The 72,089-nt window shown below is 36.8% G+C and overlaps 5 protein-coding genes across 9 annotated transcripts in view; 3 read left to right on the top strand and 2 right to left on the bottom strand.

Moving 5' to 3' along the window:
* The window catches only part of LOC115451563 (lysosomal alpha-mannosidase), a 20,261-nt gene extending 11,020 nt beyond the window's left edge, over positions 1 to 9,241 (top strand). Inside the window, exons 8-16 of the mRNA XM_037447171.1 lie at positions 308 to 437; positions 1,900 to 1,975; positions 2,758 to 2,878; positions 4,411 to 4,501; positions 5,200 to 5,290; positions 5,942 to 6,498; positions 6,930 to 7,297; positions 7,871 to 7,992; positions 8,430 to 9,241. Of these exons, the coding sequence (XP_037303068.1) occupies positions 308 to 437; positions 1,900 to 1,975; positions 2,758 to 2,878; positions 4,411 to 4,501; positions 5,200 to 5,290; positions 5,942 to 6,498; positions 6,930 to 7,297; positions 7,871 to 7,992; positions 8,430 to 9,238 (2,365 nt within the window). The 3' untranslated portion in view covers positions 9,239 to 9,241. The remainder of the gene's footprint in view (positions 1 to 307; positions 438 to 1,899; positions 1,976 to 2,757; positions 2,879 to 4,410; positions 4,502 to 5,199; positions 5,291 to 5,941; positions 6,499 to 6,929; positions 7,298 to 7,870; positions 7,993 to 8,429) is intronic.
* Positions 9,242 to 10,961: 1,720 nt separating this feature from the next.
* LOC115455295 (zinc finger protein 879) lies at positions 10,962 to 21,520 on the top strand. 2 transcript variants are annotated; one of them, XR_005113978.1, is made up of 11 exons: positions 10,962 to 11,255; positions 13,192 to 13,317; positions 13,573 to 14,199; positions 14,487 to 14,614; positions 15,437 to 15,511; positions 16,748 to 16,868; positions 18,003 to 18,188; positions 18,936 to 19,037; positions 19,171 to 19,285; positions 20,052 to 20,147; positions 21,347 to 21,487. XR_005113978.1 is itself a non-coding variant. In XM_037447159.1 (11 exons), exons 1-11 carry the CDS (start codon positions 11,130 to 11,132, stop codon positions 21,461 to 21,463), a joined length of 1,803 nt encoding a protein of 600 aa, XP_037303056.1. In that variant the 5' UTR covers positions 10,962 to 11,129; the 3' UTR covers positions 21,464 to 21,520. The 2 variants fall into 2 exon arrangements, 1 of the variants encoding a protein (XP_037303056.1); XM_037447159.1 differs by having other exon boundaries at positions 19,187 to 19,285; positions 21,347 to 21,520.
* A 1,560-nt stretch (positions 21,521 to 23,080) lies between these two features.
* Positions 23,081 to 38,696, bottom strand: LOC115454221. The gene is made up of 10 exons (XM_037447160.1): positions 38,627 to 38,696; positions 36,488 to 36,569; positions 29,715 to 29,789; positions 28,862 to 28,960; positions 28,385 to 28,483; positions 27,278 to 27,422; positions 26,405 to 26,496; positions 25,353 to 25,738; positions 24,325 to 24,380; positions 23,081 to 23,200 (listed from the first exon to the last, which is right to left on the bottom strand). The coding sequence occupies exons 2-10, from the start codon at positions 36,563 to 36,565 to the stop codon at positions 23,133 to 23,135; spliced, it is 1,098 nt and encodes a 365-aa protein (XP_037303057.1). The 5' UTR covers positions 36,566 to 36,569; positions 38,627 to 38,696; the 3' UTR covers positions 23,081 to 23,132.
* A 12,400-nt stretch (positions 38,697 to 51,096) lies between these two features.
* On the bottom strand, positions 51,097 to 56,488 carry LOC115455037 (zinc finger protein 58-like). The gene is made up of 2 exons (XM_037447161.1): positions 56,202 to 56,488; positions 51,097 to 53,241 (listed from the first exon to the last, which is right to left on the bottom strand). Exons 1-2 carry the CDS (start codon positions 56,229 to 56,231, stop codon positions 51,997 to 51,999), a joined length of 1,275 nt encoding a protein of 424 aa, XP_037303058.1. The 5' UTR covers positions 56,232 to 56,488; the 3' UTR covers positions 51,097 to 51,996.
* A 393-nt stretch (positions 56,489 to 56,881) lies between these two features.
* The window catches only part of LOC115453668 (tubulin beta chain), a 32,859-nt gene continuing 17,651 nt past the window's right edge, over positions 56,882 to 72,089 (top strand). The window contains exons 1-8 of one of the 4 annotated variants that reach the window (XM_037447145.1): positions 56,882 to 57,088; positions 60,941 to 61,052; positions 62,906 to 63,031; positions 63,346 to 63,447; positions 64,911 to 65,038; positions 65,531 to 65,698; positions 66,716 to 66,830; positions 70,011 to 70,221. In XM_037447145.1, the coding sequence (XP_037303042.1) occupies positions 57,032 to 57,088; positions 60,941 to 61,052; positions 62,906 to 63,031; positions 63,346 to 63,447; positions 64,911 to 65,038; positions 65,531 to 65,698; positions 66,716 to 66,830; positions 70,011 to 70,221 (1,019 nt within the window). In that variant the 5' untranslated portion in view covers positions 56,882 to 57,031. Of the gene's footprint in view, positions 57,089 to 57,177; positions 57,264 to 60,940; positions 61,053 to 62,905; positions 63,032 to 63,345; positions 63,448 to 64,910; positions 65,039 to 65,530; positions 65,699 to 66,715; positions 66,831 to 70,010; positions 70,222 to 72,089 lie in introns of those variants that run through there. The other 3 variants (XM_037447148.1, XM_037447144.1, XM_037447147.1) reach the window with 3 other exon arrangements.

Raw genomic sequence — 72,089 nt, forward strand, 5'->3', positions numbered from 1 at the left:
AAATTGCGAGCAAAAGTTGGTAGATGTAGTAGACGATTTAATTCCATCCCTAGGCTTACTAAGCCGTCCAGGTTGCTCCGGTGAAAGCCATCGCGGGTATTGGTTGGTATGCCGGTGGTATACAGGGGTTAAGGACTCGATCCCATGGTCGCTCGGATGCTATACTCCTGAGACATTGGGCCGTAAGACCGGTGAGGCGACCATTACCGTTCCACTGAACCCCGTGGTGGTAACGATAACGCGTTTTTTCCCCACGAGAAAAAAAGGCTTACTAAGTCAGTCTAGCTACCTATTTATATGTTTTCAGCCCTCAGTTAGAGACTAAACAGGACGACTTCCTTCCCCTGGCGTATGACAAGTTCTCTCACGCGACGGGCATGTACACTTCACGACCTACTCTCAAATACGTCGCCAGAGAGGGACATCTCTACTTACTGGTCAGTTATTTGTAACTGGTTTATCTAATTGAGGTTAAAATCCCTCTTTAGTTCTTTATTTTGTCTCCTATGCTATGGAGGGAAGTCGACAATTAACATTACAAACTCCTTTCTATCTTTCTATTTGATTCAGAGCTCAATATTCGAAAACTCGAAATGGCAGTCCATTTTCAAAATTTAAAATAAAATAACTCGGGCATTGTTCGCAAATACATACAGGAAATAAGTAGATTGCCCCTTAGTCTTGCGATTGTCGATGCTATTTTTTGTTATTAAATACGATATTGTATAATAAATTTTGTATAAAATTTTATTTGTATAAAAAAATATACAATTTAGTATTCTTTAAGACTCGCCGCTTCACCGCTCGGTGTCAAACGCGTGCCACTGTTGATCCTTATAGGTGTTGTAGTGGATGTGAAGGCGGCAAAGTCTCGCGAATAATTTCTTAAAAAAACAAGCTTAAGGCGATACCTCAAGGTCCATTTTCATACATTTTGTTTCACCTTTAATCTGGGTAACTAAACAAGTATTGGCAAGTAAAGAATTTAAATTCACGTCTAGTTAGTGATTAGTTCTCGCAGTCTGAAGAAAAACGTAAAAATAATTAATATGCATGGATATTTCGGCCTTCAAAATTTCGTCATATTAAATTGTAAAGGCCGAAATATCCATGATTATTAATTATTTTTACGTTTTTCTTTCAACTGCGAGAACTAATCACTAACTAGACGTGAATTTAAATGCTTTACTTGCCAATACTTGTTTAGTTACCCAGATTAAAGGTGAAACAAAATGTATGAAAATGGACCTTGAGGTATCGCCTTAAGTTATTTTTAAAGAGTAAGATTATATAGAGCAGACATTGAAAAAATTGGCATACAAAAATTTTGCGCTTATGGGATGGTTACTCTGTCTACCTTGAAATAGCAAAATACTAATGTAAAATACTTCATATTGTTTCCATATTGTGATGTACACGCTTTAATACGCCTATTAGCATATTTTTTGTAAGTATATTTTTCCGACGACCTGGTGAGGGTCGCCGAAGTCCGATGGATGAGGGCGGCCCAGAACCGGTCCCTGTAGCGCTCAATGGAGGCATATCCAGCAGTGGACGATTCCTTTCTGAAATGATGACGATGATGATGTTTTTCTGTATTAAATTATTTAAGGACGCTGTGACATCTTGTTACACGGACATTTCAAATAAGACAGCAACTTATTACCAATTAGTTATAACTTTAGAACACAAATATGGTCCTGAAGTCCAGTCTATATTGTTTAATGTCTTTAGTTTTTTTTTTTATTTGATTTTGTTGATGCTTTGTCATGGCGACTGTGTGCATTCAGACACTACACACGCACCATAAGAATGCATGGTACACGCCAGCTGTAGTTAATCGACCTGTAAAGGAACGATAAATAACGAATACACTCTTATATATTTTATTATTTCCAGGTCGCAAAGCAGCTGCAACTTTTTGCTAGACTTTGGAGTAATAACAAAATATTTGAAGATCTAAATTGGATCGTAGGTGAGTTTCCCGCTCCAACATGAGATTTATAATCAAAATCAACCAATCACAAATCATTTGTAAGCGTGTCAAGAAAATACTTTGTTCTGATTGGTCTATATTCTCGATTGAAAAATTGATTGGTTTCTTCAAATATATCGTGGCGTTACTTTAATGTTTTTTAAACTTGGTAACCTTCATTGACTCAGGGTGACCAGCGTAGTGCAATAGAAAAAAAGATAAAAATAAGCTTATAACATAATGTCAGCCCTGTATTATATACTGCCCCAGTGCTGCACGGGCCTCCTCTACTATTGAGAGAGATTAGGCCTTAGCCCACCACGCTGTATGGCGGGCAGACTTCACACTACCTCAAAATTCTTATAGCGAAGTTTTCAGTTATGCAGGTTCCCTCACTATGTTTCCCTTCACAGTCAACTAAGCGATAATTCACACACACACATGATTTTAGAAAAGTCTGAGGTGTGTGCCCTTGGGTTTTGAACCAATCAACTAGGCTATCGCCGCTTGTAATTCTGCACTGTTAGTTCCGGTTTGAAAGACATTGTAGCCAGTGTAACTACTGGACATAATGAGACTTCACATCTCATGTCTCAGGATGACGAGCGCAGTGAAAACACTTTGAAAACACTCAAACACTTTGTAATTTAAGGTGTTGGTGTTTCTACTGTTTATGGGCTTACCATCAGGTGAACGGCAAGCTCGTCTCATCATTCAAAGCAATAAAAAAACTTCAAGCTGGTACTGAGTATAAAAATCATAACAACAAAATCATTTTGTAGGAGTATTCCAAGACCACAATATAATATCAGGTGCTCTGAGAGAGTATGTTAAAGATTACTACATGGAGAAAATGGAGAGAGCTGTGCAAAAAGCAACTTTGCTGTTCAAACAGGCTTTCAAGTAAGTAGTGACGTCACTTATATTAACTCGCGGGCGTGCGAGAGAGATAGCGAGAGATTTCCTTTAAGCACGCATTCTTATGCAAATTAGACCTTGAGTACCGAATTCTTGCTTATGCCAATAAGACCTTACGTACTCATATTTTCTATTTATTTTAGTAGTGTTCTATTTTATAAATGACGCGACGTGTTCATTCTGTAATTACTCCAAAGAAGGGTCATCAGTTCGTCGTATTTTTTTTTATATTTCTCATCGATTTTATTACCCCGTGGCTCGATTAAAGTGTTTTTTTCTTTCGTTGATTTCGTACAGCTTCGGAATGCTCACATTTTAATTTCATTAGATGGATAGCAGTATTCTTTTCCGGAAAATCTTAGTAAGAAATTCATTCATAATAATCCGCATTCAAGAAGGCACGGCAAAATGATCGACGACGGAACGCCCCGACCTGTTCCACCGCGCGTTGTAAAAAAAATATTTTCCAAAGGTGTCCGGGAAAAAATTCATATTTCGGAAAATGTCCGGGATTTATACTGTGTTTATCCGGCGTTTGCAATTTAGGTGATGGCAGCCCTAGTATAGGGCCTTAGACTTCGGAAATGAAGAAAGCTCCATAAAATGAAATAGGATTTAGATGATTCTTTGTGTTACAAATTTACGTCAACTTAAATCTATAGAAAGATATAAAAAAAAATACTTTATTCATCATGTAGGCAAAAATAGTTGCACTTATGATAAGTCAAGGTACATGAGAATATTTAATTATTACTTAAGGCGATACCTCAAGGTCATTTCATACATTTTGTTTCACCTTTAATCTGGGTAACTAAACAGTAGTAAAGAATTTAAATTCACGTCTAGTTAGTGAGTTAGTTCTCGCAGTTGAAAGAAAAACGTAAAATAATTAATAATCATGGATATTTCGGCCTTTAAAATTTAATATGACGAAATTTTAAAGGCAGAAATATCCATGATTATTTTTACGTTTTTTCTTCAACTGCGAGAACTAATCACTAACTAGACGTGAATTTAAATTCTTTACTTGCCAATACTTGTTTAGTTACCCAGATTAAAGGTGAAACAAAATGTATGAAAATGGACCTTGAGGTATCGCGTTAATTAAAGTAGCTTATATAAACAAAGACAATTTATATTGAAAATAAAACAAATGAAAAATAAAGGAAACAAAGAAGCCAGCTCGGGCTGGTAGGAAAGAAGAAATAAAATGAAATGATTCACATATCCCTTTCCTTAGTCGAAAACAACACGGTTTTACTTTACGTTAAAAAAAATGTTAAAAGTTGTTAAAAAAAAGTGTTTTCGACTAATTTAATATGTCTCGCGTAAGTTTTAATAATATTATATCCCTTTCCTTATAAAAAATGCGCACTGCGAAGTGACAGTGCCGGCGAGCAGTTGCTAACCTCTCTGAAGACAGTGAACAAGTGACAAAGCAGGCCTGTACTCAGCAGTGAGTTGATACGGGTTCCTACTAAATACTATACTTTAAAGAATGTACCCTATTGTTTTAGCAAGCTGAGGAAGAGTTCGCTATACACGTTGTATCACAGATGCTCGTTCAACATTTCGAGTTGTAACAACACAGAATCGAGGCAAAGTTTTGTAAGTATTTTTTTTTTTATACGAACATGGCCGAATGTCCCCACTGCACTGATGGTAAGTAAAGTGAGGTCCAAAAGAATCAATCAATCAAAGTGTGCCTGAATTGGGCAGTGCCCCGTGGCAATTCATAGCCTCTGCCTACCTATGGAAAAGAAGCGTGATATTATGTACGTATTTTCGTGAAGTTATGAGTACATTTATTTGTAACCGCAAGCTATCACTAATTTTGACTATTTTTTCTTTTTCTTTTCTTTTTTTTTGAGCTGCCAATTTAAACAATACTGTCCTTTGACCTGAGCTTCGCCCTCTTGGTAGTTTTTCCGGGATAAAATGTAGCCTGTAGCATCAGCAGTAGTTTGAAAGACTTCAAAATCAGTTCAATAGTTTCAAAGATTAAACCCCACAAATAAAGTTTTCCAGACATTTTTTCTCATAGACCACTTTCAAAATTTAGCTGGTTCCTCTTAACCTTCTGCAGCTACATTTTTACATGTCACAGTCGCTCAGCTTCTTAAAATATTATGTACCTACATGGATAGTTGAAGTTAAGCTAACATTCTAGTTCTTTAATATCAAAACCAGATACATTTTCATGGAATAATGAATCTCTTTTGATTACGCCAACATAGACCCCCGTCGACCTTGGTAATCAATGGTTGACTTTGGTAATCAATGGTATAGTTTATATTGTTTTTTAGATTGTAATTTATAACCCGCTTGCATGGAACGTAACAATTCCAGTCAGATTACCGATTCAGAACGTGAAGTATGATGTCTGGGATCCTAATCGTGAGTATACTTTTTTTATCATCATTTAAACTTCCCACACAGATGACAGATGACCTGATAAAAGTAGAAGGTCGCTGGATGCGGACCGCTTCCAATAGGTTGATCTGGAAATTTAGAGGAGGCCTATGTTCAGCGGTGGACACTGCAGCTGCATGATTTCGCCTTAGAGTGTCTTAACATTATTATGAAACTTTGTGAAGTCTGTCTCAATTACTTATAATTTAACTGGAGTTTGCTATCTCACTCGATGGTAAAAGTTACGCTGGCCGTTACAGCTGTTTCGATATCTTGTAAATCTTGTGAGTGCGCCGGCCGAAGCGTTTTATTTTTGTACTAAGTACTAGTAATGTTGTTTAATAAAATGTCATTGAGTTTTTTGTTTTTTCAACTATAATTCTTTTCAATATTATTACATTTGTTTTTATGTAAAGCAATTTAAATAATAGTAATAACAAATATTAATAAATCTATGTTTCATTAGAAAAAACTAAACGCACCAATAACAATACTCATTCGATCCTCCGATAGATTAAACTCATGGATAAGGTATTCTTATCTATCTTAGTTTACGGAAACACAGATAACGACTGTCTACACTGGTTTAAATGGAATACAGTCCATATTGTATGATTCATGATTTTGGGTTTTCAGTGAAAGAAATCACCACTTCAACGATAAGAATTCCTCAACCAGTTCTAGATATACCGGAGAGGCGAGCTGTAGCGGAACACGAATTAGTTTTCCTAGCAGACCTACCTCCTTTGGGTTTCAAATCGTACTTCCTAAGAAAGCAAGGTCGCCAACAAAGATCGATAATAAAGAAAATCAAAAACACAAATAAGAAATACTTGATTCGACAAACAAGTAACCTGGATATAGATGATGACTCCTTGTTGAACGTCAAAGATGATTATTTCTATGCTGAAGACGTAACAGAGAAACCTGGAGCTAAAATTGAGTTTGCCAATGTAACCAAGACTGGAGGGAGGAATTTTGGAGTCATCCTCACTCCAAAACCAAGGGTAGAAAGTACTACAGTTCGTAACATAACGAAAGACGAGGTATTTTATCATTACGATGAAGTAACTGAGAGAATAGAGGAAACAACAGTGATTGTAACTGAGGCAGTGACGACAACTAAACCGAAAATAATGAGAAAATCTGAAGATACCTCGGAGGATTCTAAAGATACGTTTATTTCTAATAAGGTAAAAATGACTTTTAATATCAGCCCTTTATTATATACTGTCCCAATGCTATGCACAAGCCTCCTCTACTACTGAGAGGGATTAGACCTTAGTCCACCACGCTGGTCTAGTGCGGATTGGTAGACTTTACACACGCTCAAAATTCCTATAGAGATCTTCTCTTTTTTCCCGAGAGCACACCCCTCTGACTTTTCTAAAGTTATGAGTGTATTCTTTGTGAATTATCGCTTACTTTAACGGGGAAGGAAAACATCATGAGGAAACCTGCATACCTGAGAAGTTCTCTATAAGAAATTTGAGGATGTGTGAAATCTACCAAACCGCACTAGGCCAGTGCGTTGAACTAAGGCCTACTCCCTCTAGAGAAGGCCCGTGCCCAACAGCGGGACAGTATATAATACAGAACTGATATTATTATTTTTTAATTTCAGTACATCCGCATAGATCTAGACTCGTTCAGAAAAATAACAAAAATGACGCTCTCCAATGGAGTTTCCATTCCCCTGGACATCCAATTCTTCTTCTACCCATCAGACCAGCCCATGGAGATGGGGAGAGCTGATAAAAAGAAACCAGGGGCTTACATATTCCGGCCATTGGATACAAAACCAGAACCGATTTTAGACTATTTGGATACAAAGGTCTATAAAACAGAAGTCGTTGAGGAAATACATTGTGTATATTCGAATTATACTTCTTTTGCGATGAAACTTTATGTGGAAAGACCTTATGTGGTGTTAGATTGGCTTGTAGGGCCTATACCGGGTCAAGATGGTATTGGTAGAGAAGTTTTTATCAGGTAAGTCCTGTTATAATTCATAATTAAGTTAATTTTTTATTGCTTTGAATAACGAGACGAGCTTGCCGTTCTGATGGTGAGCGATACGATCCATAAACAGTAGAAACACCAATACCTTGAATTACAAAGTATTGTTTGGTATTCCACTGCGCTCGCCATCCTGAGACATGAGATGTTAAGTCTTATGTCCAGTAGTTACACTGGCTACAATGTCCAAACCGGAACACAACAGTGACGACACACTGCTTGGCGGTAGAAATAGACATTGCGGTGGTACCTACCCAGACGGACTCTCATATATGAGAGACCTACCACCACTAAGCCATCCTATGTATCTATTGGACTCCAAAACGGCTAGAGCAATTTTTACATATTTCAGGAAATCCTCAGTTTTGCCCACCGGGTGGTGATCGCAAAGAGAATTATAATGGTGATCGTGTGAAGTTTGATATCTTACGTAGTATTTGTATTCTCTTTGGTTTGATATGTTTGTTCTGAGTAACTATAATAGTTATCTAGCTATAGATAATTAACTCGTGCGAAGCCTGCGGAGGTTATAATACATTTTTTTAGGTACACAACGGATTTGGAGAACGAAGGAGTTTTTTATACAGACGCTAATGGACGACAGACTATAAAAAGGATAAGAAATATTCGGCCAACTTATGAACCAGTGAATATGGACGCAATACCAGGTATAGACTAATTATGTTTGGAGTTTTAGTGTTATTGGTTAAGTAGGAGTAAAGATGTGTAATAAAATAAAAAAAAAAGATAAAGATATTTCGAATTCATATGTATCAAAATTATTAGGTAGGTATATAGCTTATAGTAAGGTACGGGATAGAACAATTTATTTTAAAGATGCATAATAGGCAAAGGTAGTAAAGAACATACACCCTAAGATAAACTCAATAAAGTTTTATAGTGTTGTTTTCTTTTATTTAATTAGAAAATTTCTTTTCTAGATTATGATGTTTTTAATAATTATTATAATATTTTTTAAGACAAGAAGTTTTATATTCAGTGCATTTCAGAGTATGGTTTAATTATAATTTTAATCCATTTATTGAGTCACTCGCCTACGTTTGGAAACAGTATGTGTTTTTTTCAATTTTTATACATATCACAGGTAACTTCTACCCGGTAACATCAAAAATACACATAGAAGACCCAAAAAAGAACATACGATTCTCAATTTTTAACGATAGGACCCAAGGAGGTTCGTCATTACATGATGGTGAGATTGACCTTATGGTCCACAGAAGAGTATTTACTGACGACACTGGAACCCAAACATGGCTGAATGAGACTGAATTTGGCCATGGAATTATAGTTAGGGGCCAACATGTTTTATATCTTTCTAAGGCTGATTATAAGCAGAATAAAATTTATGAAAAGATTTTGGCCAAAGAATTAGCTTATCCACCTCCTATCTTGGTTTCAACAGATAGTCCATACGGATATTACTCAAAAACAAAATGGGAAACGGAGGTCAATGAATTTACAGCGATAAAAAACAAACTGCCTTTAGGAATTCATCTTTTAACCACAGAAGAATGGAATTCTGGAACATTGTTATTAAGACTAGAGAATTATTTAGAAAAATCTGATACTATCAAAAGTGGAGTTAAAACTGTGTTTATCAAAGATTTGTTTGTGAATATAAAAATTAATGATGTACAGGAAACCACGTTAAGCGCCCATTTGTGGCTGAAAGATTGGTCGCCTTTGATTTGGAACAAAAAAGGAAAGTTTGTTAAGAACTTTAATAATTTTTATGGTGACTTCAATGGCACTTCGGAGTATTGTGAAGATGAAGAAGTTAAGAAGTTTGAAGAAGTGAATTTTGAGAAAGGAATAGTTTTGAATCCACAACAAATAAGAACTTTTGTCGTCTCGTTTAATTATACTGGTATTAAAATTGGAAATGTTCTATAAAAATTGTTTTATTTTGTCTCTAAGCTAAATTACTTTATAACATCTACGCAACTACTAAATAGGCTCATTTTTCATATCTTAAACAACAATGGATTTTATACAAAATTAATTAAGAAGCCGACCTGCGAGCCAAAGGTAATTATTATTCAAGATTCAAGATTCTTTATTTGTCAAACATGAGTATACACACAAAGCATGCAAGTTGTTCAGTATTATACTTATATATAAAATGATCCGTCATGTTTGGCTTTTATGGCATACAAATTATTATTTTTTGTTTTTTGTTAATCTCCACTTACAATTCAATATAAGTTTGTTGTAATATATAATTACCTACATGTCAAACACACTGGAATTATATAAAACTAGCTTTTGCCCGCGGCTCTGCCCGCGTTATAAAGTTTTTCAGGCTGAAGTTTTCCGTTATAAAAGTCATGCTATATATTTTCCCGGGAGGCCATGTTCTTCCCAGGGTCTCTAACTGTCTCAATACCAAATTTCATCTTAATGCGTTGGGTAGTTTTTGAGTTTAATACGTTCAGGCAGACAGATGCAGCGGGGGACTTTATTTTACAATATATTTTTGTAGAACATTTTAAGAGGAACAATCCCGTCATACGTCATTGTTGCATAACTGTAACCGTTTACGCAGCGCACGCAACGGAAGCTCTCACAACTTATAAATTTTCCCCGTTTTGCAACATGTTTCATTACTGCTCCGCTCCTATTGGGTATAGTGTGATGATATATAGCCTATAGCACTCCACGAACATAGGGCTATCCAACACAAAAAGATTTTTTCAGTTCGAACTGGTAGTTCCTGAGATTAGCCATTACTGCTCCGTTCTTATTGGGTATAGCGTGATGATATATAGCTTATAGCACTCCACGAACAAAGGGCTATCCAACACAAAAATATTTTTTCAGTTTGAATCGGTAGTTCCTGAGATTAGCCATTACTGCTCTGCTCCTATTGGTTATAGCGTGATGATATATAGCCTATAGCACTCCACGAACAAAGGGCTATCCAACACAAAAAGAAAATTTCAGTTTGGACCGGTAGTTCCTGAGATTAGCGCGTTCAAACAAACAAACAAACTCTTCAGCTTTATATAATAGTATAGATTAGAAAAATGTCAATGAATATTAATTGTATTTATACATTTTAAAATAATATAGATTAGAATAAATCCAGTTCTATACAGTATTGCCAAAGATACATTAAATTTTGTCCATTAAAAATTCGTATATACTGTAGTATGCTTTCTCTTCAAGATGTAGTTTTAGATTTCTTTTTAATACATGAGCATTAAGTTTTCGGTAGTTTATTGAAAATTATAGGGGCCATGCGGAAAACACTTTTTCGCATTCATGTTGTTTTATAATGACATGATATTATGCATTTGAAAAGTAAACAGATAGTTGTATGTTTCATACACATACACTTACGCCTTTTATCCCCATAGGGGTAAATGGAGGCTAAACTGGTGTGCTCATAATCCGCTGTGTGTATTCCGTCCCATGACGTGATAGTTGGCGAAGCCTATTGCTGTATCGGACACAAATTTCAGACACCCGACTAATACTAAGTAGAAAATCTTAAAATTAATCCTCGTCCCGGTTAAAGTTGCAGTCATACTAATAACTACACTACACAAGCCCAGGCTGTATGTTTCAGTTTCCTGATACCAATATATTATAAAAAATATTTGTCAATGTGACAGTGACAATGTCAAATCGTATTTTGGTTTTGTTTTCAAACGTAAATGAATATTATTTACTGAGATATAGAAGATAATAAACTGATATAAGACCTTCTGTTGAAACCAGAGATATCCTTCTTAACATATATTTAATACAAGCGCTATAACCTACAAATACAAATTAAAACATGGATTTAGGACCTGATGAAATGGAAACTAAGTTCTTATGCCTTGGATGCGTTGGAACGGGGCGAATGTACAATGTACGACAGTACAACCTTCTAGAACCATATTTGCTACTCACTGGACTAAAGGTAAATAACTTCCTTAGAATTTGTAAAAAAAGTTTGAAAAATAGTTTTTTTTTATTACTTTGCATGACTAGACTAGCTTGCCGTTCGCCTGATGGTAAGCATATGACCGCCCATAAATAGTAGAAACAACAACACCTTGAATTACAAAGTGTTTGGTATTCCACTGCGCTCGCCATCCTGAGACATGAGATGTTAAGTCATTATGTTCAATAGTTACATTGGCTATAGCCTATGGTATTTTTTATTACCTGATTTTTTATTCTCTTTTTGTTTTGTATCTGCTATTGTTACTCAAAATTGTCAGAATCACTGATAAATAAACAGTGGAAGCCATAAACAATATGAAAAAAGGTGAACTTAGCTTTTTTTAATTGCCTCAGTAGGCAAGTGAGCTAGCGGTCTACCTGATGGTTAGCAGCATCCACCACTCATGGACTTAGCAAAGGCACAGCCAAACCATTGCCTACTTTTCAAAATACAAGGTTTTTGATGACTTAATTATCTAAGCAATTTATTTATTAAGTTTTGTAAGTTACTTTTGTATTTTTTGTATATTATTGTTAGCTTTAGCAATGAAGAAAAACCATATGTTGACACCAACATATATAAAAAATCTCCATAAAATCATTGAAATAAAATATTTTTCGTTTTTTATCACAGTCTTTTTTAATGTAAGTTTCTCCTGACGTTTTGAAGACTTTGCCGTCTCCATGGTCACTGGGCAGACCTAACTGTGATAATACCTGATAATTGTTTTATTACAATGCTTAAAATTCGCGTAAACATTATTCTCTATAAGAATTTCAGAGGCTTGTGAAATCTGCCCACACAGCATAGACAAACTAAACCCTTTGTGCTGGTGGTAGGATATAGTTTATATGTGCATAGCGACCGTACACAAGGTGTTAAAACCTGCCATAGTGGCACACGTGAGTCGCGTTCAGGGATCAGCCTGTGTATATATTCCAACAGGCATAATTGTCTCGACTGAGGGGTAATCATCTCTCGTCAGTCGACATTCTATTGAACCCCACTTCACTTACCATCAGGTACAGAGGGGTGTCTTTGCTGGCATATATAATAGTAGAATCCTGTGCACTAGTGGGGCAGTATACAGAACTCCTCCGAGGCAATAGGGAACCGGACTAATTTTTGATCTTTATTATTATCAAATATTTACGTTATATAAATTATAACACGGAAAGAATTATTTAAATCCGGTAAAAAATCAACAAGTTATGTCTTTCAATTTCGGTAGAAGGGGTAAGTAACAAGAAACAGAAAAGAGGCGCAATACCCACGTGTGACGTCATCGGGAATTACGACGCGTGCGAAAGAAAGAGATGAAGCGATATCCCCACTTCGCGCCCACTTCGGCACATAATAATATTTGAAATTGAATTACTCGCTCATTTTTTAACCAATTTGAATGCAGTTTTCGCAGGAGGGTTTCTTTTTCGTATTATCAACCATTTCATATAGAATAATGTACAAAATCGAACACAGGCCGGTCTCCTATTTTTGTGCACTTGGTCCTCACACCAAATGCACGCACATGCACAGGGGACATTTGCCGCGACCCTAGGTACACAGTTCAGTGTGTACACCTCTTGGTTGTTTAACACATTGAGGCCTATAACAGACCGCGAACATTTCCCCTCCCTTTCCGCTCCGCCCATCCTAGTATGATCTTTACCCGCCCCTTCGTATTCTTCCACCTTACTTTCCTCCAGGGCTCTGCAGTCGCTAAGCTTGGGTTACGTAGTATCCCATTCGCTTGTCTCCCCGGTGTGAACTGCAGGGCCTGTAACCAAAAAAAAAAGGATACGGTACTGGTATTATAAAATTACAGTATCCCGCTGAGTTGGTCTAATTTGGCTTTGGGAGTAATCCTTGTCGATGAAACTAATCTATTGTCATAACATTACCTTTTTAGCTTTCAGAAGATGTACAAACAAAATACTTTTGCCAATTCTGCAGTACATTGTTAAAGAAATACATTGTGTTTAGAGAAAGATGTCTTCGTTCATTTGAATATCTCACAAGCATTACCAAGGACAAGGTAAAGTTTAAGTATTTATATCTACAAACCTATTTATCCTGAAGGGATAGGCAGACTAGTATTCCTACACCCTTGTAAAGATTTTATAAATTTAGTAAAGACGGTTGGGTGCTAAGTAAATGCTAAAAATAAATAAAAATATGTAGATCATACATTTTTGAATTCTGTATTTATATTAAGATAGTATTTGTCAATTAAAATATACAAGACCTAATAAGTAATTTTGTTTTCATGTATTTTGCTTGTTATTTACAGATTTCAATAAAATTTTTGAAGCATGATAATATTTCTCAGTACACCGTTAATAAAGTCCTAGACTTGCATAGCTACTTGACTGAAGATGAATCAATTGATAATAAATATGATATAAAGAATGATGATAACAACTCTGATGATCATGAGCTACATTATCATAGTGATGGAACAGAAAACTATGATATAATTACAAAGAATAATGAAGACACCTATTGTGATATTAAATGTGAACTAAATGAAAACATATTTACAAATAAATCACATGATAATAAAAAAATAGAAGAAAACGAAAACAACGGTACCAAAAAGAATATACTTATCAGCAATTTAGTTTCCGAACATAAAAAAATCGAAGAAAAGAAAAACAATTCAAAAAGAATAAATAAAACAGTCACTAAGACAAAACTTGCTAAAAAGCAGCCATTCAGGCTATCCACTGAAGAGGGTAGGCGGATATTCGAAAAAAAATATGGCGTGAGTATCAAAATAATGTCAGAAGAAGAAAAAATTACAGATCTGAAAGAGAAATATGTTAAAATCATTGGAGGCGTAAAATGCAAGTTGTGTTATAAATATTTTAAAAATGAAAAAATGCTGAAAAACCACGCAATGGATATGCATGATGAGGTATGTACATTGTTAAGACTTTTTTCTGTTGACTTCTGACTACGGACAAGTTATTATAAAATTAGATTTATAATAAATATTTTTTTTGGATTTTAGCAAGCTTTTTTTTATGAATTTTTCCGACGTTTCGAAAACTTTGCAGCATTTTTTTTATTTCATAATTTTCTTCCAACGTTTCGAAGACTTGCAGGGGGGACTTCGAAGGGGATTCTGTAGGCTGCAGTCTAGTCATGATATGTCTCAAATCTCATTTCTCAGTTTAGTATGCTATAAACATTATCCTGCAGAGTAAGCCGATGAGATGCAAGTATTGTGGCTACAGGACAGACACCAGGAGCTCCCTTCAGTATCACACCATCAGGAACCACAAGTACAAAATAACCTGCCACATGTGCGGACTGCATATACGGGCATCGTGAGTAAAAAAAATTAAAAAGAACTGAATAATATAAAAATTCACAAAGAATACACATGATTTTTTAGAAAAGTCAGAGGTGTGTGCCCTTGGGATTTCAACCTGCAAACATTCGTCTCGGCAGACCGTTCCATACCCAACTAGGCTATCGTCGCTTTCATGTATTATTTGTGAATGTATCGTTCGCTTTAACGGTGAAGGAATACATCGTGAGGAATCCTGCACATCTGAGTTCTCTATAGGAATTTCGAAGGATATGTGAAGTCTACCAATCCGCATTAGGCCAGCGTGGTGGACTAAGGCCTAATCCCTCTCAGTAGTAGAGGAGGCCCGTGCTCAGCAGTGGGCAAGTATATAATACAGGGCTGATATTATTATTATTATAATTATTATAATATAAAAAAAAATCTTTTTGTCAGTTGTACATTTAAACACAGATAAAAAAATCCAAAATAAAAAAAAAAAGTTTTTTTATGAATAATTAAACATTAACAATTTTTGGTACCCATTTTTCAGTCTTGGGACAAAAAAGAAAGATCATGTCTGACACACTCTTTAATAAAGCAGAAATTTAAAGACAAGGATAATAACTTTAAATGAAAATATTAAATTATAATTATTTTTATTTATTTTTTTTATTAATGCCGTATGAGACAAAAATATTTTGTACACAATTTTTCAGTCTTAATACAAAAAAACATCATCTCTAACACACTACTATTTTACAGTATAAAAAAAAAAACAAATAATCCTACCGTGAACCTATTAAACAACTACCGAACATACAAACTCGCGAACTTGACCTAGCTTGTTTATTTTCAGCAATGCCATAGCCGAGCACCACAGAACACACAGCGGGCAAACATTCACCTGTCGCTTCTGTGGAATCGTGTGCAAGTAAGTTGGGAAACAGATAAAGATACTGGTAGGTGTCTCATATATCCGCCTGGGTAGATACCGTAATGCAGCAGTGTGTAGTCACTTGTGTTTCGGTTTGGAAAGTAGCCAGTGTAACTACTGGACTTAATTTAACATCACATGTCTCAGACGAGCGCAGTGGAATACCAAACACTTTGTAATTCACGGTGTTGGTGTTTCTACTGTTTATAGGTATCGCTTACCATCAGGCGAACGGCAAGCTCGTCTCGTCATTCAAATCAATAAAAAAAAACAGATATCCCCACGAAGTAATTCTTGTGAGTTCGGTCTCCATGTACATGCACCGAATGTCTTTTGTCGCTCTAGGCACACAGTTAAGTGTTTAAACCTTATGGTTTCCATTTCACATTGAACCCTGTGAGGGTTCGCGAACGTTTCCCCTCTTCCACCCATCTTAAAAGGATTCTCTTTCCTCCCAAATACCTTCTTCACCCAGTAAAAAATAAAATGCTTTATTCATGACGTAGGTGAACACAGTTGCACCATTGTCTTATGCCTATGTCAAGGTCCATAAGAATATTTAATTATTACTTACAGTTTCTGCCTCGGTGGCGTAGTTGTATTGCATGTCCGGTACAATAGCGCTCTGTGGTCCTGGGTTCGAATCCCGGGTCGGGCAAAGTGATATTTGGGTTTTCCTGCTCAGTATCAGCCCGGAGTCTGGAATTTGGGCCCGATATGGCGATAGGCTCGCCCCCTATTACATCATGGGCCCTAGTTGCGCCTCTGCATACCCCTTCGGGGATAAATGCGTGATGTTATGTACTTACAGTTTTCTCCCTACTCAGTTGCTTTATCCAGGACTTCTTTTCGATTTAAGTCCTTTTGACCCTCTGGAGTCCTATTCATTTTACAATTAGGAAGGTGGCGGTGTGATACCCCCGTAAGCACGTAAAGCCGTTGGTCCTGATCTCTCTCCGGTCATATCGTCTCACCGGACTGTGAGAAGGAACAGAGAGTGCTTGTGTATTGCACACACTCGTGCACTATAATATCTCCTGCTGATCTTTCTCCGGTCATGTCTCACCGGACTATGAGAAGGAACAGAGAGTGCTTATGTATTGCACACTCGTGTACTATAATATCTCCTGCTGATCTCCGTTGAGATTGGCGGTCGAAATTCGGCTCGGAGGTATTCATTAATTTTACACGTGTTTAAACTTGCAAGATTTCTACGAAGGTTTTATGTTTCAGAAAATCTAAGCAATATCGTTTGCACTTGCGGAAGTCGCACCCTTCTCAACTGATATGGTGTAATATTTGCGGAGAAGTGTATATCAGCTTGGAAAATCATCTCAGAGCGTCACATAAAGATGTAAGAACATGTTTGATCATGCATTTTCACGTCAAATACTTGTATAGCCAGTTTGATATTGCGTTACTAAAAGAAACCACGTACTTATCTACTTGAAAATATCAATTAGTTACTCCGAGCTAGATGTAAAATAAAAAAGTGTTCAACAAAATAAATATCAATAAAAAGTAATTTTAATTTTACGCGCCCTAAAGCCACTACTACTACTCTAAGAGAATTCGTCGCAGCGACATACTCGCTCTAACATACAAAATGATAAAAATTAAAACCGGCCTTTTTGGTAAAAATATTCATAATGATGTACGATTTTTCACAAAATATTAGCAGAGGTAACAATGATTATGTAGTTTCATTTAAAGCAATCTCAAAGTGACCCTGTATAAAGGATACTGTATGTTTAATTTTAATTTCTAAAATACAAGATCATATCGACGGTTAAAATGCTAATTTACTTAAGCGAAATTTTTTTGCGACACTAAGTTTCGTACATAGTTTAAATCAACTCAATTTTGTATGTTTTTCTAACATAAATAAAAAATTCTAAAAAAAATTTCGCTTACGTCAATTACCATTACTCAGTACTCACACATGTATAAAAACTGTTGTAGTGTGCGTAAAACAGATAAGTATTTAAGATTTATTTATGTGTGTGCTCATACAACAACACAAAACGATATAGTGTGTTTGTATGTAGTACAGAGGAAACCGGTTATAGCGTAATCAAAGGGATCACCGAAGCTAGACGCTATATCCAATACTCATTATAAACGACTTTTAAATGCATTTATTTAAATAGACATTATTTAGTCATTATAACAGCTGCGTCGCTATAACCGGATTCGTTACAACAGGTTTTTACGTTATAAGCAATACGCTTCTTATGCATTTATTTAAATAGATCTTACTGTTTTGTCGTTATAACCGATTCGTCGCTATAACCGGTTTATACGTTATAAGCAATGCGCTTCTTATGCATCTATTTCAAATACCTTACTGTTTTGTCCTTATAACCGGAGTCGTAACATCCGGTTTCCACTGTAGTTACTGAAAGTGACAGATGTTTTTATCAATAAGCTCAAAGCGCATCTTTTCTCTATGGTCTAAGCTTCCTGTTATTAGTCAATTTCTTTACAGGTATTAAAAACAAATTTCAAATGTACGAAATGCAATGCGTACTTTGTAAATGAAGAGATTTTATGTAAACACGAACGCGCACAGACAGACGCACCGTGCGACAAATGTTGTTATCACTGCGCTGAAGGTTTTATAAATGTTGATTTACTGAGACAACATTTCGAGAAAGAACATATATTTATCAAGGTAAGAATGTATGTGGTGTCCAATGATATTGAATATGGTGTCCAATGACATTGAATGTGGTGTCCAGTGATATTTAATGCGGTGACCAATGACATTGAATGTGGTGTGCAGTGATATTGAATGTGTGTGCAATGATATTGAATGTGGTATGCAATGATATTGAATGTGTTGACCAATGATATTGAATGTGGTGTCCAATGACATTGAATGTGGTGTCCAGTGATATTGAATGCGGTGACCAATGACATTGAATGTGGTGTGCAGTGATATTGAATGTGGTGAGCAATGATATTGAATGTGGTGAGCAATGATATTGAATGTGTTGACCAATGATATTGAATGTGGTGAGCAATGATATTAAATGTGGTGTTCAATGATACTGAATTTGGTCTGCAATGATATTGAATGTGGTGTCCAGTGACATTGAAATTATTTCAGTTGTGTTAATTTAAAAGCAAATCTCTTTTTTCACTGAGAAAGTGCTACGGCTTACCCTTCGTCTGGACAGTAATGTTGTGGCCACCGTGCCTCACGACCCCTATCAATATTATCTGCCTACAGATAGGTGAAGTCAAGCTAACATTCTAGTACTTTAATATCGAATCAGATACATTATCGTGGAGTCACTTACGAATTGTGGATCCTCATTTTTGATCACGCCAACGTGGACCCTCGTCGAGTTCCTGTGGACCCCTGGGGTCCACCTGGACCACTTTGAGAATCAATATAATTAATAATTTTTTTTAGAAAACTATAGATAGACCGAAAAAGGCGCCGCGGTTATACAAGAAGTGCAACACGAACGAATCAGGCGGCGTGTGTGACGTTTGCGGGAAACGATTGGGAACAGTAAGTAGACTCTACGCTTGATGGAGTCTTTGTATATATAATACTAATATAATAGCGCCCTTCGTCCATTCACACGTTACTAACCCATTTCGAACTATACATTGATTCAGACATTGCATGACACCTTGTATAGATTGTAATGTGTGCAGAACAATGGATTGGAGTACCACATGTTGATACACGCGGGCGCGTTGCCGTACGAGTGCCACAGCTGCGGGAAGAAGTTCAGGTGCAAAATGTCTTTACAGGTAAGCATTTATTGATGTAGGATAAAAATAAAAAAATGGTTTTTCAAAATTTTTACTGCCTTGTGGTTGCCTGAACATATTGTACGGTATACGGTAAAAGTGATTAGTTGAATATTAATATAATACGTAAACCGATCATTATGAATAATTACAAAGATTATAGTATAAGCGGTACTATTTTCACATTTGCTTATTGATGATTTCACACTTTATATTTGATGTTTATAATGTTGTACGCTAAGCACAACAAGTACATAGCTAAAGACATCTAATGAGACCTAATTTTACCTTATGTAATCTAATATCACCCAATGTCCCTTCGGCAATTCTTGCACGCTCAGTCTCCATACCTCGTGCCTGCACGGGGGACATTTATAGTGGCTCTAGGCACACAGTGCAGTGTGTATACCTCATGATTACCAATTCACATTGAGGTCTATAGGGACTCGCGAACATTCCCTCCCATCCTAAGATTTATTTTGTTTATCAAACCGCTTAAATCGACATAAACTTATCCGTTGTCAAGGAATTAGACCGGCTGCCTGCCAGTACCGGCCAACGTAGCTACGGACCTCCCAAATAATTCCTTGTTCTTCCCACACACTTCCCAGCTATCCCAACTTTCTCCCAAGGCCCTGCAGTCGCTAAACCGGCAGAAACCAGCATACCGTTCGCAGTTTCCCCTCAAAATAGACCAAGGGTTCGATACTAAACAAACGGTGGATGCCATAATATAGAAGAGGTCTCATCAGTTCGTCTTTTACAGAACCATTGTCGCGTACATTCTGGTGATCGGCCGTTTTCTTGCGAGCTTTGTCAGAAGGCGTTCAAGAGTACGTCGGGGCTTTACAGGCATAGACGGGTGAGAATATCAGTATAAATTACCTATCTATCTATACAAAATATACAGGGTGTCCCAGAAAATAGTGTCAAGCGGAGGTCCAGAGATAGAGCATCCTTGGGGTATCCGAATCACGCCCATGCATGTTCCGCGATTTATGAAATTTGGCATGGAGATAGTTTAAGACCCTGGGAAGGTTAAAGGCTACTTTCTATCCCGGGTAAATAAATAGCGGGGCTTTTATCCCGGAAAACATCTTCACGCGGACGAAGACGCGAGCAAAATCTATCGGAAAAAGAATTTTCAAAATCCACGCAATAATAAATTTGTTATAAACCTTTGAAATTTGGTGGAAAGGGAAGCTGTCAAATTACTGTAATAGTGAAATGTGACGTCACAGTGTCACCGGCAATAACGCTGCGTGAGTGTGAAAAGGACAGGATAACCCCACCGCGCTCCCACTTTTCCTCACAACAATATTTCAAATATGAATAACTGCTTTATTTGTTAACCAATTTTGATGCCGATTTCACAGTAGAATTACTTTTTCATATTATTTTCTGTAACATATAAAATTGCATTGCTCTACACCTGGTTACGAAGTTGAACAGTCTGCTCATCACGTACTTTGTGAGTGTAGTCTCTGGCATGAAGAGCGCAACATCATGTTAAACAGTATACAAATAACATCTGGGATTGTATACTAGATGGACCTTATAGAGACTAGACGAAATTTACGTGCTTTCTGGTGTTTTTGCCATACCTATTGTAATTAAATCTAACAGCTCATGTGATAAGACGCTTTCTTTTCATTTTATCCGTGGTGCTTTATAACTAGCTTATCTAATTGTAAACATCCCTATCCTTGAGGTTAAATCGCCTCGTTACATCATGATTTTGTCACCCGCATTGCTCTGGAGGGAAGTAGACAATTAATATTTCCAACTCTTCCCTATGTATTTGATTAATTTCGTTGCGGGATAATGACATATTAGTTTTCCCTGAGACTCGCCGAGCTTCACCGCTCAGTGTTATACAATGCCACTGCTGATCCTTACAGAAGTTGTAGTGGTGGTTGTGAAGGCAGGAGTCTCTCTACCCTTTTGTATTGTCTGAGAGTTAATCATCTCTCGTCAGTCGACATTCTATTGGACTCTATTCTTATCATGCAGTGAGGTCATATTCCCGCGTCCTTATAAAAAGTGATGGTATTTTGACAGGTACACACAGGAGAGAAGAGGCATCAGTGTGAGATCTGCTGCAAATTCTATAGCACCTCGACCGGCTTGAAGGCGCATATCAAATCTGTTCATATGAAGATGCCTAAAACAACGTAGAATGACTTCTTATGTTTACGCAAATGTACTTTTAAATAAAATTATTTCTAAAATTTATGTTGGTTTTTATTTTCTAGTCAACTCAGACCTAGTTGGCTGTGATAACTGTGCCAAGCACGTAAAGCCGTTGGTCCGGATCTCTCCGGTCATGTCTCACCGGACTACGAGAAGGAACAGAGAGTGCTTGTGTATTGCACACTCCTGCACTATAATATCGTGCGAGGCGTTCTCTCCGTTGAAATTAAGTGGACGAAATACATTTAGGATAATATGGGATATTGAAATTGATAAATAGTGAACTTGTTCTGGACAATTGAAATAAAACTAAAAACTATGTAACGGATTTTATCGCGGTTTTTTATTTGCGATTAGACAAGCCACAAATCCTTGCCAAAGAACACTGATTCCTGCCTAGGATGATTCGCGAGGCTATTGAAATTATAAAACACCCAAATTTCAATAGGGAAGATGGTTGGAAGCTTGCACAAGCTTGGGATCCTGTTCTACATTTAATTAAATCAGATCCCAAAAGACCGGCTGCCAGACCTCAAGACACTGTGAGCTCATTCTGCGTAGATCGGACCGTCAACAGCTAAAATTTAAAAAAGTTGTATAATTGTAAAATGTAGGTAGATATTGTAACTTTGACTTTACGGATGAACGACACCTCAGTCCCCCCCGTGACCGCGAAGGCTGCAAAGTCTTCGAAACGTCGGGAGAAAATAATAATATAAAAAACCGCGATAAAATCCATTACATAGTTTTTAGTTTTATTTCAATGTCTAACATTCGCGTAAACATAAGAAATCATTGTTCTGGACAATTTTATTATTATTTGTTACCATTGACTTATATTCTGTAGACACGAACGTCCATACAAACTGTTCAATATCCGAACTAAAATGGCAAAATGTCACTGTTATAACCTATTTATTCACTTGAACAACAAATCATTTTACTTATTTGACTAATCTTTTTTATTCACATCCGAGTTTACACTTAGACTCGTGTTATATCATGAGCGTCACTCCGTACACAACCACAAGCTGTCAATATTGACCATACTAGTCAGTTTGAATGGATTGCAGTCCAATTCTGTTGAACATAATGAATGTTCGGAACGCCAAATCTAGTACGTATCTAGCTAAACCAATTCGCTAATACTTTTTTTATAATATTCCTTGAAGTACGAGGATGTTCCTTATGGAGAGAAACATTTAAAAAATTGCCTGAAAATGTCTAAATCAACACTTTCTATAATCCCATACAAAAGATTCATAATAATACTTAAAAGTCAATTTTAACTTTAATACCATACCATAAAGTTTAAGTGTTAATGGAGGGGTTCCGGGAAGGGAAAACAATTGAGTGATATTAGTATCGTATAAATATTAAAGTCAATATTCCCAATTAAAGTGTTTTATAATTTTTATTTTTTGACATAATATAATTGTTGACTTACCAACTTTCTTTTTTCTTCTTTTATCTTACTAGCTGAGCCGATGTCCCGAATAGCAGAATAAGTATTTAAAAAAATAAAAAAATAAGAATCGACTATTAGGCGGTACGAAATTTGCTGGGTCAGCTAGTTAGATATAAAATCAATAAAAAATAAAGTGATTATTATTTACATTTATTACACAATGATTACACACAAGGCGAGTTTCTGTCATTCGATTTTATGTTCACACGTCACCACGTATACAGGCGGAGGAGAGAGGACGAATATAGGCGTATCTGCAACAATAAATAATAAGTGAATGGTGGAAGGAAAAAAATGTCTTAGCATTATTTTATACGGACAAGGCCTTCTGCACCCGATGGTAATTAGAGAATGGTGCAATATAATGTCTACTGACGAGAAATGATTACCCCTTGGCAGTCGACATAATATGGTATTTGACTTATTTTACTTATTTGGGTCTAGCCAGCCGAATTCCTTCCTGAAGCGCAGGATCTTCCTAGGTCCCTGGTATTGAGCCTGGTTAATTGCAACATGGTTCCTTGATCTGATTTCGAGACGGGGCAAATTCGAATGAGTTATAGGATAGTATAATAGGATTCTGAATAATAGTCGCTATCCAATCAAATACAAAAAACGTGTGTAAAATATATTGAAATACATTTTTAATAATTAGTACAAAAAAGAAGTCCTTCTGTGAAAACAGTATTTAAATTCGATAAGAAATGAGGCAGTAATTCATGTTTCAAATATTGCTATGTGCAGGAGTGGACGCAAATTGTGGATATCGCTCCATCTTTTTCTTTCACACGCAGTGTAATGACTGCTGACGTCACATGCAATTATTTCGTCACTTTCCCCTTTTTTGACACTCACCTCTACTACCTAATTTCAATGGCTTATAACTTGTATAATTTTCACCAGATTTCAATTATTTCTATTTTAGAATTTATACGACGTACATCATCACTACATAGTATAAAACAAAGTCGCTTTCTGTCCCTATGTCCGTTTGTATGCCTTAATATTTAAAACTACGCAACGGATTATGATGCGGTTTTTAATAGATAGAGTGATTCAAGAGGAAGGTTTATATGTATAATAACATCCATTAAATAGTGGAGAAATACTGTTATTTTGTTATGTTATACCCGTGCGAAGCCAGAGCGGGTCGCTAGTATTTTATAAAAGTAGTAAATAAAAATAAGTCAAACACACTGTTATGCCGGCCTCTTGGAACTAGATATACACAGACTGATCCCGGAACGCGACTCACGTGTGCCACTATGGCGGGCTTTAACACCTTGTGTATGGTCGCTATCCGGGCGGATATATAATATATCCTACCAACACACTACTACGTATAGTTTAATGAACTTTTAGTAAACGAATTACTCACCACAACCAGTTTTGCAATTCAAATTGTCCAACGAACTGCTGTGCCCGTGAATTCGACTGTAAAATGTCAAAATTGTTAATATTTTTACAATATAAAATGTAAAAAGTTTTATAAACAAAAATGATTATAATTATAAATTGATGACAAGTGACAACAGTTAAAAATAATAAACACATTTTTAAATGTTATAATAATAATAACTAACCTAACTTAAACCTAAACATAAGCCTAAATCTTAATTTAAACAGCCCATCTTCTCATCTAATGGTTAATATTTTTACAATATAAGTAACAACGAAACAATTTATGGCCAATTCTTCTTATAAACTTATAGAAAACTGAAGAGTTTGTTTGTTTGAACGCGCTAATCTGAGGAACTAGTGGTTTGAATAGAAAATTTCGTTTAGTTTTGGATAGTCCATTTAGTTAGGACGGCTATAGGGTATATAACATCACGCTCTGACCAATAGAAGCGGAGTATTAATGAAAAATGTTCCAAAAACGGGGAAAATTGATTCCTTTGAGAGCTTTTGTTGTATGCGCTGCGTAAATAAATAATATCAGCCCTGTATTAAATACTGACCCACTGCGGGGCATAGGCCTTTACTGAGAGGTATTAGGCCTTAGTCCACCACGCTGACCTAATGCTGATTGGCAGACTTCACACACCCTCAAAATTCTTGGAGAATCTCTCGGGTATGCAGGTTTCCTCACAATGTTTTCCTTCACCGTTAAAGCAAGCGATAATTCACCAAGAATACAAACAACTTTCGAAAATTCATATTTGATTTGTGTTTAGAATCTGCGGACATTCGTCTCGGCAGTCCGTTCTACCAACTAGACAATCGCCATTTATTTATTTATTTATTCGTAATAAGGTACACCAACAGCATCACATATTACATCAATCAATTATATAAAAAGAATAAGGTACAGCATCTGATATGTGTGCTACTAATAGGTGAACACAGCATGTACCACTAACAACATATTGAATTATTAATTAGCCATTAATTCACTAATATTACCATGTCAAAGCCTCCGTCCTATTTTGTCCGTTGACATTCGCCAAATCGGCCATGGAACACGCCTGACGTACACGTGTGACCAGCTTGTGCTGCAATTTGATTTCATCGTTATTCTGGACGCCATCTTTACATTGGCAAGAAGTTCCCGCCAAAGAGGTTACGTTTCTTTCTGTCAGCGATCTAGGTATGTTTGGATCTGAGTGTGTATGTCTGTAGTTTTCGTTGAAATGCACAGCTTTTTTCCTATTCATCATGGATAGTTGGTACTGTCCTTTTCGGTTGGATGATGGGGATAGATTTGGAGATCTGTTTGGTGTGCAAGTTGATGTTGCGGTCCTTTTGGGTGTTGTTTTTATTTCGTATTCTGTGGCTATGGCTTCGAATACCTGAAAATTATTAAAAAGTATTTATATAACTTTGTTGTAATGTTATTGAGTATATACTGGTAATTACGCTGATGTAAGACCGCCTGGGTAGGTACCACCGCAGTGTCTATTTCTGCCGCTAAGCAGTTTGTAGTTACTATTGTGTTCCGATTTGAAGGACATCGTAGCCAGTATAACTACTGGTCATAATACGACTTAACATCTCATGTCTCAGGATGACGAGCACAGAGAAATACCAAACAATACTTTGTAATTCAAAGTGTTGGTGTTTATACTGTTTATGGGCGGTCGTATCGCTTAACATCAGGCGAACAGCAAGCTCGTTTCATCATTCAAATAAAAAAAACTCTTTCGGATAAATTACAAAATAGTTTTCCGATAATTACTGGTCACTTTTTAGCTCGCAGAGACATTGTCAAAGACCAAGAAATCATTTTTGATGATGGACTAACTTTCTGTGACTACCACAATTGCATTTGAATAAAGTATACAAACTATTTGGATTTGTAATCAGTACCAACAAATGATCAATAGTTTAGTAGTATGTTGTTCCCCTATTTCAGTTTCGTAAGGTCTATGCTGGAATATGCTTCAGTAATGGCCTCCATATCTATCTTTACTATTATATAAAGCTGAAGAGTTTGAACAAGCTCTTCTAATAAATACCTGTTCTGCTACCAAATTCCTGGCGTACGGGGAGTCCTTGGCTGGTAAAATTTCCCTGCATAATGCACATTTTTCTAGCCTCGTCCAACAAGCTGGAAAAATAGAATTATTAATTTATAGTCGTATAGATGAGAAGTCGTAAAGGTAATAGAAAGGTTTGTATGATCGCCGACAGATAGCGGCGATTTTTCCACGTACTACAAATTAGAAATCTATTGCTGTCAGCAGTATTACAGATACGAGCTGGCGGCCTTCAACAAAGAGAGTACACTCACCTAAAAGGCCGGCAACGCATTTTTATGCCTTTTGGCATTGCAGCTGTTCATAGGCGGTGATGATCACTTACCAACATCGATATACATGTACTACGTATTAGATCTGCCGTTCCGAATCTGTACTGCAATCTGTACACCTGACTTTAGTATGATCAACATTGACAGCGTGTGGTTATGTAAGTGACGCTCATAATATAACAACTCGAATCTAAGCGTAAACCTAGATGTAAATACAAACTATTAGTCAAATAAGTAAGCTTATTTATTGTTCAAGTGAATAAATAGGTTATATAAGTGACTTTTTAGTTGCTATTTTACTTATACTCTAAAGCGCTTTAGCACTGCACGTTTAAAAAGTTTAGTTAGACAACGATTGACGTTTTAGCGCTGCAGCGAACTTTAGTTCTAACTCCAGATTTTGAACAAATAGTTTATATAGACATTCGTGTCTATAGAATATAGGTCAATGCTCACCATCAGCTGAACCGTATGCTAGTTTACCCCCTATAAAAAAAAACACTTCTTTTTTCAAACAAGTTACCAACTGTACCATATTCTTCTTCTTTTCTCGCTGTAGATATTCGGTATTAGACCTCACCTTCGCAATACAAATGCGACCTGGCACAGTTCAGCGCTCTGGTCGCGGTAGAAGCGCAGACGCAGCACGACAACGCTTTCACTACGCCGGCCAGCGCGCGCCGCGACTTCTCCCCGCGTGACCCGCCGCCGCAGCTCCATAGTAACTGAAGGAATGGAAATTTTATAAAACCCTTGCTTTTGGTTTTGCCCGCGTGAAAGAGTTTTGAAGGATAAAAGCCCCGCTATATATTTTTCTAGGATAGAAAGTAACCTATGTTCTTCTATCTAAGGTGGTTTGGGCATTTGGAGAGGAAGGATGATAGGAGACTGACAAAAAGGGGTTTATAAGGCGAATGTGGATGAAAGAGCCGGTAGGGGTCGACCGCACCGAACCGTCGAGTGTCAGAAGACATTCTTAATAAAGGCCAAAAGGTCAAAAGTACGGAATTGCATGAAAAGATTGAAGGTGGAGAAAGCGAGGTAGTATGCCAGAATTGTGTAAAGTTGCAATCCATAGTCTCTGTCTACCCTATGTGATAGAAGCATGGTACTATGTATGTTCTCTCAAAGTATGTCAATACAAAATTTCATCGAAATCCGTTGGATAGTTTTTGAGTTTATTGTCGTCAGACGGCCAAATTAGTTCCTACATTAGCTGTTAAAAATCAGAACAAAGTTTTTTATTGCTTTGAATGACGAGACTAGCTTGGCGTACGCTTGATGGTAAACGATACGATCTATAAACAGTAGAAACACCAATACCTTGAATTACAAAGAACTATTAGGTATTCCACTATGATCGCCATCCTGAGACATGAGATGTTAAGTCTTATTATGTCCAGTAGTCACACTGGCTACAATGTTCAAACCGGAACACAACATTGACTACACACTGCTTGACAGAAATAGACATTGCGGTAGTACCTACCCAGACGGACTCTCACATATGAGACCTACCACCAAAACGTGTGAATTAGGTCCAAAAAATCATGTCTCAGAGTGACGAAAATTCCACGCAGTCGTACCTAATTCAAAGATCTATTGTTGATGTTTATGGGTTACGTGATACCCTCAGGCGACCATCTATAATCGTCATCGACAATAGAGAATGTTCTAGAAACCTCACCTCAGGATCGTCTTTAGGGTCTACTCCACAGTTCCACACGAGTAGGGACACGCCGCGACCAGCACCGTCACCTCTTATGAGACCAGCAACTTGCCCCACCTGAGAATAGTAATTGCAGACTTAAAGTGTTTACAAAATTATAATTAACTAAGTAACTAGACAAGAAAAGACAGGCTGTCAGATTTCCAGACTGTGAGCTCATTCTGCGTAGATCAGGCAGTCAATAGCTAAAAATTAAATAATTGTAAAAGGTAAGCAGATATTGTAACTTTGGCTTTTCGGACAACACCGCAGTCCGGTCCGTGATCATGAGGGCAGTCTTCGAAACGTCGGGAGAAAACTAAAATATAAAACGATAAAATCCACAAAATAGTTTTATTTTAGTATTTTGATCTATCTCAACTTATAACTAATGTTCGCCTACGTGGTTAATAAAGTTTTATTTATTTTATTTCCAGTGCCCGTATGTAAGCTTACCGGCAGTCCCAGTAAGTCCTTGCCATCCGCCTGAAGAATACAGTCACCAGTCTTCAAGCCGGCCCCATCAGCCCTGGATCCCGGCGTCACCTCGCGCACCTGAACAGTCCACACTTATATAGAGACTTTCCCGCCCTCACACCCACCACTACAACTCCTGTAAGGATCAGCTGTAGCACGCATGACACCGAGCGGTGAACCTCGGCGAGTCTCAGGGAAAACTAATATGTCATTATCCCGCAACGAAATTAATCAAATAGAAAGATAGGGAGTTGGAAATATTAATTGTCCACTTTCCTCAATCCATAATCACACTTATAAATGGAAACTGTAAACTTTACTGGTTGCAGGTCTCTCATGTGAGAGTCCGCCTGGGTAGATACCACTGCTCTGTCTATTTCTACAGCAGTATGTAGTCAATGTTGTGTTCCGGTTGGAAGGACATTGTAGCCAGTGTAACTACTGGATATAATGAGACTCAACATATCACTTCTCAGGATGGCGAGCGCAGTGGAATACCAAACAATACTTTGTAATTAAAGGTGTTGGTGTTTCTACTGTTTATGGCTCGTATCGCTTACCATCAGGCGAACGGCAAGTTCGTCTCGTCATTCATATTGTGATGTTTTCCGTTTTCTTTTCACCGTTAAAGAAAACGATAACTCGAAGAATACACACATAATTTAAGAAAAGTGGGATATGTGCCCTTGGGATTTGAACCTGAGGACATTCGTCTTGGCAGTTCGTTGCACATTCAACTAGGCTATCGCCGCTTTCGTACATGAAGGTGAAATTAGTATATAATATTCCATGCAATAGAGAATCTGGAAATAAACTGCGTCGTTTGACTTACCCAAGGATATGGATCCCACAGCGTCCTGGTCAGCCTGAAGCCAAGACCCTCGCCTTCGTCTTCAGGTAGATTTAACTGAAAACGAAGTTATTTTTTTAATATTTTGTTCCTAATAGTGGCCAAGGGGCAAATTTTCCGAAAGGCAACTTGACATCTATATATCTATATATATAAAAATGAATTGCTGTTTGTTAGTCTCGCTAAAACTCGAGAACGGCTGAACGGATTTATCTTATCTTGGTCTTGAATTATTCGTGGAGGTCTAAGGAAGTTTTAAAAGGTGAGAAAAATTCGAATAATTACCGGGAAAATCCTCAAAACAGCATTTTTCTATTTCCCATACAAACGTTTTCTAAATAAAATGGAGAGTCAATTTGTAATTTATTACCGCTGCATAAAGTTCAAATTCGCGTGCGCGTTGGAGGATCTAATATCGCGTTCTGAAACTCAACAAAAGTGAAAGTGAATCGCGAACGCGACAAAATTGCATAGTCTCAAAATACATAGTACATAAATAGTGGTCGGCTTCGAGAAACTCAATTTTAGCTAACTTCAGTTGTTAATATAATATATAACTCAAAGGTGACTGACAGTGATATATCAAGGAACAGCCCAAACCATTGGACGGATCGGGCTAAGACTTTACATGCATAAAGCTACTATGACGTAGGCATCCCCTAAGAAAGGATTTTGATAAATTCTACCCTTAAGGGGATAAAATAGGGGATGAAAGTTTGTATAAATGTTCTTAGATTTTCGACTGATTGAACTGAAATTATAGATTGGAGATAAAATTAGTTTGAACCTATAAGTACCGGGAAAATATGTAGCAAGACTTTTATCAAACAGTGGAATTTTATCCTGGAAAACACCTTCACGCGGGCGAAGCCGCGAGCAAAAGCTAGTATTATATAAAAATGAATCCCTATTTCCCTTGGTCACGCCATTACGCGTGAACGGCTGGACCGATTGCACTATTTTTTTGTGTTTGTTATTGTCAGGAGAAGGTTCTTATGAAAGAAAAAATTCAAAAAATTGCGAGGAATATTAGAAAATTTAAGAAAACTTAACGAAAATATAAATTTTATATAACTGTCAATTGTTTGAAATAACTGTCAGCGATTGACAGAATGCGCGCGTGCATACATAGATAAGATAGGACAACGTCTGTCGGGTCAGCTAGTAACATATAAATACTAATATGCATAAATGCTGTTCGCAAATCGATCTAATGATATTTTACATTAATTACAAAAGGTAAGAAGCCAGGAATTGGGTTTCATTATGGTACCGTCGCTACTGGTACCTAGGTAGTCTTCCCTTCCTGGTTACAAACAATGCTATTTATTAATTTAAATTCTGATTGATCAATTTCTGAGATAGAACGAAAAATATTGGATTCGTTTATTCAAAATGACGGTAATAAGTGCTGCTGAGGTGGTAATGGGCTAGACCCGTAGCTTGCAGAATTGATGGCCGATGGGGCAAGAAGGTTCTGGAAGCCACGAACTGGCAAGCGCAGCGTCGCACGTCCACCCACGAGGTGGACAGATGACCTCATAAAAGTCGCAGGAGGTCGCTGGACGTAAGCCGCTTGCAATAAAGTCGATCTGGAAGTTTTCGGGAGAGGCTCATGCTCAGCAGTGGACATCCTGCGGCTGATGATGATGAAGTGCTGCTGAGATGCGGCGAGCTTCACTGCTCGGTTCTTTTGCGGAGAAAGTGCCTTATTACTACCACTGTAGCGGCGTAAAGGTAGACGCCACTGTAGAGGAACAGATGTTTGCGTTCCTCTATGGAAGGAAATATTTCCAGTCAGGCAGATGTTTATGACCGGCCGCGGCCCCTCCGACGGTTCCTATTCGGAGGTGGTATATATGCAACGCGTTGCTGAAATTGTGCATGTGTAATCCAGGACCGTTTGTCGGCATCTTGCGGGATTGCAACACATAGGTCTTCTCGAAGTTCCGCTGACGTTGACGAGATGGCGGTATGTATACTAATTGTACCGCTACATCGCCCAATCTTGGGGGGCGACTGAGTGATTATGTTAGGGCCACCGCGCCTTACGACCCGACTTGAGCTGCCCGGATTAGATGTTGATCTTAGGGGACCCCCGGGCCTAGTCCCTAACTATATAGGTACAATGCACGGCATACCAACTAAAACTCCGCGGTGGCCCTCTTCGGCGCATTAGGCGGCTGCATGTTGGATGCAATGATAAATATGAGTGTTATTTGTTCTTACACAGTGGCAACACTGGCTGTATAGTTTATTTATAGTTGATTTATATTTTCCTTTTCCTCTTCCTGACGCCGTGAGTGGCTGATTTAGTTTATGTACCTTTAACTAAAACGTAGTTGTTAGAATGTTATCAAAATGTAATGTTAATTTGATACATGCGCCATCTATGCGTTAATAAGGTGAAACTTTTGTCAATTTTTTGCCTATGTATGAACTCGCTAAATAAAGCATTCCGTTTGAAACCGCCTTCGACTTTTATTACTAGTAGTATAGTTAAGTATAAGTGTTTTATGTACACTAGAAGACACCAGCATACGAACTTGTATCTAGCTTACTAGAGTTGCAGTGAGGAAGTGGTTACCTCGTAGTCGAATATTTACAAATGGTTAAACATAATAAACATTTTGTTTGGGAAGTCCACAATCCAAAACTGTAGATTGAGCGTCCATTATAAACCAATTAGATTAATATATTCATTTAAATTGGGTTAACGATCATTAGGCCGACTAAAAACCTTGATAATTTCTATTTTGGTCAATAAAAACAATCTTTGTTTTAGAACAGAATACGTAATTATTTATGTTAGCAATCATCGATATATATGTATGTACTACGTACTAGATCTGGCGTTTCGTACTCATTGTGTTCGACTCAACTGTACTGCAATCGCTGCACTTGATTTTAGTATGATTTCAACATTGCCTCCGTACATGGTTATGTACGGAGGCGCTCATAATATAAAAACTTGAGTCTAAGTGTAAACCTGGTTTGAATAAAAAATATTAATCAAATAAGTAAGATTATTTGTTGTTCAAGTGAATAGATAGGTTATAACAGTGACTTTTTGCCATTTTAGTTTACATTTTGAACAAATAGTTTATATGGACATACGTGTCTATAGAATATACGTCAATGCTAAGATGTTTTTATTAGATAGATACGTTGTCCGAGATCAATACTGGCAAGACGAAAGTAAGGTAATTGCCCGACTTAACGGCCACTAACGTTGTTACGTAACTGTCGATGTATATATATCCTTTTCTAACGAATGTATGCTGCATATATTTATTCCTTCTTCGAGCCAATTTGTAATTATATGTACAGGTACGTGACACATAAAAACGTTGCTATAGCAAATAGTGCGCCGTTTTTATGTGCCATTTTGTTAGTGTATGTCGCGTTTATTTGTAAAACGTCATAGTGTCAATGTTAGTAATATATGTTATGTATTCTGGCAGCAATGCGTATAGCCGAACCGAAAAACTATGGCGTGTTTGTAGTTTGTACCAATTTGAACTTGAAAAATATGAATTAAAATATATTATGATCAGTCCTGGATTTGTAAATAGGCCGTATAGTCCGCGACCTATGGGCGGCAGCCTCTTATGGGCGGTAAGCCAAGAACTCGAGCGCTACGGTACCACGCATGGAGTACAACTACGCCACTGAGGATTATTCTTTAATCTTATACTAAATTGTCTTTATAACTTGTATTCGTACTCTAAGCAATTATTTCTACACGGGCTGTGACCTGAATTAGTAATATAATCTCAAGACATAAGCTTTTGCTAAGTTTGAGAGACAGCGGATATATTGAGTTCCTGTTTATAAATTACTTATATGATATATTTTTGTATTTCTCCGTTTTCGCATTGGCTGTATATGAAAAATATATTGCATTTTTTTATTATTAAATTGAGGTAAGTATGTTTAACCACAAAAAAAAGTAATTATAAAAAGATATTAAACAGTATAGCTAGTTGTTCTCTGAGTGAATTTACAATGCTAGCGGCCATGATAATTACATATAAAATGTGAGGAATGTAAGACAAAATATTATTTACTTGTATTGTGTTACACTACTGCTTTAGGTTACCCTGTAATAACAGATGTAAGAGAAAAATAAATAAAATTAATAGACAGGACGTCGGGACAAAATTAGTGCTCCAAAAGTTATTACCAATTGGTAATAAGTCACCGTCTTATTTGAAATGTCCGTGTGACAAGATGTCACAGTATCCTTAGATAATAATATATAAATAAAAACTTTCGAATTAAGAACCTCCTCCTTTTTTAAAGTCGGTTAAATACACTAATATGCGCATTAAAAACGTGCAAATCACGACATGAATAATATAAAGTATTTTACATTAGTATTTTTCTATTTCACGGTAGATTGAATCATCGCATGAGCGCAATATTTTTGTATATCAATCTTCCCAATGTCTCTATACACTCTTAAAACTGTAAGCATAAGAAATCTTTCTTAGCTCAACGTAATCACAGAGTAATGCGAGTTTTAATATATTGCATTAGGTATTTGGACGAGATGCTTTCGTCACATCCAAGGCCGACTTTCTACATTTATTACGATACTTGTACGATTAGTGTTTGGTCTCAGTAGTTTGAAACCAAAGAGATATAACGCACTCTTAATAAAATAATGACCTATTTCAAAATTGTTAATTTGTGGCAGTCGTCGGAAAACTATTTTTTGTTGGCTACCTTTTTTTTGAAGTTGCTATAAAATTGAGCTTATTTTGCTAGTTGCTATAAATTAAACCTAAACCATGAAAATAAAAGGAAAAAAACTAAAAGGTCGCAAACATAAATTGGTTGTTTGACGATTCCCACAAATTGGCAATTTTGGAATGGGTCATCATTTTATTAAGAGTGCGAATTTACATTCGGTCATGAGACATAAGGTATCATCGATACCATATGTACTACGTACTAGATTTGACGTTCCGAACATTCATTATGTTCAACTGAATTGAACTGTAATCCATTCAAACTGATGTTAGAATGGTATCAATATTGATGCTTTTGGTTGTGTACGGAGTGGCGCTCATAATATAAAAACGCGAGTCTAAGTGCAAACCTGGATGTGAATAAAAAATATTAGTGAAATAAGTAAAATGATTTGTTGTTCAAGTGAATAAATAGGTTATAACAGTGACGTTTTGGTCGCCATTTTAGTTCAACTTTAGGGTCATGACCCTCCCTCCCCTGGATCCTGCTTGGGCTGGGTCTAGGTGACTACTAATAATTGTTAATGACTATCATTGATATATTATGTATTTGCTGGTGGTAGGATATATTTTATATCCGCCTGGATAGCGGCCATACATAAGATGTTAAAACTTATAGTAGCCCACGTGTGTCGCGTTCTGGGATCAGTGTATATCCAGTTCCAACATAATTGTGTCGACTGAGGAGTAATCCTCTCTCGTCAGTCGACATTCTATTGGACCGCATTCCACTTACCATCAGATACAGCGGGGTGTCTTTGTCATGCGCGTATAAAAGAATATACTTATATAAATACAACCGCACGTCATGCATAATACTACATCCTGTTATGGTCAGAGTAAAATAGATTTCGTTAATAATATAATAATAATGTCAGCCCTGTATTATTTATTTATCAATTAAGTATCACAAAAGCTTACAGTGTAAATGCACCAAGACGCTTGAGTGAAAAATAAAAACAACTAATAGACAAAATAAAACAAAACGAAACAATAAAAATTATCAAGAAAAAACAACTACTTACATTCTACATTATGGGAACAGCTTATATTATAAACTGTCCCACTGTTGGGCACGGGCCTCCTCTACTACTAAGAGGGATTAGGCCTTAGTCCACCACGCTGTAGTGCGTATTGGTAGACTTCACACACCTTCGAAATTCCTATAGAAAACTTCTCAGGTATGCAGGTTTCCTCACATTGTTTTCCTTCACCGTTAAAGCAAACGATAATTCACAAAGAAGATAAAAAATATTTTTTTGTCAAGTTAGAGGTGTGTTTGGGATTTGAACCTGCAGACATTCGTCTCGGCAGTCCGTTCCACAACCAACTAGGCTATCGCCGCGCCAGTAAAATAGATTTCGTTATTTGATTAAAATTATTTTGACATTTAACAATAACATACTGTTACTTTTGTAATTCGTTTTATTATTGTAATCGATTTAGAGGTTATAATAAAAAAGACTTCGACTATGGCAACATGAAACTTGGATCCCTCATTTACCCCTATCTTGAGCCAAAAACTATGTAACCACGATAAGCTAGCGACAGATGACTTACGTATCAAATAACGGATCCCCTCTGCACGCAATGAGAAACAAAGTCAATGGTAACCTAAGGGGCCGTTCAAGTATTACGTAAGTAATTTGAAGCGGGGGTCTCCTAAAACGTTACGATGCGTTACAGGGGCGGCAGGGAAGATCCGTACAATGCGTTTGTAACATAATTTTTTTTTAACTTTAAAACAATAACAAAGGTGTTTAGACTTTTCGGTACTTTGCGTGACAATTATGAATATTAGAAAAAAAATGTCACTTTAGAATTATGTAACTTTTGGAGGCCGGGGCGGGGATGTACGGGAAAACGTTACGGCGCGTTACATTGGGGGAGGGGTTCTAAAAAATGTACAAAAATTGCGTTACGTAATAGTTGAACGGCTCCGAATTTGTGAAAATAAAACTACTTTGAATCATTACTGAAAAACATGATAAACCTTACCACAATCAATCTGACTCCAACGGTGTATTCTTGAGAATTCTCAGTCTCACAAGAAGACTCTGCCAGCGATGACTCCATTTATCTAGAAGAAGGAAAAAAGATTTATTTTTGATAATAGGGTGTATTTCAAGTTCTTACGGTGAAAGGAGATTTTTTTTATATCGAACCCCGCAGTCAACATCGGGAGAAACTCGCTAAAGGGCCGTTGAAGTATTACGTAACGCAATTTTTTAATCTTTTCATCCCCACTCACCCCTCCAAAAGTTACGTAACTCTAATGTGACTTTTTTTTCCAATATTTACAATTATGTCACGCAAAATACCGGAAAGTCGCTAAAATACCTTTATTATTGTTTTAAAATAAAAAAAACAATGTTACATGACGCGTTGTACGAACCCACCCGTGTCTGTAACGCATCGTAACTTTTTAACAGACCCCCCTCCCCTCCAAACTACGTTATAGACCGGACAGGGCCATATTTTTGCTTACTCGAAATGTCCGTGTGACAAGATGTCAGAGCATCCTTAAATATGTTGTTAAACGCTCTTTTTACAGTAAACATTATATTAGCAAAAATAATTACAGAATACAATTTTAGAATTTTTTTTGACAACGTCCAACCAGAGAGAATAATAGAATAGTCGCCGCGTGACATCTTCTCTTCTGCCAGCCTGCCCGCGCACCCGAATACTTCCGGAAACGCCCGATGTCATCGACTAGGATAGCGGCGCGTAACAATGTATTAAAATAATATATTTACAGAAAATATGCTAATATTCGCAGTAAGAACGTGCAAAATGGAAAAATTATGAAGCATTTTACATTGATGTTTTGATATTATATAGCAGATTGAGTAACCATCGCATAAGCGCAATATTTTTGTATGACAATCTTCCCAATGTCTCCTCTATATATAAACTCTTTGCCTTGATGTGACGATAGGCTCGTCCCCTATCACATTATATGGTGGAATACGCACAGCGAAATAACGGTGCCAATTGCCTAGTTAACCTTTTCGGGAATAAAAAGAGTGTTTGTGTGAAATTCGTAAAACTAGTTTAAGTTCAATAAATATCGAAATAGAATCATTTTTCGGATTTTATATTGGTTTTAATATAATTAATCGATTTCGCTCGCGGCTTCACCCGCGTGAAAGAGTTTTCCGGGATAAAAGTCCCGCTAAAAAAAGGATCTGATTTAATTATATTTATGGCTCACTATTTTGGTCATAGTGGCTTCCACATAAAAGGTAGATATACGCTGTTGCGGACCTTTTATTAGAACTATTTAAGACAAACAATCCTACGGTACATCATCTTTGTCTAACTCCAACGGTTTAGGCAGCGTACGCCAAGATAGAACTTTTTTTCGACTCATTTGATATGTATCGTTATATTATGACCAAATTACACAAAATCACTATAAATTGTAACATGTGTGTTATTCTGATGTATAACCAATATTACTGTAAAGTTTCATCCAAATCCGTTCAGTAGTTTTTTCGTGAAAGAGGAATAAACATACATCCATCCTCACAAGCTTTCGCATTAATAATAATAGTAGGATTTTTTACCGACGTTTGAAGACTTAAGGGTATATGTGTGCTCACTCAGCTTACAAAGTAATAATTGATACATTTTCTTAATAAACTGGACAATCGGTCGATCCAATAGTAAATTAAGAGATCAAGGTCATCCATATTTACCTCTTCGTACAATATTTATAAGCACTAGTATAATACAATAAAGTTACAACACTTGCCTACCAACTTACTAACTGCTGGTGGTAGGTGTCTCATACGTGAGAGTCCTCCTGGGTAGGTACCACCACAATGTCTATTTCCGACAAACAGTGTGTAGTCAGTGTTCTGTTCCAGTTTGAAGGACATTGTAGCCATTGTAACATAAGATTTAACATCTTATGTCTGATGTCCTCAGGAAGGCGAGCGCAGTTGAATACCAAACACTTTTTAATTCAAGGTGTTGGTGTTTCTACTGTTTATGGGCGGTTGTAACGAAGCTCGTCTCGTCATTCAATGCATTAAAATATCCCGTCACTTTCTCTCAACTTGCTTTAATTCAGAGCAATAAAAAAACTTACAACATAATATGTTAACAAAATAAATTTTCATCACTTACTTCAAAATAATTAACGAAAGGTGTTTAAAGTTTCGCGCACAACACTCAACTGACGATAGCTCAATGAGACAGTGATGGGATAGTGGCATCGATAATGTATCGATACGCTCCGATTATAGTGGAACGGACTGCGCAGACGCCTGTCCGCTGGTTCAAAACACAAACGCACCTGACTTTCCTAAAGTTTTGGGTGTAACTGTGAAGGAAATCATAGTAAGGAAACCTGTAAACCTATGAATTTCTCTATTTAAATTCGAAGGTAGGCAAAATCAGCCTGCCGGCCTGGAGATATTATAGTGCACAAGTACAATACTCAAGTGTACCTGTTCCTTCTCATAGTCCGGTGAGACTACATGACCGGAGAGAGATCAGCAGGAACATTAGCTTACTTACAATATTATTACTTTAATTGTGTTGCGTACGCATTACGACCACAGCTCCGAGGTCGTAGATTCGAATCAAAAGGCAAAGTGATATTAGGTTTTTCTACTCAGTATCTGGAGACATTGTCCTTGATATTGCCATACTCTCGTCTATTGCATGAAAAATACATGTGGCGAAAAGTGGGTGCCTTGGTTTCCAGCCTATCTTTTAGGGGGTAAAATCGTGATATGTTTGTTTAATGTAATTCATCATTTCAGCCGGGAATCGTTCACTGCTGGACATAGGCCTAAAATGAGCGCCATAAGGACCGGTTCTGGGCCGCCCTCATCGGACTCCGGCGACCCTCACCAGGTCGTCGGTCCATCTGGGGGGGGGGGGGGGGCTACGCTGCATCTCCCGGTTCGTGGTCGCCACTCCAGAACTTTTCCGCCCCAAATGTAATTACCTGCCATTTATGGATGTCAGTACAATTCCACGCAGGATATTGTATTTGAATACTGATACTGTTTATCGTTGTGGTTTGCCATATCGAACCGGTTTTATTATTATTTATTTTCACTGGTAGGTCTCTTATATGTGAGAATCAGCCTGGTTAGGTACCACCATTATATCTATATGTGCTGCCAAGCAGTAGTGTGTAGTCACTGTTGTGTTTCGGTTTGAACGACATTGTAGCCAGTGTAACTAATGGACATAATTTTTAACATCTCACGTCTCAGGATGGCGAGCGCAGCGGAATACCAAACAATACTTTGTAATTCAAGGTGCATATGTTTCTGCTGTTTATGGTCATATCGCTTACCATCAGGAGAACGGCAAGCTCGCTTCGCCATTAGAAATAATAAAAAAAATGTCTGAATAGAAATTTAAAACCCTTAGAAAAGAGCGGACGTTCGCGGGGTAAGTTCGGACTTCGTTCTAATAACGCTTCTAAAGCTAGTATGATAAGGTCCACAAAATCAAATAAAAGTCCTGATCAAAGTTAAGAAGAGCGAAATCCACCTTTATTGTTTCACTGCACACAGCACACCTGTTCTTGATCGTAGCATCAACTGTGGTATATAGGGCGGAGCGAAAAGAAACAGCGTAGCCGCTTATAAAGGTTAAACTAAAAAATAACCATAACTTCGTGGTATGTTATCGTTATACGATCTTACCCGAAAACACCTTATACATTTCTCGTTATAAATTACATTTATGTGCCCTTTTCGAAATTGTATATATAATTATTTTCATATTCTGTAATAGGTATAATTTCAATTAGGGCATAGGCTTAAGGAACACAATCTAGTCATAATGTAATTTAGTGCTTAAGTATTGTTTAAAATGATTGTGTTCTGTGCTATGCCTTTTGTTAAATAAAAAAAAGTAATAATTAGATTATCGATATGTATTGATGCGCGTAACTAGTTGAAACCAGTTAGCCTTACTTGACGGTCGAACCGCCTTCGAGTTAATGTTGCACAATACTTCGTTTCTTTTAGATGTACAGAAGGTTCCTAACACGTATAGATAGTACCCGATATAGTAAACTAAGTAATAAACGAGTTTTTGGAAAATGATTTATGTTTACGCAAATGTTAGACATTAAAATTAAACTATTTTTCGGATTTTACCGCGGTTTTAATATTTTACTTTTACGAGGTTTCGATGAATGCAGCCTTCATGGTCACGGTGGGGACTGAGGTGTTGTTCATCCGCAGTCAGTTACAATATCTACCTACATTTTACATATATACAACATTATAAAATTTTTTAGCTGTTGGCTCGATCTACGCAGAACTAGCTCAGTGTCTTGAAGTCTGGCAAAAGACCGGATGCCGTTAAGTAAAATCTTAAAATCGCGATAAAATAAGATAAGTAGTTTAATTTTAATGCGGGTATTATGAATTAATTTTTAACTAAGATTTATTTCATGTGGCCAAACCAAAGTCAAAGCTGATTCTGATACCTGTAACACAGGTTCTCCTAGCATAGGTATCAGCAGATCATTTTCTTATTGTGACAAATGTAATGCAATTAACTGCTCTGTAACATTTGTACACCAATTGAATTTTGTAACATTTGTCTGTTTTTAATACAAATAAATTTATTATTATTATTAAAAAAAAGCCAAACGTAAAGCCATGCCATGGAGATTGGCCGCGACTTTCACTCGAGCTAGCCAGAAGTATCAACATTGCCTATGGCCCACCGTTGATTGTTCGAGACATGACGCCCAACTGTTAAATGACGTGTATAAAAACCCAAGGCATTTTCAATGGACATTCAATTGTGTGCACTAGTATAAGGCGAAACGCTGTCCGCAAACTAACGCCCGTATTCATAAACGTTATTTATCTAAGGACGGAGCATTGCTGTGATAACAAGTCTGTTTCTCAGCGTTGTTTATCTGACAGCTTGCTGTTTGTTCAACTTTGTTTATCTGACAGCCAACTAGATTCAAGTTGTATGTATCTCAATATTAGCCAATCACAACGGCCCTATGTCTACGCACTGCGAAGGCTGCCATGCCGTCAGCACTGAGAAACGGACTTTTTATGACAGGAATGCCCCGTCCTTAAATAAAAAACGTTTATCAATAAGGTGGTAAGTAATTTGCATCCATATTTAACCCTTCTGTTTTACGTGCCATGGGAAAAATAAAACAAAACTTTAAATAACCATTTATTAACGCATCAAGTTTCATATTTACAAAAGATACGCACATTATAAACTTTTAATATTATTACCACAGAGAAAACATTAATCAAGCGAATTTCAACATTTACATGAATTTAAAAATCGACACAAAATGGCCGCCTAATATTTATATACAAAAAGGTTTTAATTGTACATAATTCCGTTATTTGCCGATTATAATCAAAATGGCTGTACAAAATTAAAATGGCCGCCTTTTTACCGCGAAACGGTACAAAATGGCGGTAAATACATCTTGAAATGTTATCCAGAAAGTTTAGCAAAAGCTGTGATGTAATCCACCCGCGATCTACATTCTATTCTCCCGCGTTTCAAACCATTATTGCCAATACAATTTCTTTACTTATTATACACAGGTAGAATATTTCTGAATATACAGTATGTATTTTTGTCGAAACACCTATTTAGACATACGACAGTTCATCATCATGTCAGCCCTGTATTATATACTGTCCCATGGCTGCACGGGCCTCCTCTACTGAGGGATTAGGTCTTAGTCCACCACGCCGTAGTGCGGACAGACTTCACACACCCCCAAAATTCCTAAAGAGAATTTCTTAGATTTGCAGGTTTCACGTTTCCTTTCACCGTTAAAGCAAGCGATAATTCACAAAGAATACGCACATAACTTTAGAAAAGTCAGAGGTGTATGCCTTTGGGTTTGAACCTGCGGACTTTCATCTCGACAGTCCGTTTCACAACCAACTAGGCTATCATTACTACTACAGAAGGCAGTTGATGCTTACGTGTAACAATCAACTAAAGAAACTGCTTCTTTTCTTTTAAAATTCCGACCCACGCTATATTATTCGCTAAACGACATTTTCCTTTAGACACTTTTTCACCCTAAATATTTTTATGAAATAGATTATTACAATTAAAGTATTTCTTAACATTTAGCTCTTTCTTTTACCCGTAAAGCTGTGATAGCCTAGTTAAGTGTAAAACGGAGTGCCTGTAGGTTCAAAACCCAAGGGTACACACCTTTGACTTTTCTAAAAATGATGTGTGAATCGCTTGCTTTAATAAAGGAAACATCGTGAGGAAACCTGCATAACTGAGAAGTTCTCTATAGGAATTTTGAGGGTGTGTGAAGTCTACCCGCACTACAGCGTGGTTGTCTAAGGCCTAATCCCTCTCAGTAGAGGAGGCGGGTGCAGTGGGACAGTATATAATACAGGGCTAATACAGGATATTATTATATTTTACCCTAGATTGTACCATCTAGCGGTAATTCGGCATGACATAAGAATTGTAACTTTATCACAAAGCATCGATGTCCTTAACTTGTATTTGTAAAAAAAAACCTCATAATAATAACTATCTTTTGATATTCATAAATTAACCTGATTTAAAATATTTTATACATATTAACCATTTTTTTCTTTTATATACATGTGTTCCAACATTCTTAAATATTTTTGTTAAGTGACTATTGATATAATTTTGAATAAACGTACGTAAATAAAGAAAGGAGGTTGATTACGATTTTTTTTTTCAAATACATTCAATATCAACTTAATATTTTTTAGGAACACCATGTATACGTGAAGGTAAGCTAAGTATTAAGTAATTGGATTGCATAACGCAAAAAATATTTTCAACCCACATTTTAGTAATTAAATTTACGTATTTTTCTTTTGGCTCTTATTTTTTCCTTTTGACAAAACAAAAAGAGACCCTTTCACGTGAGAATATGGACTATTTTCAACTATTCGGCTTGTAGGTTGAAACATTTTTGCAAAAAACCATGTATTTATAACAGCCTGTATAAGCTATATTTATACACGAATAATTAGAATTAGGTAAAATTTTACAACATCTAACGAACCATCAAAAATAGAGTTTAAACACGTACACCTAAGGTTGAAGTTTATTTAGCCAACTTCGACTGAAAAACTGAAATACTCTTTTTCAATCTGGAAGAGTATACGACGGTATGTAAAAATAGCCTGACCAGGAAAATAAAAACCTGCCATGTTGTAAAATAATGAAATAATTTGTTTTAAAACCAAAAGCAAAAATGACACCCCCCAAAGGTTTTTTATTTTCCTGGTCAAGATTACCCATATGTACCGTATACGAGGTCGTCTAAGAAACCACTTTGTCTATATTTTCAAGCATGTACTTAAGAATTGAGGAGAGATGGAGGAGACTCGCTAAAGTCGCAATCAATTTATCAGACAATCCATAACCACGACCACTCTGCCAGGAGTGTACGACTGAGAAGAAGACTTAAGAATTGAAAAGTTATTATGTAATCCCCAATAGTTTATAGATCACGTTCATAATCAGTGCTTGGACACTGCCGCATGCCAAATATAGACAAAATGGTATTATAGACGGACTCTAGCATGATCTACCACAACTCAAAATTCAAATATTCCTGTGTAAAATCTTGTCAAAAGCACAATAATTCTCGCCGAAACGTTAAACACTAAATTCGCCTATATTACACAATATAAAATTACATTCTAATTTTAAATTACTTATTGCTGACAATTCAAATTGACTCCCGCCAAAACAACCACATTCAAAATGGCGGATGCAATATGGCGATTATAAAATTATTTTGTACGCACAAATGTTCTCTCGTTTTTACAGGTAAAGATATTGGAAAATTTTATTATATTACAGCTAAATAATGCAGGTCGATAATAAAAGCTGGTGTTTACAACACATTCGCATGTGGCGTGTAGTTTTTTTTGAATGACCCTACGTATTTTATCCTGGCAAAGGTCAGCTTATATAAAGACACCGGACTTTTGGAATAGCGCTTTAGGCGCTCGCATTTCTTGAAAATTAAGCGACTTTCATTTAACCAATAAAATTTCCAAATCAATTGATAAAATAAACCAAACAAAGTAATTTGTCAATCTTGCTTCTGATTGGTCCATTTTCACTGCCGAAGTTAACTTTTTTTCATTGAAGGCAGGCATTTCACCATCAGATAATCTAAAGCTCTTAGCCTTCTTTCAGAAAAGGTTTTACTTCGAATATTTGACAGGCCATACACGGTGCGACGGTAGCATGACCCGTTCAAGTATTAATGCGATAAATACATATAAGTCAACAGATTTTTGTTGGTAAAAACTAAGTCGATGAAGGCTTAACCAGTCTGTTTTGTGTCTTCTGTGTGGTACATTGACGAAATTACCTATTAAGGTCGGTGGAAACATAAATAAAAAAGTGAATAAACATTCAACACTAAATTCATCTAGTTCAAGCCTGTGCCGCCTCCTAGGGATCTTAATGCCCTTCTTTATATCTGGCATTCTCCTAAACCTATTAGTATTCCATTGTGTGTAGTTACTTTATGTTTTTATGAACCTTTAGCAGCATAAAGGTAGACGACGGTGGAGAGGAACAGATGGTTGCATTCCTCTGTAGAAGGGGAAGATTCCCAGTCAGGCAGATGTTTGTCTCGGAGGTGGTATATATTCTACGCGTGGTATATTTTGTCATCGCAATCCAGTATTGTCTGTCGCCATCTAGTGTGACCGTAGTGCGTTCATCTCAATTATGTCAATACCACATAGGTCTTCTCGAAGTTCTATTGATGTTGACGAGATGGCGGTATGTATACTGATTGTACCGCCACAAACCCGTTACGAATTTTTCGTGGTAAAATTCGAAAGGACAGCTCACCCGACCATCGTACCGTGTATACCCCGTTTTACATTCCTAAAAACCCTTATAAAAACGTCCACATTCACAAACCATAAAGTCACAAAACACAGCAGTTTCTTAGTTTTACTGTTATGTTAAAGTCGACCATAAATATGCCAGGCACGAAGTAGCGCCCAACCAATTTTCGAGCAGAGGTTTCCTGGGGCAATAAGCCTTTGGCTGTAAAACTTGTGAGCGTATGCACTCAGGTAATAAGTGTGTACAAACGTAAAACAACCGGAAGGCTGTACTTGAACTGTAAGCGTTAGAAACTGAGTTAGGGCGCCTGATCGTGGATGGCATTACTGGGTGTAATAAGATACGACCGACGGTCGTCAATTGCAATTAAAATGCAGGCAAATAGGACAAATAAATGAACTCCCTAAAACATTACATTATATTTATTAACAATAATAAAATATATACAATTAAAATTATTATAGATTTAATATTTGCACGAGCAATGGGCAACGGAAGTTGAAAACATACAGTCGTACATTTCCTTATTACAAAGAATTATCCATACACCATTTTTTTCCATTTGGCACAGGCTAAGGAATCTTAATTCGCACAGCCGTGCATTTAAGATAGCAATTATCGCTACACATTAACGAGAAACTACACCGAACCCTATTTGGCGTAAAATGTAAAACCCATTATTTTTTTATACTCATACTAAGTTAAAGACCTATACAGCCAACTTCAACATTTAATAAGCTTCTAACGATATCCACGCTGATGTTTCTATTAGCTACAATACCAATAAATGCTTCTTTATAATTTGAGATTTAAAACAACTTCTAAAGACAGATAGAAGACATTTATAATATTTATTATTGCAACTTTTGTATGTATCAATGGCTTAAGGTCCATATAACCAGATTCCTGCCGGCTATCTTAATGTAAAATTTAATTATCATTAAAACTATTTGCAGGCAACATTAATACATATTATTAAATATATAAAAATGAATCCCTATTTCCCTTGGTCACGCCATCACGCGTGAACGGCTGGACCAATTTCACTATTATTTTTTTTGTTGTATTTGTTATTGTCAGAAGGTTCTTATGAAAGAAAAAATTGCGCGGAAAATTCTAAAATTTAAGAAAACTTAACGATACTATTAATTTTATATAACTGTCAATTGTTTGAAATAACTCTCAGCGATTGACAGAATGCGCGCTGCAAATTCATAGTTAAGACGGGACGACGTCTGTCGGGTCAACTAGTTATAAATAAAACTGCCTCGAATACATTTAAAAGTATTTGAAGTTAGCTGTACAGATCAAACTATTTCCCTAAAATTTTCAATGTGCAAAGCATAAAAATAGTTTTCGTGTAATAAAAACATTTTAAAAGCATTTTTACAGCCTTTTATTTACATTATTATCTAAATAAAAGTATAACGCTGACCTAGCGCATGTAAATGACGTCCCAACCAGAAAAACCCTATCATAATATATTAAGTATAATTAACGATGGAGCCACAATCGTTAATTTGTATTGAACGTATAAAAAAAATTACCGCCATCTTCGAACCAGTAAAACGTGATTATGTCAATAGGGAAATTAAATCGAATTAAAAGAAGTAATAACCCGTTTATCCCCGAGTGGTAGGGCGGCCATCACCTAAATTTCTGACATTTTGGCGAAATATGGGTTTCTCCCTGGGCACTTCTGAAAAAATATTTTTTGCAACGCGCGGGGGCACGGGTCCGGGCGTTCGACCGTCGACTATTTCGCCGTGCCTTCTTGAATGGGGATTTTTATGAATGAATTTTTAACTAAGATTTCATTTTATCACCTATCTATAAAAAATTGGATTTCCCCTGACAACAAACTTGTACCAATTGTACAATAACATATTTTAAAAACGCCTGTCGGACGGGTCACGGACATCCTTCAAACTAGGACAGATCCAGGGAATTCTGGATGACAGCCTTACCCGAGGGGGTAGGGGGGAGGACACCTACTTTTCCCCATGTGTAGCTATTATGTGATAAAACCAATTGTATTTTTTTTTCTCCTATCCTTATCATGTATTATAGTCTTTAAACTAATTTTGAAAAGAGCAACACCAGAGTTTCTTGCCCGTTCTCTGGTGAGAACTGCACGAATCGTAGAGTTAATATTGACGGAATCTAAATGTATAACATTTTACAGGTTCAAATGAATCATTTCATTTCAACCTATCTCCAAATGGGACATGATTCCAAACTTCAGGCTGATACCCTATCACTGCCCGACCCGGGATTCGAACCCAGCACCTCAAAGCGGTGTTCCGCGCACGCAATTTAATCTAACCTCAATATTCGTGAACAAAACAATTATTTTCATATAGTTACTTTGTTTGAAAAATGACCGTCATTTGAAGACCTATTCACCCCATTTGGCCGTTTTTTTTTAAATATCCACCACCTTTTTAACAGCTAATACCTATTTGCCCTCATAAGAAACGGATCTTTCCATGAAGAGATAAAAGGAACAACTAATAATTTTTTGATGAATATTCCATTCATCATGATAGCGAAGCGAAATTTTTATTTTTGCAATATTTTTTTTTTCTTTAGCCCGAGGCTCTATAGTGGCTGACCATTTGTTTCAAAGCCCTATACTGAAATATCATAAAGGAAGATCTAAAAATACCTATATAGACAAATAAAAATACCTATAACAGTGATGGCTTCATTTTTGCAACAATAAGCACCTTCCTATGTTTGATTTATATAATTTAAAACGTAAGAGAAGTAATATGTATAACATAAAAAATACAGAATTGAAAACCTCCTTTTTTAAGTCGGTTAAAAAGAAATTCGTTCGTAAAATTGGCATCGAAATCGGTTGGAAAATGGGGCAGGTATTCATATATGAAATGGTTATATGGTCATATATGAAGTGGTCAAAAGTGGGGCCATGGTGGGGTTATTGCGTTTCCTTTCTCGGATGAAATACTATTTTAGCCCCTTATTCATAGACGTTATTTATCTAAGGACGGAGCATTGCTGTAATAACAAGTCTGTTTCTCAGCTTTGTTTATCTAACAGCCAACTAGATTAGTTTTATTTCAATATTAGCCAATCACAACGGCCCTATATCTACTCACTGCGAAGGCTGCCATGCCGTCAGCACTGAGAAACAGACTTGTTACCACAGCAATGCTCCGTCCTTAGATAAATAACGTCTATGAATAAAGGGGTTAATGTTTAAAACAAACGCTAATTGGTCTTGCAAGAGAGTTCCGTACCAACTTGTAGGCAAGTTATCATATCAAACTTGACAAACTTAACTTTGCCGTTGGATCCCTAGACACGTATATTGCACTAACCGCAAATAATAACTTTGTAATAATAAATTCGTTTTTTTTATTATTAAACTCCATAATTACGGTTTTCAGATTTTGTCCTTTGCATGTGCTGTAAGATATTGCTTCTTGTAAAATTTCGTAATTCTAGGTCAACGGAAACTAGCTATGGGTTTTGAAATCCTTGAAATCGGAAAATAAGATGGACGGTCATATTTATTGATCGCGTTGACTTACAATTTTGATTTTTTCACAGCTGAAGGAGACATTAAACCCAAGTTTATGATATAAATTTCAACTTGGTACCTCTACGCGATCTCGAGAAAAGGGGCAGAGACAGTCAACCAAGTGATCTTATAAACCATTGACCCCATGTGATCCAGGAGGACCCTCAGGAGTCCATGGGAGATTTGACGGGGGTCTATGTTAGTGTGACCAAAAATAGGAGTCCACAATTCAAAAGCAGGGGTTCAAGAAAATTTATCTGGTTTGATAGTAAAGTACTAAAGTGTGACTTCACCTATCTGTAGGCAGATAATATTGATAGAGGTTGTAAGGCATGGTGACCACAACATTACTGTCCAGTCGCCCATATCTGAGCGGTAGTTATAAGGGGCCGTTCAAGTATTACGTAACGTAATTAGGAGGAGAGGGGGGTGTTGTAACACGTTACGATGCGTTACAGGCGGCAGGGGGGTTCGTACAACGCGTTATGTAACATTGTTTTTTTTATTTTAAAACAATAACAAAAGTATTTTAGCGACTTCCCGGTACTTTACGTGACATAATAGGGAACCGGCCTATCTTTGATTTTGTACATTATTCTATATGTAATGGGTAATAATACGAAAAAGAAGCACTCCTGCGAAAACTGCATAAAACTTGGTTACAAAATGAGCGAGTAATTCATATTTAAAATATTGTAACGTGCAGAAGTGGGCGCGATGTGGGGATATCGCTTCATCTCTTTCTTTCGCACGCGTCGTAATTCCCGATGACGTCACATGTGGGTATTTCATCTCTTTTCTGTTTCTTGTTAATTATCCCTTACACCGAAATTCAAAAACTTATAACTTGTTGACTTTTTACCGGATTTTAATAATTCCGTCTGTATTATCACTACATAGTATAAAACAAAGTCGCTTTCTCTGTCCCTATGTGTGCTTAAATTTAAAACTACGCAACGGATTTTGATGCGTTTTTTTTTTAATAGATAGAGTGATTCAAGAAGAAGGTTTATATGTATAATAACATCCATTAAATAGTCAGCATTGCAGCCGTGCGTAGCCGGGGCGGGTCGCTAGTAATTTATAAAACGTAAATATACGGCGCGTTACATGGGGGAGGGGGGGGTGCTAAAAGTCTTCAAAAATTGCGTTACGTAATACTTGAACGGCCCCTAATACACTCTCTGCGAAACGAAAGGTCAACCTTAACCAGAAAAGTTTTGAAAGTGATCTATGAGAAGGAAAAGTTTGGGAACCTCTACTATAAACTATACAAGGTTTCTTTTAAGAATGGAGCTCTAGTCCAAAATCACGTAATCCAAAATCACCCAAATCAAGTAACTTTAAATTCGAAAATATGGAACCCTAGTCCAATATCCAATTGATCAAGTAACTTTAATTTCGATATATTCTACAGAGATCTTATTGTTACCCTCTGAATGCATCTCATAACATTAATTAAGATTATAAGTAAGTTTGAATATTCGATAGTAAACACATCGAGCATGAAAAAATATCGACAAACGACTAAATAACAAGCCTTATTTATCCAAAACGCAGCTTGTGTGGTCTCCAAAGAGTTGTAATATTATATAGAGCATTGGGAAGGTTTGTCATGCAAAAATATTGCGCTCATGCGATGGTCATTCAATCGAAAAATAGCAAAACACCTTTGGAAAATACTTCATATATTTTCCATATTGTGATTTGCACATTTTAAATGCACACACTAGCATATCTTTATATATAAAAATGAATCCCTTTTTCTCTTGGTCACGCCATCACGCGTGAACGGTTGGACCGATTTCACTAAATTTTTTTTGTGGCGTTTGTTATTGTCAGGAGAAGGTTCTTATGAAATAAAAAGTTCTAAAATTGCGCGGAAAAATAGAAAATTCAAGAAAACTTAACGGAAATATTAATTTTATATAACTGTCAATTGTTTGAAATAACTGTCAGCGATTGACAGAATGCGCGCTGCAAATTCATAGTTAAGACGGGACAACGTCTGTCGGGTCAGCTAGTAATGAATATTTTCACCAAAACACCTGGCTTTAGTTTTCTAAAATTTTGATAATTTTGTAGTGTAATGCGAATATGGCGTGTGGGTGTATTTCTGACTGAAAGTATGATGTTACCACTGCGACGAATTTTCTTAGAGTAGTAGTAGTGGCATTAGGGCGCATAAAATTAAAATTACTTTTTATTAATATTTATTTTGTTCGTTACACTTTTTTATTTTACATCTACGGCTCAAGTAACTTATTGTAGTGCTATTTCCAAGTAGATAAGTATGTGGTTTCATTTAGTAATGCAATGTCAAAATGGCCATGTATATGGCGGATCTTTTACTCGAGAAAACTCTCATGCAAGTGGAGCCGCGAGCAAAAGCTAGTGTATATCTGCCGAATATTCTTTCTGCTCGATGTGTATTCACCGAACTGATGCCGGCAAAGGCCGACATAACAACTGCGATTTAAATCTTTCACTAAATTACTAGTTTTTTTTAATGGCGTAGTTTTATTCAAGCTTAAGAACATTGAAATATTTTTTATAAAAAAAAAATGAATCCTAACATTAAAAAAAAATTATAACAATAATTTACTAATTCTAAATGTAATTTGTCCTAAATACTGTATAAGTTTATCCTATTTGAATTAAATTTTTCTAATGAGAACAATATTACAGAAAAAATGCATTACTAGTCTTATTAAAATTGATTAAATATTTAAAATTTTCATAAATTCCACATTTAGTATAGCAAAATTTAAAAAATCTATCCCCTAACTTTAAAGAATACTAAGTATTCGATTAAATATTCTACGCCAACATTCCAAACACTACCAACTGAGCAACTGTTGTTAATCGCAACCGCTATGCCGGCACCGTCACACCGACATCTCAATATCATCCCCAACTATCAAGTTACTGACCACCAAAACTTATAGAAAACCCTACGCCGCTATAATCGAGAAAAATCACACAAAATCTCACAGAACCGCGAAAAATCACGCGATATCACGCGAAATCACTCAGAACCGGGCGAAATCACACAGTACTGGGCGAAATCACACAGAACCGAGCGAAATCACTCCGAATCTGAATCGGTGTCGCCCGATTCCGATTCCGAACTGGACACCGGCTCGCATTTAATAAACTCTATTTCCGCGCGCGCCTTCCTCGGCCTGCCGCGTTTCTTCGGCACCTTCACCTCCTTACCATCATCCATGACCGTTTTCACCATCTGAGAGATCCTCTTCAACTGCTGCTGTTCATGCCTCAGCAAATGATTGTTCAAATACTTCTTCAACTTGAATTTCTTGCCGCACTGCTCGCATTCATGCTCGTAGTTACTTTCGTCAATTTCCACGTGCACTGAGTTGTTGTGACGCCTCAAGTAGTGCGCGTGCGCAAACTCCTTATCACACTTATCGCAGCGAAGCTTCGGCTTCGTCGGATGCACGATCTTCTTGTGCTTCTTCAAGCGTACAGCCGAATGGAAATATTTGTCGCATAGATCACATTTCACCTTCGAATCGGCCGACGAATGGACCTGCATATGCTCCTTCAGATATTGGTCATTTTTAAACTCCTTCAAGCACTCCGGGCAATTAACTTTCGACTCTAAAGGCGGGTGGATGTTCAACACATGTCGCTTCATATGGTGACGTGATTTGAACGTCATCGGGCAGAAGACACAAGGATGTCTTTCCACTGGCGCATGCTGGAGCTGCAAATGGCGATTCAAGTTCAAATGATTCTTGTACAATTTATGACAAATATGACATTTGTATTTGTCCTTATCTGTCCTATGGCATGATTCTAGATGGTACTTAAGTTTGTACGGAGCGTGGAACTCTTTGCCGCATTCATGACACTTGATCTCTGGAAGAGTGTTCGGATGAATTCGTTTCACGTGTAGATGTAAAGCTCTCCGTGTCCTGAACTCTTGGAGGCAAAACTGACAGTAACACTTCTCCATCTCTGAATAGTGTTTATTCATTCTGTGCATGTAGAGATAATGTTTGTTTTTAAATGTTTTCTCGCAAATATCACACATAACAGCGGACTCTTCGGAAGAATGCACCCTCGTAGTATGAAGGTAGAGGTTTTGGTAGTTTTTGAACTCTTTACTGCATTTAGGACAGATATATCTCTTAATCCTCTTTGGGAATAAGACCGGCTTCCAAGTGGCGAGAACTGATTCGTACATCTGACGTTGCTCTTCCGTCAGTATTTCACTGGTGACGCTTACGAATTTTATGACCTCCTCTTTTGGTTTTTTGAAGGGGTCCGCGTTGGCTGTACTCGGGTCAGCCATTGCTGGCTGGGCCTGTAAGCGAAAATATTATTGATTAGAATGTAATTTTTTTTACATTTTAAAAAGATGAGGACATCGATCGCCTGTTAGTAAAAAGCCGCACTAAGCTATATAAAAAGCACTATCAAAATTCGGTAATAAATCAACAAGATATAATGAAATCTAATGGTAGTAATAAAAGTCAAAAACGAAAAAGAGACGCAATGATATTTAGTGACGTCATCAGGCATTATGATGCGCGCGAAAGAGTCAGCATGCTATACCCACTAAGCATTCATTGCAATATTTGAAATATCAATTGCTGTCCCATCTGTTAAAAAAATATTGCAGATCTCGCAAATGGGCCTTTTCTTATTATTTACTAGCTTTCGCTCGCGGCTTCGCCCGCGTGAAGGACTTTTCCAGGATATTTTTTTAACTTACTGGATATACATATGGTTATATTATGACCAAATTACACAAAATCATTATAAATCGTACCCTATGTGTTATTCTGATGTATAACCAATATTACTGTAAAGTTTAATCTAAATCCGTTAAGTAGTTTTCTCGTTAAAGAGGAACAAACATACATAAATCATACATACAACCTTACAAACACTCGTATTTATAATATTAGTAGGACTATCACCTATAAAATAATTATCAAAATCGCACATAGTAAATAGTCTATTAAAAAGTACTATGTCGCAGTCCACCGAGCTTGACACTCTGAGACATAAGATGTTAAACTTTATAATATCAAACTGACTACAATTATCTCTACACATCTGTCTGCTTGGTACCAGATATACAGGGTCATTTTGACATTGCATTACTAAATGAAACCACATACTTATCTACTTGGAAATAACACTTTACAATAACTTGAGCCGTAGATGTAAAATAAAAAAGTGTAAGTTTTGAACTAAATAAATATTAATAAAAAGTAATTTTAATTATACGCGCACTAATGCCACTACTACTCTAAGAGAATTCGTCGCAGCGTCAACATCATACTTTCAGTCAGAAATATACCCACGCACACATCATATTCGCATTAAACTACAAAGTGATAAAAAAAATTGAAAACTAAAGCCAGGACTTTTGGTGAAAATATTAGTTACTAATGGATGGTTTTTGGCACAATGTCAGCGAAGGTGAAGACGAGTATGTGGTTTCATTTAGTAACGCAATGTCAAAATGACCCTGTAGATATTGCAGCCAGGGCCATAGCTAGGGGGGGGCATTGTGGGGCAATGCCCTACCTTAAAATAATAATACCCTACCTTAATAATGAACTAAATTGTACATTACTACTCAATGAAAATATATGGAGCAGTGGGTTGTTTTATTTTACTATTGGGAAGTTGGTCCCATAGTAAGGGTTATTTTTATTGATGGGTGAAATAACCTTTTTTTTTTTTTGGTCACGTTCACAAGTCTATACTAACAAAACCAAAAATCGATTGAGCAGATCAGATCTAGTAATATTTTAATTTCCTGCCCTGCTTGTAGCTGCCCTACCTTAAATTCAAATCTACTATGGCCCTGATTGCAGCAGAATAGAGAATACCCAAATGGAGTCTGGTGTATAAGAGACAAGAAGTGGCAATAATCTAGTTGGGAATGGAACGGACAGCTAAGACAAATATCTGTAGGTACAAAACCAAAATGCACTTCTGAATTTTTTATTATGTGCGAATTCTTTGTGAATTATGGCTTACTTTAACGGTGAAGGAAAAAATAGTAAGGAAACCTGCATACCTGAGAAGTTCTCTTTAGGAATTTTGAGGTTGTGTGAAGTTTACCAATCCGAACTAGGTCAGCGTGATGGACTAAGGCCTAATCTCTCTTAGTGGAGCAAAATAATTGATGAGTAAAACTGACTTGATCCTCGGAAAAATCTTAAAAAATGTCACAAAATAATTTTGTTTCTTATTTGTTTCGGGGAAACTACTGAAATCCTGTATTTTTTACCTATTTAAACATTTGTCCCTTATAGACTGAAAAAAAAATCTAGCACCCTTAATTGGTAACTATAGTGCATTTCAAATATGATGGTTTTTTAGGTTCACATCATGGTCATGTCTATCATCTCACTGGACTATGAGAGTGAAGGAACAGAGAATACAACTGTGTATTGCGCACACTCATGCACTATATCTCCTGTGTGGCTGATCTACGTTGTGTTTGGCCTTTGTGACCGAAATTCGGCTAGGAGGGATTCATTCTTACTTGTACTTGGCTAGTCTTTGATGTGAGTGCATTAGCTTATATAACTATTGAGACTATGTAAAAGACTTGGAAAAAAAATACAAAAGAAGTACTGAACAATTGATGACAAAAAAGAAAGCCCGGAGTTTCTTTCTGCCTTTCTTCTTTGGGTAGTCATCACTTAGGTAGCTAGTGAAAGGCTGGTAGGTTAGCTAGGTTAGGGCTCATGTCCTCACCGGTGAGGATCGCGACGCATTACCCTTCTATTTCCCCCTACTTGCCAGCCTGAGTTGGTTTCTTCGGTTTGTACCTTGTCTTTTGTATAAACTTTATCCCTAATTTAAAATGTCCATAGTTATATAAGTAATTTTAATTGTTGTTTAGAAATAATAATTATTCTTATTCTTTGTTTTGACGTATCATAAGGGCAACTTTGTTCGCCTACGTGATAAATAAAGTATTTTTTTTTTTTTTATTTTAGTCTCTGTTGAGATTAGCTACCACAGCTGAGGCTGGACTGTAATTTTTCACTGGCTTTTGTTACTGCACATTAAATGTGCACACATATTATCACTTATTGATCGTATCTTAACATGTAAAATCTGTACTCTTAAATCGCATGAATAACAATATGATTACTTAAAAAATTAGTAAAACATACGAAGCCGAAACTTGTAGAATTTAAACGGATTAAAATATTTAATAGCTGTTTTATAGCGGATCAGGTGGAACAAACTATGGAGAGGTTAGTGTAAAGACAAGATTTATATCATCACCTGAGATGTAGATACAGCTTGCAAATCCATGATTCTGATGAACAAAAACACGTCACAAATCACAATTTAGAAGACATTTTCGCTCTCCGGGGAGATTGTAACATGGCGCGATTTTACACGCTTTCGATCACAACACATGCACTTAAAATACGTTAAGGACTAAGAATAATGTAACACTATTGTTTAAATACCAGTAAATATCTCGTTTTGTAGTAATTTACAATTTTATTTCAGATTTTAATGACAATTCCGATGTCAATTGTCAGTTGGCATGTCAGACTGGTCCAGCCAGCACGTTTTGTTATTGATCTGTAAATTAGAGAATTCTTATAAGATAAATTGGAAATAAAAAGTTTTAGGTTTGATGATTGAATTAAAATTCTTGCATCAAATTAATATTTATGTTAGATAAATAAATGAAAACTGGTCTCTGGTTCTTATCATTCATATTATTATAAAATTATTCATAAAATACACATAGGAATTGTAATATTAATAAAAACACAGTTTTAAAAAGTATTAATGTAGTTTAATTAAAGGAGTATTTTTCCTCTAGCTTAATTTAATTACTTAAATAAATAAATATTATTTTGTTAACTAAAAATGCACAAATAAAACGCACACACATTAACAAATGGTTCTCAAGAACACCGACAGATGTCGCCAAACCAAAAAAATATTCAACTTTCCAAGATCTCGACCGATTTTCTCAAACTACTTTCTCATACATAATATATTTTCACACAAACAACGTATAAAACAAACAGTACCACGTGGGGTAGAGTGCGGTAACTATTAAAAACAGTGCTCTCTAATTGAATTAAATAAAAATGAGGGAAATAGTGCATTTGCAAGCCGGTCAGTGCGGTAATCAGATTGGCTCTAAGGTACGTTTGAATCTATTAATTTCTCGTCTCAATGCTGTCTATTAATAACTTTGCTCTACATAAAATGGCATTCATAGAAATTTCCTGAATGATTGTGAAAGTTTGAATTTAAGCCTGAAAATTGGTGGGTTCCAAACCATTTCATCGGCTCTGATGTCCTGAACTCAATGACGAGGTGATTCAATTTTCCAGCACACAAATTCGGCTTAGATTTTTATATATCTGACGTCAATATCTGAAATATTTAACCCAGAGATACATATACGTATAACGAAGTGACGAACTCAGACTATTTGTTGACCCGTGTGGAATTCGAACTTTAGACCAAGGGTCGACATTTTTGAAATTTCGAGTGTAAGCATTATTAATCGTTCGAAATAGACGTCATATTATATTACAACCGATTGTACTTAGGTACAGTCTGTCACAATAATAGCCGAACAAATACCAATAATAAGGTATACGTTTATAATGATAACTTTTTATTTGTAATTCAAAATAATATTTCGAAGACTTATATTTGAGAAAATAAAAATGTCTACCAGTCGAAACAGTTGGGATGTTTAAATATTTTTTATGTTATTTTGGGATTGTTTGATAGTAACTCCAGAATTTGAAATGGTTTTTTTTATTTACGCGAATGTCGAAATATCAAAATTAAATTGTGAGCATGAAAGATACAAAGCCTTTCAAACGTGGGGAGTAGAAATTACAGAAGCGATAAATACAAAACTAATATTATACCTATTTCTTGAATTCTTACTTAAATTATTTCCCTTTTTCGGTTAATAACTGCGAACATAAGATCCTGTATAGTTTTGGTATGACATGATGTACGACCCTAGCTTAGTTGGGCTGCCGAGACGATTGTCCGCAGGTTCAAAGTTTAAACCCAAACGCACCTCTAACTTTTCCAAAGTAATGTATGTATTCTTTGTGAATTATCGCTGGGTTTAACGATGAAGAAAAAAATCAAGAGCAACCTTGCATACCTGACAAACTCTCTATAAGAATTTTAAGGGGATGTGAAGTTCGCGCGCACCCTATTGGACCCCATTCTACTTATCATCAGGTGCAGATTTCATGCCCGTGACTGTTTGGAAAAAATGGCGCCAAGTGAAGAGTACACTGAGAAGAGTGTAGAGAAACGGAGAATTTCTGTGTTTTCCGGTATATGGAATCAAATCAAACAGCTCAAATGTTTGGACGTTTTCTATTTTATTCATGTCGCTTTACATCTCGCTTTCCAGTTGTGATGATAAAAAATAGCTTTTGTAGTTCGAATTTTTATCTCCCGGTTTGCTATGGGGGTAGAAGAATTAAATCTGCAAGTTTGTTTAGGATACTTAATCAAGTTATTTCGATTAAAAACCTAGCTACTGACCCAATTTCAAATATTTTCTATAGGACCAATCTGGAGGTATTCTTTCAAATAAAATAATAATTTTATAAATCAGTTAATAAATTTAGTTCTTAGGTAACAAATTATAAAAGCACATAGTAGTAACGCATAGGGTTAAGCAGACTGTGAATTGCCACTGCACGACTCTGGCATACTTCTCTCGCTTTCTTCGCCTTCATCAATTTTTTCATGCATTCCCGCCATTTTAGGGTGCTTTTGACCTTTTAAGGTTATAGCTTAAGGTCCATTTTTTATACATTTTGTTTCACCTTTAATCTGGGTAATTTCGTCGTATTAAATTTTAAAGGCCGAAATATCCATGCATATTAATTATTTTTACCTTTTTCTTTCAACTGCGAGAACTAATCACTAACTAGACGTGAATTTAAATTCTTTACTTGTCAATACTTGTTTAGTTACCCAGATTAAAGGTGAAACAAATGTATGAAAAATGGACCTTAAGCTATAACCTTAATAAGAATGTTATCTGACATTCGAAGGTTCAAAAACACATCGAATTATTAACATCCTTTTACAATCGGTTAATAAACAAAACTTAATACGTGTAACAAAGAAATCTAAGATTATATAGAGCGGACATTGGGTAGATTGTCATACAAAAATATTGCGCTCATGCGATGGTTCAATCTACTGTGAAATAGCAAAACAATGTAAAATACTTCATATTGTTCCCATATCGTGATTTGCACGTTTATACTGCGTATATTGGCATATTTTCTATATAAATATGTTTTTGTATTAGTCTCTAAGGACGCTGTGATATCTCGTCATACGGACATTTCAAATAAGACTACTTACCAATAGGGGACCGTCCTGCATTTGATTTTGTACATTATTCTATATGTAATGATTAATAATACGAAAAAGAAACCCTCCTGCGAAAACTGCATTCAAATTGGTTAAAAAATGAGCCAGTAATTCATATTTCAAATATTACTATGTGCCGAAGTGGGCGCGTTGTGGGGATATCGCTTCATCTCTTTCTTTCGCACGCGTCGGAATGCACGATGACGTCACACGTGGGTATTGCGCCTCTTTTCTGTTTCTCGTTACTTACCCTTCTACTGAAATTGAAAGACTTATAAATAATTCTTTCTGTGTTATAATTTATATAACGTAAATATTTGATAATAATAAAGAACAAAAATGAGTCCGGTCCCTTATTGTTAAAAACTTTTGGAGCAAATATTTCTGATGTCCAGTCTATAATTAAGTATATAGTTTAATGTCTTGCCGTGTGACTAATTTGTCGTGCTGTTAATAATCAATGCCTTTAGATAACTCGATATTCTGCGGTCTGCGGTCTACGATTGTGGTTTATCACTCTTATTAATGCGAAATAACTGTATTCATTATGCTATCTGTATGTTATAGAATATTAGGTGTTGGCGGCTCTCGCGCTTTATTTCATCGGTGTTAATTACCGCTTTCAAAAACTTAAAATATAATTTCTACCCAAATACTAAAGTATCATGTCAAAATTACTCTGTAGTATAGTACAGATAGATATGGAGGCCATTAATAAAGAATGTTTCGTCATAGACCTTACGAAACTGAAAGGAACGACATACTAATAAGCTAGAAACAGTTTGCTGCTACTAAACAACTTTGCTGCTGCTACCAAACACATTAATCTATATAGTTGGTTATAGACCGAACATTGGCCAAATTTTTGTTCCAAAAGATATTACCAATTGATAATAAGTCGTTGTCATATTTGAAATGTACGTGTGACAAGATGTCACAGCGTCCTTAGATATTAATACAAAAACATATTTACAGAAAATATGCTAATATTCGCATTAAAACGTGCAAATCACGATGTGGACACAATATAAAGTATTTTACATTGATGTTTTGCTGTTTCACGGTAGATTGAACCATCTCATTGTTTGTATAACAATTTTCCCAATGTCCGCTCTATGTATTATAACTCTTTCTCCCCATACACTGGTTATCAATTTTGGAGTCGGTGACTAATTAAAATTAAACATTATTTTCGTATATTTTTGAATGCAGAAATGTTATTAAGCATCAATTCCAATATTATTAACCAGTGTTTCTTAGGTAATATTACATTATTGGTTTTTGAATGCGGTTTAATTTTATGTTAAAAGTTTATATATTTCAAATCATTCTTCAAATCGTCTGTGCACTTCTGTATCTTACAAACATTCTGTTCTCTTCAAAAAATATAAAAAAAAGAACAGATTATTCATTAAAAAACATTGCAATTAAATTTATCAAATACAAATGTCAAACAAATAGAGATGAATTCAAGTTTTATACTTGTTAAGCTATTTATGATTCATTCAAACACATTGTAATATATCACGTATCACGTGAGTATGGTGCGAATTTAATCCATCGAGCGCATTGGATTCCTATCTCTTGATATCTTGCTATCCATTTTCACGTATTTGTTGTAGTTCTGGGAGATAATATCGGACGAGCATGGCATCGACACCACAGGACACTACCGCGGGGATAGCGAGCTACAACTGGAGAGGATTGGAGTTTACTACAACGAAGCTGCTGACGGTACGTACGAGTTCCAATCCCAGTTCTGTTTTATAAAGTAAGATGTTTTTATTACATACACGTTGTCCGAGCTCAATACTGGCAAGACGAAAGCAAGGTAATTGCCCGACATTCACTTAGTCAACCTCCAACCACTGTCGCGGCTAGTCGGCTTACTAAATTTTTGTATTTTTATAAATAAAATGCCTTCCTGTGGTTTTAGACGATGTACAAATTATATTCCAACTGGGAATGAAAAAAATGTTTCATTTAATACGTTAGTAATAAGTATACACTATTTAACTTATTTTTTAACTAATAAATGCATTTTATTCGACTGTCATGGCGATGGAACGGTCGACGCTCGGGCACAATCGGGTGCACTCGGGCCGTATCAATGCGAGCTGCTAGGGCTGTACAAGTATGTGACTATAGTAAATACTGCGCTGTTTTTATGTGCAATTTTGTTAGTGTCTGACGCGTCTATTTGTATAACGTCATTGTTTATGAAGGGTAATTTTACATTGCGTTAATGAACAAAGGATTATATGCAAGATAGGTGTTTGGTTTAATATAGCAACAATGTCAAAGTGACCCTGTACACTGTCTATTAAGGACGGGTCTCCTCTACCGTGAGAGTTTAGCCTACACGCTGTAATGCAAGCTAACTTCACATACCTGTATATTCATGATGTTAAAGCAAACCATAATTGAAAAGTAATGTTTGTAAACATTCACCCCCCCCCCCCGAGCAATTCTCGTGGTCTCCACACCGAATGCACGCGGGGACATTTGTCGCGGCCCTAGACACACAGTTAAGTGTGTCTATCTCATAATTGTAACAATAAATTAAGGCCTATGAGAGCTCGTGAACATTTCCTCACTGCGCCCATCCTAAGAAGGTTCCTTTTCCTTTCCCCACACTGCTGCGTATTACTTTCACAATCGTATAATGTAGGTAGATATTGTAACTTGACTTTTCGGATGACCAACCTCAGCCCGCCGTGACCATGAAGACTGCAAAATCTTCGAAACGTCGGGAGAAATAATATAGAAGCCGCGATAAAATCCGAAAAAAATATTTCAATACTGGGTGTTTCATAAAAGAACAAATGATACATTTCCTGTTACAAAAAATCCTAGAAAATTATACGCCGCCAGCGCCATCTATGTGAAAAATCGAAAAATTTTAGTTATTTTCTAAGGGAGCAAATTAGCGGGACATAAAGTAGCCTATATGTTAATGCAGCACATTGTCTATCTACGTGCCAAATTCCATCCAAATCCGTTCAATGGTATCTGAGTTTACTATTAACAAACATCCAAACATAAAAAAAAAAACTTTTTTACCAACCTTCTTATCCTACATATATACACATATATAGGATAAGATCTAGTATTTAATCAAACTTCGTATGAAAACTTTAATATTTAACTATGTCTTTGAGTTATCCGAATTCAAGATTAACATAATCAGAAAAGATAGCCTAGTTGGTTGTGGAACGGACTGCCGAGACGAATGTCCGCAAATTCAAATCTCAAACTTCACCTCACCTCTGACTTTTATAAAATTATGTGTGTATTCCTTGTGAATTATCGCTTGCTTTAACTGTGAACGAAAACATCGTGAAGAAACCTGTATACTTACTTGATAAATTCTCTATTTGAGTTTTGAGGCTATGTGAAGTCTACCCGCACTACAGCGTGGTGGACAAAGGCCTGATCCCTCTGAGTAGAGGAGGCCCATTAGTAGGACAGCTTATAATAATAATACAGGACTGATATATCAGGAATCCACAATGTGAAAAACATGGGTCAATTATCAGAACATTGAGATATTTTTTCTGGATCGTTTTCGGATTGTTTACTTCCAGGCAGGCGCTACGTACCCCGTGCTGTGTTGGTAGATCTGGAGCCTGGCACCATGGACGCCATCAGGTCTTCAACTTACGGCGCTCTGTTTCGCCCTGACAACTACGTGTTTGGACAGAGTGGAGCTGGTATGGTATACTATCTATTGTGTAGGAATATAAAGCTGTTGTAACTGTAAGGTTTGTCATAAAAAAAATATAGTAGAAACATTTTTATGTAATCTTTAATTTAAATGCCCTAAAAAGAGAAAAAATATCAAATTTTTGAATAAATATGTAAATATATTTCAAATTATATTACATATATTCATTTCTTTACAATGACTTTATGGAGTTTTTTACAAGTTGGGTGTCGGAGTGGGGCGTTCACTATTTGATACGTACCTCAATAATAATATGTAGTCTTCTATGCTATTCTTCTGTGAATTAATGTTATGTTCAAGGTAACAATTGGGCCAAAGGTCACTACACAGAAGGTGCTGAGTTAGTAGAGTCTGTGATGGATGTCGTGAGGAAGGAAGCGGAACCGTGCGACTGTCTCCAAGGTAAAGCTCTTAGCAATAGGATATTTGACTTATATTTATTTATAGCTTTTATAAATATGTACGTCGTATTCATTATAAAACAGAAGAAATCTTGAAATCTGTTGAGAAATCTACAAGTTATAAGCTATTGAAATTAGGTAATAATAGTGTCAAAAAACAGAAAACGGACAAAATACTTGCATGTGACGTCAGCGGTCAATACGCTGCGTGCGAAAGAAAAAGTTGGAATGATATCCTCACTCCATGGCCACTTCTGCACGAAGCAACATTTGAAATGTGTATCATCGCCTCATTTCTTAACGAATTTTAATGCTGTTTTCACAGAAGGCTTTCCTTGTACTAATTGCTGTTACATATTAAAAATGCACAAAATCATTTTAATCAATAAAAAATGCGTGACGTTCGCGTGTATTTTCTATCATACAAAATTTTTTTTTTTTTTACTAATTTTATGAGTCATTAAAAATTATATGTTACCTAGATTCAGCTCAGGGGAGGGTCATGGCCCCAATGACCTCCCCTTCCCCTGGATTTTCTAATAGGTCATATTAGTTTGAAAATCGTATTTATAATTCCTTGGCTACAGAGAACAATATATGAGCTGTTACTCCCTAGTCTCAGTAGTTCACCTGTTTATTATGTTTAACATTCGCGTAAACATTAAAAATCGCCGACGACGTTGTTTTGTCTCCGTTTCGTTCGCAGCTCGAAATGATATCAGGGGCCGTTTATGTAACGCACTTTTTGAAGATCTTTGAGCCTCCCACCCCCATATATAACGCGCCGTAACGTTTTTCTGCGCCCCCTCCATAAAAGTTACGTAACACTACATTGTCAATTTTTTTTTTATCTAACATTTACAATTACGTATGTTACGCAGTCGTTAAAATACCTTTGTTATTGTTTTAAAATAGAAAAACCAATGTTACGTAACAAGCTGTACGAAAACATCCCTGCCTGTAACGCATCGTAACGTTTTACAAGATACACCCCCCCCCCCCCCCAAATTGCGTTACGTAATACTTGAACGGCCCCTTAGATCTATCTGCTCAGTACTAGCCCGGAGTCTTTAATTTGTGCTCTATATACTGCCGTGTTAAGCTCAAAAGCGGTATTTTAAAAAATCTAAATCTTCATTTTCATGTCGTCAGATAGCTTAAAGAAATACCTACCCAATGAACTTATCTAAATAACGGTATCATGTTTAAAACTTGTTAAAATACCTTAAAAGAGTTTCTCTATCTCAGTTTGACATACAAAACTATATTTACAAAACTGTGATTATCTCGAAATAAGGTTTCCCTGACATACTTTTGCGCTTAGCACGAGTGTATAGCAATTGACATCACATCATGGGACGGACGGTGAAAACGAGCTGCCTTACACTTTTACGCCTTTGGGAATAAAACACGTAATATGTTTGTGTTTTCCTAACATTATACGTGTTTTTTGTCACTTTGCAGGGTTCCAACTCACACACTCACTGGGTGGAGGCACGGGCTCCGGTCTTGGCACCTTACTCCTCAGCAAGCTTCGAGAGGAGTACCCTGACCGCATCGTCAACACCTTCAGTGTCATGCCTTCGCCTAAAGTAAGTAATTGGTTATGCATGGCAACCCCAAATTAATGTATGGTACTTAAAAGTACTCAAACCTCTGATGGTCACAAATCCTTAAAAATACAGAATTGAATATCAATAAAAAAATGCCATAAGTTGTCCATTATTTTTTTCTTCATTGCTTTGAATGACGAGACGAGCTTGCCGTTCGTCTGATGGTAAGCGATACGACCGATAAACAGTAGAAACACCAACACATTGAATTACAAAGTATTGTTTATTATTCCACTGCGCCCGCCATCCTGAGACATGAGATGTTAATCATTATGTCCGGTAGTTACACTGGCTACAATGTTCAAACCGGAACACAACAGTGACTACACACTGCTTGATACAGACATTGCGGTACTACCTACCCAGGCGGACTCTCACCACCAGTAAATTTCAATAAGTTTTATTATCATCTAATTGTTATAAATACATGTCGTGTTTCAATTAACTCTAAGATTACCTCTCTGCCCCCAGGTCTCAGACACGGTGGTAGAACCCTACAACGCGACGCTCTCAGTTCACCAGCTGGTAGAGAACACGGACGAGACGTTCTGCATCGACAACGAGGCTTTGTATGACATCTGCTTCCGGACTCTACGCCTCGCCTCGCCTACTTACGGAGACCTGAACCATCTAGTGTCGGTAAATAGAGCTTAGTGTCGGTATTAGGGCCCGGTAGTGTCGGAATTAGGGCCCCACAATGTCGGTATTATGGCCCCGTGGTGTTGGTACTGGGCCCGTAGTGTCGGAATTAGGGCCCCGTAGTGTCGGAATTAGGGCCCCGCAGTGTCAGTATTAGGGCCCCGTGCTGTTGGTATTAGGTATCTTAATTTTCACACACACCACGTCTTTATCCCTGAAGCGGCAAGTTATTAGGGTGGGACCAGGGCACCCACTTTTTGCTAACTATATTCCATACCACAATGTGACAGGGGGCGAGCCTATCTACATAATCATGATATAATAATAATATCAGCCCTGTATTAACCGCCCCACTGACCTCTTCTACTACTGAGAGGAATTAGGCCTTAGTCCTAATACAGGGTTGATATTATTATTTATTATAATGTTTTTCGTTATAGGAATATACTTTGCGGTGGTTACCGATCCGGATTATGGTATATGAAAGACCAATCTAATAAAAGACCCTGTGTCACAAGTGAAAAGTTTTAATTTGACAGTATTAAACAGCTCACGTAGGTAGCACTCATTTTATATTTATTTGTGAGCATGGATAAGTGACTTTTGTATTTGGTCGGCTTATACATTTAAGTTTCCTTGCGGGATCGAATCAGAAATGAGGAGATCCGCAGGAGAACCTAATGTAACCGACATAGCCCATAGAGTTGCGAAACTTAAGTGGCAGTGGACAGGGCACATAGTTCGTAGAACTGATGGCCGTTGAGACGGAAAAGTTCGTGGCGACCACGAACCGGAAGACGCAGCGTAGGCCTCCCACGAGATGGACGACGATCTGGTGAGGGTCGCCGGAGTCCGATGGATGAGGGCGGCCCAGAACCAGTCCCTGTGGCGCTCAATGGGAGAGGCCTATGTCCAGCAGTGGACGATTCCCGGCTGAAATGATGATGATACATTGAAGTGATGAGTAGCATTCACTCAGTTGTGAAACAAACCCTTAATGTAATGATTTGTGTGCAGCTGACTATGTCCGGCGTGACCACGTGCTTGCGGTTCCCGGGACAGCTGAACGCGGACCTCAGGAAGCTTGCTGTCAACATGGTACCCTTCCCACGGCTGCACTTCTTCATGCCTGGTAATATCAGCCCTGTATTATATAATGTCCTACTGTTGGGCATGAGTTCTACCTTGCGATTGGGCATTACCTCCCTTCCCCTTTACCATATGTGGCGGTACAGTTAGTGCATACACCGCCATCTTGTCAACATCGCCGGAACTGCAAGAGGATCGATGTAGTGACACAACTGGAGTGATATCACACAGCAATCACGATAGATGGCGACATCAATCCTGAATTACGCTTGCACAATTTGCGCGACTTGCAGCATATATACCACCTCCGAATAAGAACCGTTGGATGGACCGCGGCCGGTCACAAACATCTGCCTGACTGGAAATCTTCCCCTTCCATAGAGGAACGCAACCATCTGTTCCTCTACAGTGGCATCTACCTTTACGCCGCTAAAGTGGTGACAACCTTGAAACCGCTACACCCCACTTCCCTCTACTCCCAATTCCATCCTTTCCACACCATTATGCCTTCCTCGTTCCTTCCCTTCCCTTGGCCCCCTGCAGTCGTTAAGTCGGGAGGAACCAGTGTACCGTTCGCAAGTTCCCCTCGGTGTAGACTGCAGGGTCAGCCCTTAAAAAAAAAAGATTGGGCATTACATGGATTATTTCAAGATTACTTCTAAACCCGATTTATAGCCACTACTAATACAATAAGTTAGAATAAGCCATTATTTGTTACATTGTTTTATATACTTTAATACTAATAATAAACTATACTTAACTAAAAGTAAGTAACTTCTGGCTGCCTTGTCCGTATTAGGAAATGTTCGGTTTAGAAGTAATCTTGAAACAACGGTTTCCCGTGATTTGGTATTACCTCCACGCACCTTAACTCCGTAAATACTTCAGATATCAGATTCTGCTAATCTGACGAGCTAACACCGCCTCGCAGAAACCTGACGACCTGAGTAACTTGATTTATCTTCTTCTATCTTCTCTATATTTACTTATAATAAATCTGTAGAGAGGTCAATTCTGTACATGAAATATATTTCCAAAATAACTATCAGGGGGTGATTAGGGATCGATACTGATGCCAAAAATGCAATTAGTAAAATTTTTGTCTGTCTGTCTGTCTGTCTGTATAACCGTTATAGAAACAAAAACTACTCGACGGATTTTAACGAAACTTGGTACAATTATTTGTCATACTCCTGTGCTGGTTATAGTATACTTTTCATCACGCTACAATTAATAGGAGCAGAGCAGTGAAGGGAAATGTTGGGAAAACGGGAGAAGTTACCCCGTTTTTAAGCTTCCGTCGCGTGTGCAACCTTAATGGTTAAAGCTACACAGAAATCATGTATGACGGAAATGTTCTCCTTAAAATTATGTAAAAATATCCCACGACAGCATATGTCTATCTTTTATGGTTGACTCACAATAACACGTGTAACTCCCGATAGCTTAGCAGTTCGAAGCTTTCTCATTATATTTGTCTACTCTTACGTTTATAACACTCTCAGTCATCCCTAATAAAAAAGTTAACATTATTAAATATTCCATAAAAAAGAATCATAGAAATCGGTAAAGAAACACCAAAGGTATACATGAAATACGCTAATAATAAGCCATCACGCGTGAATACTGAATCATGCTATAAGGATTATTTTTGTATATATATAAGGTCGCGAACGCACAGGCAGGCGGCTTGCTTGGCACCTAGAGGCTAGCGAATCACCTAGCGAGTAGCTTCGTAAAACGAACATTCTCGAACGTTCGCGACCGGCTCCATTTTTGAAGTCCGAAATCCACGCGGGCGAAGCTGCGAGCGGAAGCTAGTTAAATAATAATAATATAATTCGTTATTACACAACCAATAAAACATAATGAAAAAAAACGAATACAAATACAAGACATGGTTACATAATGGGTACTCTTATCTATATCTATACTATTATATAAAGCTGAAGAGTTTGTTTGTTTGTTTGTTTGTTTGTTTGTTTGAACGCGCTAATCTCAGGAACTACCGGTCCAAACTGAAAAATTCTTTTTGCGTTGGATAGCCCTTTGTTCGTGGAGTGCTATAGGCTATATATCATCACGCTATACCCAATAGGAGCGGAGCAGTAATGGCTAATCTCAGGAACTACCGATCCAAACTGAAAAATTCTTTTTGCGTTGGATAGCCCTTTGTTCGTGGAGTGCTATATGCTATAAGTATATCATCACGCTATACCCAATAGGAGCGGAGCAGTAATGACTAATCTCAGGAACTACCGGTTCGAACTAAAAAATTCTTTTTGTGTTGAATAGCCCTTTGTTTTTGGAGTGATCTAAGTTATATATCATCACGCTATGACCAATAGGAGCGGAGCAGTAATGAAACATGTTACAAACACGGGGACAATTTATTAGTTTTGAGAGCTTCCGTTGCGTGCGCTGCGTAAACGGTTAAAGTTATGCAACAATGATGTATGACGGGATTGTTCCTCTTAAAAAGTTGTAAAAATATATTATAAAACATAGTCCCCGCTGCATCTGTCTGCCTGAACGTGTTAAACTCAAAAACTACCCAACGTATTAAGATGAAATTTGGTATGGAGTCAGTTTGAGACCCTGGGAAGAACATAGGCTCCCGAGAAACCACTACTTTTATAACGGAAAACTTTAGCCTGAAAAACTTTATAACGCGGGCGGAGCCGCGGGCAAAAGCTAGTCTATATATAAAAGAAAGTGGTGTTAGTTACACTATTTATAACTCAAGAACGGCTGAACCGATTTGGCTGAAAATTGGTAGAGAGGAAGCTTAGAACCAGGAGACGGACATAGGATACTTTTTATCGCGTTCCCACGGGAACTGGACGTGACATAAGACGTGGTATAAGAAAGCAAAATTTCGTATGGAGATAGTATAAGACCCTGGGAAGGTTATAGGCTACTATCCCGGGAAAATATATAGTGGGACTTTTATCCCGGAAAACTCCGTCACGCGGCCGAAGCCGCGAGCAAAAGCTAGTAGTTAATAATAATAATAACTTAACTTTATTGCAACAAAAAGAACAAATAATAACATTACGAAATACGTAAACAGTAATCGGCATATCTGAGTTTAAGCATTACAATTATTGTCAGGGCTCCTCAAACTAGGCTATGCCTGTATCTTGAGAACCTATAATGAGAGCTAAAAACGATATCTTCTAGACAACATTTTAAGGTATTAGCTAATACGAACTTCCTCCAGGTTTCGCCCCCCTGACCGCCCGCAACTCGCAAGGCTACCGCGCGCTCACCGTTCCCGAGTTGACTCAACAGATGTTCAGCCCGATCAACATGATGGCCGCGTGCGATCCGCGACACGGCCGGTACCTCACCGTGGCAGCTATATTCAGGGGACGGATGTCCATGAAGGAAGTGGATGAGCAGATGCTCAGCGTGCAGGATAAGAACTCCAGGTGAGTTTGTGATTTCATTGGGTAATCTAACAGTAAGGTAAAGTAATAGCTAAATGTCGCTAGAGTAAACGCTGAGCGTCCCCGAGTTGACGCAGCAATTTTTCAGCTCATTCAGTCGCAAAACTAACCCCCTTATTCATAGACGTTATTTATCTAAGGACGGAGTAAAGCTATGATATCAAGTCTGTTTCTCAGTGCTGACATGGCAGCCTGCGCAGTGCGTAGACATAGGGTAAGTCTTTTCTCGCTTGAGCCCGAGTTTATGCAGAAAAAGGTGATCGTCAAAGCTACAAGCGTTCCCGAATGGCCGTAACGAAGGTTGCAAATAAATATTACGTTACAGTAAAATGTTTTCCTTTTTATTTGATTTTCTTTTTAAAATTTTAATATATAGCATATACTTATTGTTGAATGGGTACATTTATATTTGTTTAGGGTAACATTTGCTAATATGTAATTTAATTTGTTTTTGTGGCAACACGCCTCCACTTCCTCCTTCCTGTCACGGGCTGCCGGCGAGCAGCCACAATAATGTAGTTCTTTAAGTTTATGTTTAAGATATCAAATTAAATAACAGTGATCCGTCATAGTGGTTTTATTAACATGGTAGCAGAGCGTGGTTGCCTGCAAATACAAAGAAGAAAAGAAGATATTTTCGCAAATAAAGTGGAAACGTGCTATATATGCAATAAGCAAAAATGGCGTTTACTAAATGCAATGACGCAGTTATTCCAATATTCGACGGATCGGATTATAGTAGCTGGAAAATACGTATACTTAAGTTTTTGGAGTTTAAGAAATGTAAAGAGGTGCCATACGAATCAAAAATGATTCGGATGATGTTGCAAAGTGGGAAGAGATGGATATCCAGGCAACGAACTACATTTATAGTGCAATAAGCAACAAGCAACTCGAATATATATGCGACTTAGATTCCGCATGCAAAATATTGGCAAAATTTGATGAAATGTACCTGCAGAAATCATCGGCACTACAGATTATATGTCGCAACAATGTAGAAGCAATAAAATTATCGAACTATTCGCAAGTAAGTGTATTTTTGACGACTTTGAGAAATCAATAAATCAGTTAAAACAAGCCGGCGCGACGGTAAGTGAACAAGAAAAATTAAATTATATGTTAAAGGCCTTACCTCGTAATTACAGTCATATTGGAGATCTAATAGACGTTTTACCAGAAAAAGACAGAACTGTAGATTATTTGAAAAGTAAAATTATGTTAAAATCATTGGATAAAGAACCTGAAAAATGTAATGAACCATCACGCGACAACTCAAATGTTTTTAAAGCTCACACTAGTAGTTCTGCATCACCTAATAAAAACTTTAAATGTTTTACCTGTGGAAAACCTGGCCACATGCAAAGAGATTGTCGACACAGAAATGTTAACAGTGGTAGAGGAAATGGATTTATTAGATTTAATAATAATCGTGGACATCAACGTGGATCATATTATAATTCAAGAAATATTAGAGGAAGAACTTATAATAATAAATCCAGTAATGAGAGTGGTGGTAATAATTTCCTTGCAACTATTGAGAATAATAATGTTTCAACTTCAAGTAAAATATATAATATTGAGCAGTCTGGCCACTTAACTTGGTTATTAGATAGTGGTTGTACAGATCATATAATTAATACTGATGAGTACTATCATTCATGTGAAATATTACAACAACCTATTAAAGTAAAAAGTTGGTGATGGAAGAATATTAGAAGCTACAAAGGTCGGAAAAATACAAACTTATTTTATGGTCTATGGAAAAAGTCTGAAGTTGTTTTGAACAATGTTTTCTATGTCAAAGAGATGAAAGCAAATTTATTGAGCTATTCAAAGATTACAGACAA

This window comes from Manduca sexta, unplaced genomic scaffold (assembly GCF_014839805.1).
Source record: "Manduca sexta isolate Smith_Timp_Sample1 unplaced genomic scaffold, JHU_Msex_v1.0 HiC_scaffold_63, whole genome shotgun sequence".
Classification (NCBI taxonomy): domain Eukaryota; kingdom Metazoa; phylum Arthropoda; class Insecta; order Lepidoptera; family Sphingidae; genus Manduca; species Manduca sexta.

Bases quoted from the DNA above. Each gene is read 5' to 3' on its own strand.
- LOC115455295 (XM_037447159.1), top strand. From the start codon at position 11,130: ATGGATTTAGGACCTGATGAAATGGAAACTAAGTTCTTATGCCTTGGA. The intron at 14,200-14,486 runs GTATGTACATTG...ATTATCCTGCAG, and splicing joins CAATGGATATGCATGATGAG to AGTAAGCCGATGAGATGCAA. The intron at 20,148-21,346 runs GTGAGAATATCA...GTATTTTGACAG, and splicing joins GGCTTTACAGGCATAGACGG to GTACACACAGGAGAGAAGAG.
- LOC115454221 (XM_037447160.1), bottom strand. From the start codon at position 36,565: ATGGAGTCATCGCTGGCAGAGTCTTCTTGTGAGACTGAGAATTCTCAA. The intron at 29,790-36,487 runs GTAAGGTTTATC...CTTCGTTTTCAG, and splicing joins TTGGAGTCAGATTGATTGTG to TTAAATCTACCTGAAGACGA. The intron at 23,201-24,324 runs GTGAGTAATTCG...TTATTGTTGCAG, and splicing joins GAATTGCAAAACTGGTTGTG to ATACGCCTATATTCGTCCTC.
- LOC115455037 (XM_037447161.1), bottom strand. From the start codon at position 56,231: ATGGATTTGCAAGCTGTATCTACATCTCAG. The intron at 53,242-56,201 runs GTGATGATATAA...TTTCGCTTACAG, and splicing joins AAGCTGTATCTACATCTCAG to GCCCAGCCAGCAATGGCTGA.